At 40.8% G+C, this 72,089-nt stretch overlaps 2 protein-coding genes across 2 annotated transcripts in view; one reads left to right on the forward strand and one right to left on the reverse strand.

The window, feature by feature from the left end:
* LOC140235338 (N(4)-(Beta-N-acetylglucosaminyl)-L-asparaginase-like) overlaps positions 1–9,343 on the forward strand; it is a 20,030-nt gene extending 10,687 nt beyond the window's left edge. Inside the window, exons 8-11 of the mRNA XM_072315365.1 lie at positions 430–537; positions 1,233–1,366; positions 5,561–5,664; positions 9,194–9,343. Coding sequence (XP_072171466.1) covers positions 430–537; positions 1,233–1,366; positions 5,561–5,664; positions 9,194–9,343 — 496 coding nt within the window. The remainder of the gene's footprint in view (positions 1–429; positions 538–1,232; positions 1,367–5,560; positions 5,665–9,193) is intronic.
* Positions 9,344–15,631: 6,288 nt separating this feature from the next.
* Positions 15,632–50,853, reverse strand: LOC140234951 (sodium- and chloride-dependent glycine transporter 1-like). The gene is made up of 15 exons (XM_072314989.1): positions 50,031–50,853; positions 32,864–33,118; positions 29,899–30,120; positions 27,071–27,202; positions 25,815–26,115; positions 25,042–25,174; positions 23,464–23,598; positions 22,761–22,864; positions 22,006–22,136; positions 21,151–21,260; positions 20,298–20,432; positions 19,520–19,619; positions 18,292–18,419; positions 17,359–17,541; positions 15,632–16,830 (listed from the first exon to the last, which is right to left on the reverse strand). The coding sequence occupies exons 1-15, from the start codon at positions 50,851–50,853 to the stop codon at positions 16,462–16,464; spliced, it is 3,261 nt and encodes a 1,086-aa protein (XP_072171090.1). The 3' UTR covers positions 15,632–16,461.
* Positions 50,854–72,089: the final 21,236 nt, after the last annotated feature.

Consider the following 72,089-nt stretch of genomic DNA (forward strand, 5'->3'; position numbering starts at 1 on the left):
TACAAGGGGCCACCTGTGAAGGATAAAGATGAATAGGGAGGCAACATCATACAAGAAAAGGAACAACACAGGCATAAAGAATAGGAAAAGAGTGAAAGAGCAACAGCATGAGCTAAGGGGGGGGGGGGGGGGGAGTATATTCATGTATATCTCATACCAATTCATTGCCTTCCTGTGCAGTGCTGTTTTCCTTTATTTTGTTTTCCCTTTGCCTGACTCTAGTGAAGGATACCTCTAGCCAACATGCTACTTCTCTTTCCCTTTTTTCCCCTTTTCATCTATGTGTACTATTATGCAGTTAGTAGAACTCCAAATTCAATTTTCACAGAACCAGAGTTGTGTTTGTCAAAATTTGTGTAGTTGGTGTTCCTCCTCAGTGGAGTTTTAGATTTGCTGATTTTGTTTAGTTTTTGATTTTCCCCATTCTAGGAGAGTGGGGGATTCCCCTATTGCTGGAGCTGGTGCCTATGTGGACAAAGATGTGGGCGGAGCTGCAGGAACTGGTGATGGTGATGTCATGATGAGATTCCTCCCAAGGTACCCTGGCAACATCGTTGGCGCATTTGCTTTACCGCACTGCCAGATACTTTTTACCACTATCAAATGTTAAAGGGGAAATTCAGTCCAATATAAGTTAGTCTGATAAAAAAGAGTACAATCTTATGAGTTCGATGGTAAAAATTTGACTGAAATTGGATGAAAATGAGAATTAAGTTATTGCATTTTGAAGTTTTGCTAATTTCTGCAAAACAGTTCTTGTACAGTTGATATGAATATGCAAATTAGTGAGGTGACCATGTGACAATAATCTCACAATTTTTTCATTGATCGTAGACAAAAAAAAAATGGTGGTCGGGATCATTTCCAACTTGTGTCAGTATCAACTTTCAACTTTCTGAGTTATTTTGAAAAACAGACAACACCAGCAAAAATCTTAACCTCCTTGGCAGAGGTAACAATGTCACACTAACAGCAGGCTGGCCTAGTATGAATGGCGGCAGTGCTTCAGTGTGTGCAATATTTTACAGCTCAGTGCTACCTATGCAATATTGACCTCATTTAATCTCACAATTATGTTCACTTTGTATGATGGTTGCCACTTCTTTGTCCTTGCTGTGAGAATTTTAAGCTGAAATGTCACATGGGGTGGGGGATGTGTGGAGGTTCTTCATAGTTGCATTCACCAATGCAGCAGTAATCTGTTACTCTGTTTGTACTTCCATTCATTCCAGCTTTCAGGTTGTGGAGAACATGCGGAATGGGATGACGCCAGACGCAGCGTGTCAGTCGGCACTGCAGAGGATCATCCGCTACTATCCCGAGTTCAGTGGGGCCCTCGTCGCTGCAAGAGTTGACGGTAGCTATGGTGAGACTGCGTTTATCGCGGCACTTTGCGAGAAAGGTTGAGGAATGCAGCAGATGGCAAGTGTGTCAATTTAGAGCAATTGATGCTGAGCAATATATGATGTACAATGGACACATGGTGCAGTTGTTGTGCACACATCCTTGAGTGATTTGCCAACGCTGTGATGGATTTTCTATTTCAACAGCTGCAAATGCCTACTTTTTGTGGCAGCCCCTTTACAGTCCACCAATTAAAGATGTAGCTGCTGGTTATTGCTACTGACTCTTATATGCTGTAATGTATGATACCCGGGCACCTTGTGTAATCTTGGGTTGGCTCTTTCTAATCACGCCACTCTTCCGCCGATCCGTCTCCCGATTTACACTTCCATTTACACTTCCCACATCAGTCATCACATCGATCGTCTCATACTGATGCTTTGTAGACACACTTGCTCTGCTCTGGCACGGTACGGTACTCACAAACTTGCAGCGAATCACAATCAAGTACGTATACTGTGGTCCACCACTGTGAATGTGTTCTTTATTAATGCATCGTTTACCTCTGACTCACAATACACTTGGACTTGGACACTTGAGCTGAGACACGAGCATCAATAAAGGTCAACACGATGAAATTCTCCACTGCTTGCATGTTCTACATCCTTACATGGTTACCGAGCAGAAAAGGTAAAAAGGTGGAAAAGCGGTACAAAGTGGGAAAAGCAGGTTGAAAGATTGTGCGCCTCCCCCGGGTCACAATCACAGCATCCCTCACCTGTTTCTGTCAGCCAAGTCCTGTCTTCTTATATGTACTGCCTATTATACTAGTGAGATATGCGTTTTTAGATCTGACCACAAGGTGGCACTATTCCTGTTAAATCTCCAGTAACAAAAGACTAACATAATTGTAATTCCAACTTATTTCGACTCATTTTGAAGTGAAAAAGTAGATTTAGATCATCTTTGTTACATTCATCACCCACAGCTGTGCATCGAATCATTTGTCCACCTGTACATACACGGTGTACCTTGTCGGGAATCCTCCACTCAAGTCAACAAAACCTGAAGTGCACACTTACTAGACTTATCGGCCTTGCTATAGACCAATTGGGTTTGGGTGCTGTTTTTTTTTTTTTCTTTTTTTTTGATGGTAATTTCTAACGGGGGGCTTCCAGTATGCCTAACAAAAGATGATTTATGCACTGGATCATAATGGTATAAAAGCTGTTATTCAATCTGTGTGAAATTCATACACAATTTTACAGTATTTCTCTGTTCATTTCTGTTATTACATGGTGTGACATAAGTGACAAATGAGTCAGCCTTTTCTGCGTCATGGTAGAGTGCATCCATGTCTTAAGTCTTCTTAGAGCAGAAAGGTACTATTCTGCAGGTGCCACAGACAGTAGCAAGCAGAGAGACTCAAAAGTCTGTCTACCTCACAGAAGAGATATCTAGTTTGCTTTTGACCATTGAAGACTAGTCCTGAGTATACTCAGACAGGTGTCTATGGGAAATGCGTGTTGTAGCAAAATCAGCCCGTCCTCAAGGGGTAATAGATGACTTGCTGAGGACTCTTGCAGAATCTTTGATATTTTTTACAGGATTACCTTTGTAGACAACACTTTGCATGGCAAGTCATTTTTTTTTTAGTTTATCTTGTTTGATTGATTCGGGAAGATGGGGCAGAGGCTGTCGAGTATCCAATCCATTTATTGCAGCGGATATGACCACCTGTTCTATCTCCACTGAAACTCTCATGCCCTCCTGATCAAAACATTCCATTTCTTAAATGACAATGTCAAAGCTGGCAAAGTACTCCAATTGCCACTTGTCAGTGAGAGATTGATCTGCGATGTTTTCTGGAGTTGAATTTTGGCTCAGGCAACAAGGGTTTGTGCTTCTTCTTACTATCTCGGGCATTTTCAAGTCATGCCTTTGTGCTATGTTTTCAGATGCTCTGAAGACCACTTGAAAGTGCACAGAGGACCTTTCTTTCTGTAGGGCTTTTGTCAGAAGGAGATGTAAGCACCATGAACTCCTGCAGCTCTCACACCTTCCACCTGAATGACCCTTGCCACCTTTTTCAAAATTGGTGAAAATCTCCAAGCACACAGCAAAAAAGGTCTTTGCTGTGTATCTGTACTTCCACAGGCGAGGTGTACAGTTATATGCTCTGAACTCTGGTAGTGTTTAGCTGTCTTCATATAGCTCAGTTAGAGTTCTATGAAGTGCATCTGCATGGGAATCAGTCACACATTTGGTGGCTGAGACCCTTACGCACCATTGTCTGGGACAGAGTGCTGGTAAATGTACAGCTTCACCATCCTTGAACATGCCTTCAAACACTGCCTGTCTTTTAGGTCATTCAGACATTGGAGACCTCTTGAACAAATGACAGTGTATCAGCTGCAATTGCTACCTCTTTCCCAACCTGTTGAAGGACTAAGTCAAGAGAATGATCACAGCAGTGGACATGAATGCATTTTTGCATTCACTCTTCAAATGTGTCTGAACTCCACTCTGGTGGCCACTCATTTTGCTTGCGCCATCAAAACAAATACCAACTAAATTTCGAAGGTGCAGCTGGAGGCGCAGCAACTCATCTTTGATAACCTTGGTCAAAGTTATTGAGTTAGTGTTGGGACAGTTGTAGAATCCAAGGAAATCTAACTTCACATCAAAATTTGATGTTGCATACTGCACACACTTTGACCATTGCTCATCACTATTTGTGTTAAGTTGTACCATCAGCCGTGATACTGAAAAAGTCGTGGGCCTGAATGTCCGTGGCAATTTCTTGTTGAATTGCATGTCCATACATTTTGATGATCTCATTTTGGATTGTGTTAGCGGTCCAGTCATTTCTGCGTTTCAGTCATGAAAGTTGCTCTTTGTTGCTCTCACATCATTCCACAATCAAGTTCCAAAACACTCCATCACAAGCTGTATCACCTTGGAAAGGTGAACTTATGCTTTCCTGTTTCCAAGGTAACGGATTGTCCTTAAGATTAGAGAAAGCACATCTGAAGCATTGGTCTGCTCCCTCCTACGCTGCAATGTGAACAGAGAATTCAGTGGATTCTCATTTTCTCTTACAAGCATTTGAACATGCTGTTTTGTGTTGTGATCGTTTGTGAACATTAAACTTTTCGATAGCCTTCCGTCAAAAGTTGAAACCCTTTGATACGAGTGTGTCATGAGTTTTTTCATGTTTCAAAAGCAATTTGCTGTGGTATGCTTTCTTGCATTGGATACATGTACCAACCTCATTTTTAGTGTCGTAATCCAACCAGCTCCGTCTTCGGAACCACTTTGGTAAATTTCTCATCGCCAAATTTTCGTACTGGAAATGCGTGAAAAGACTGAGAGAAATGGCTCCTGCCTGCTGGTCACTATTTCAGTTTCATCGGTAGTTGTAGCTGACGCCTGACATATCACTTTGGTTTGAGCTTCCTTGCTGATTTGTCACTATAGTTGACATATCACTTTGTCCTAGACATTCTCCTTGAATTTCAGACTGGGGCCCCGTCTTCCTTCCTTTCTTTCTTTGAGCCATGCTAATAGAGAAATATAAGAGAATATTAGGTGTTTAAAAAAAAGTGTTATCTTTAATTTAAAAATTCAATAACTCTGTTCCTTATTCACAGACTTTAAAATTTTGACTGCATTTACATTCTAATTTAGTTGCTAAAGCTTGTTTTTTTCATATTTGAGTAATAAATTCTTTCAGAAGTTGGAGAACAGGATTTGGATGATCAGATCAGAATGTTAGAGTTTTGCTTGTACATTTCATTTGACATTCTTTGATATTAAGGAATTCTGAGATATACCAATATAATAATTAGTGTGTGGGAAATAAGTTTTCTGATGTTTATGATAATATGGTATTTAGTTTAAACCAGGTTGATTAATATTAATATTTTAAAGTTATAAAGATAGAAATTGGAGAAAAGAACATAGGGAAGTTGTTCTAAGAGCAATAATTAGAGTCATATGCCTGGGTGTGGCCACAATTTTTGGTTGACCATTAGGGATAGAGCAAGGAGATGCCATCTCATAATTTTAACCAGTGAAATATCACAGCCTTAGTTCACACATTTCATAAATGCATATGTGTCCATTTTAGAGCGAAAATGGACAATTTCTGCAGGCGTAAATGAAAATTATGTTTTACCATTAATTCCTCCATTGTTTTCTCTCTATTTTCCAGGTGCAGCCTGCCATGGTTTCTCCTCTTTTCACTACTCAATACGAGATCCATCTTTCTCAGCGGTGAAAGTGATAGAAGTCCCATGTTCCTCAGAATCGAATGATGTACATGCATAAGATTTGCAATGTGCTATTTCCTCAATGGACTTGATTATGTGTCATGAATTCTCAGACTTCCTAGAATTGGTTTGTTTGTTTGTTTCTTTTTTTATCTGACAAGATGGCTGAATGGGCCATATTCAGCTGCACTAGCTGGTATTCCATGGGATCCAGTCGATAGATAGTACTTAGGGCAGACCACTTCACCAGGTTGTGCACCCTGCTCTTTGCGATGAATAAATGAAGCAGGATCTTTTGTGTGCGTAGGTTGTGACTCTCTCACACACAGGACCTCTGTTGTTATGTCCCTACTAAGGGATAGAGTGTTTTGCCTCTACCAGAGGAGACGGTATGATAACTCACAACATTAGTCAGTTAGACTCGCTTGGGTTTGAATCCACGCACAACCCCTAACCATTCAATTGAAAGGCAGATAGGTTACTGACTGAGCCACCTCTCCATTTTGTTCCAGCATGGACATCCTCCTGAGCTCAGGGATTGAGCATAGAGCAAATCATTTCAATCTCTTCATGAAAGATAGAACATTGAAATATTTTGTATATTTCAAAATACTAATGAATCTATGGTCAAGCTCACTTTTTTTTTTCTCCCAGGGAAAATATATCTCAAAGCAAGTGCATAATGACAAGAATATCCCATAAATGTAACTAGTAGAAGTACCCCTGGTAACATTCTTTTTCTCTGTCTGGTGTGTGTGTATCCTATTTGATAATGGTGGTATTCAAGGAATCTGTTAACTCGTTGAGTATGAGTCCCGAGTATACTTGGGCAGGTGTCTATGGGAAATGCGTGTTGTAGCAAAATCAGCCCATCCTTAACGGATTAAGTTATGTACAAAGGGATTAGACATGAATGCATATTTAATCAAGTCTTCCAGGTCTGTAGTCATTGTACATGTTGATGCTAGTCTTTTGAATTCATATTAATTGATTCATCTGTTGTCTTACATGTATGTCACAGATTTTGCCAACTTTATATCAGTTTAAGTATGCTTGCATTTCTCATGTTTTTTGCTAGCAATCAAAGGGTGTGGTAATTCAGGTGTATAGCACTACTTGGGATAAGATAGAATATTTTATTTATTCAGTTGTTTTGTAAAACATCAGTAGTGTCCGACATTTCCAAAGTGTCATAACACATAAACACTCTGAGTTATTCTACATTTGAAAGTTACCTATGATATAAAACTTGTAAAGATGACTCTCTTTAAGAGATTACTTCTGTGAATTATCAGCACAGGCAAAGTTCAGTCTGTTCTCTGAAATATACTGTGCAATGTTCTACCAACACCAATGGCTGAATACTGAGAATGACTACTGTACCTCATTGTTTTCCTCACATTGTGACTACATTGTCTTCTAGCGAGAAATGCTGATACGAGCTACACGTATGTCACCCCGGTCCTGATGTGATAAGGGGTATTTAAACTGTAAGAAGAGAAAAATAACAAATCCAGTCACAATGTCCAGAAATTTCCAAAAACTGTATGGGAGTCTATTTTCTTGTGGTATCATATCTTTCCCTCATGAAAGAAATGTCAAGGTTTCCCATGTCAATTTCTCTAGAATAATTGGAGGATTCTAGAAATTGTAAGATAGGTTCTCAAGCAGGTGCCTTGCTGATTTCACCCCCGTCTGGCTCAGCGGAACAGCTCGCCTTCACTTCTTCAGTCCACCCAAGCCTTTACCTGTGAGTCTCTGTGGATTACTGTCTGGCCAATTGGCCATCGCATTATTAGGTTACACCAGGCTGTGCATCCAAGAACAGCAAGTTGTTATCAGTGGAACTCCTTGATTTCCCATCCTGGCAGGGTTGCCAGAATGATACCCCAGTCGTGATATGGTTCAAGAGGTGTTTAAAACTGTAAGAAGAGAAGTATAACACATCCAGTCATGATGGATGCAGGATGAAAGTGTGGAGCTTAAAAACCACATCCGTCTGGGTGATGTCATTTGTTGCTGAATTTGAAGCAATTTGTTTCACTCCACTCCAATTCCAGGGGTGGATGGGTCAAACTTGTGAGGGTTGGTTCTCCTATTTGAATCAGTGCAATTGTCCAGAAACTTTCAAACAATTTTACGAGGGTCTGTTCTTTTTTCCTTTTCCTTTGGGAAATCTTTTTATGTATATCCAGACATTATTTTGCTCAACATTTCAAAGATGTTTTTTCTTTTTTTCAGAATCTGCTCTAGTTCAGAAATTTTATTTGCAGCATGAAAGACACATTAGTATTATTATGTACTCTTCACTATGACACCAGATAGTACAATAATTTGTTGTTAGGTGCAATTTGTATGTGGAAACAAGATAACTTGGGAAGAATAAGTGGCTTTTTTTTATGCATGTAGAAGGGCAGTGGCTACGAAAAACAGACATTTGTGGTAAAAATTTGTGTGTAGAGTTACATTAGATCAATGCTGGTCAAGGTATCATTCTCAGTCAAATTCACTGTTTATTTGACACACGATGTATCCATATTTCACACTTTTACATGGGTGGGGTACTTGCTCTTGAACTGGCTTCTGGCTGTACGTACAGGTTGTATGGAATAGAAGTTGTTGGCTGGCTCTGGCAATCTCTTCATTTTCTTCCTTTACACTATGCTGCGGTGAATGACCATCGGTTCAGAGCTGTGAACCTGACAGATCCTTATCGTCAATGGCATGTCCACTTGATCTATCTAAATTCTTACGTGTTTGACGTGGATGCTACCTTCTGAGTAGAACGGTCGTTTAGACCCTATTTTAGACGACTGTTACTTGATTCATTCCCTTATTCTTCACAGCAGAATCTACACTCGCACAGAGATCTGCTATCACTCTTTGTCATGAAGATAGGATGCCATCCATATTCAGTTGTACTGCATGTCAATAAGTAAAGGGAGCAGTTCTTTATTTCCTTGCATCTGCACACGTTGTTCATGTATGTACACGGGGTTGTATCCCTCCTACCTCTGTGTGACGTTCGAAGTCTGTTGCGTATGGAAATCGTGTAGTGCGATGACTGTTTGGTCATTCCTCATTCACATTACACATCGACATAAGGGAGACGATCGTTACAAATCCGTTTAAATCTCTACAATCTCTTCATTGTTTTTACAAATGTAGAAATGCATTACAAGTGTATATCAATGCTGGTCAAGGTATCATTCTTGGTCAGATTCACTGTTTATTTGACACACGATGTATCCATACTTAACGCTTTTACATGAGAAAGTACAACAGCAAAAAACAATTAAGATACTCTTCGTTCCCAAGGGTAGACACCAAGGGTCCAAGGCCCCAAGGGTAGGCACTTATCCAGTTAATCCAGGTATGGTGTCTTTCAATCACACATATGTACAATGATGGCAATGATGTGAAAACGTATCAAAGTACATTTTGGACACTACACTGTGTCATTGCATGGTGCCAGAACATTCAGAATGCTGACTTTGTAGGTGGCAAATAAGTCTGTCACTAGAAACATGACTGTGTTATGAGGAATATATTGTCTGTATGCCTTATCATGTTAGGTGGAGACATGGGGTTACCCAAAGGCAATTTTGATAAAGAAGGTTGATCAGACCATCTACTGGAGAACAGCTCATTCCAGGGAGGTGGACACCTCCCTGCTCATTCCCAGCATGGTCAAAGCTGTGGCATTATACTTGGAACCCGAGTAGTGTATATGTATTTTGCATATTATACCTCTAGCAGGTATGCAGTAGCATATTAGTCAATACAATGTATTGTATTTTAATACAATGTTGGAGTGTTGAGAGGCTGCTTGTTTATTTCTGAAGTGAGGTTAAAGAATGATTTAAGTGGTTCTTTCAGATTCAGGCTGTGTGCATTAGAACAAGTACAGTGCACTCCAGTTATAATGATACAGTGTATATAACGGTTGTAACGAAATTCCAGTTACAACATAGTCAAAATTCAGGCCGCAACATTGTCCACTCTACGTATTTTTATTGTTTATTTGTTCGGTTATAACAAAATTTCGATATAACAAAAGAAAACTGCGGGTCCCGAAGACTTCATTATAATGGGAATCCACTATACTCTGATACAGTCTTTTAAGAGTCAAGATATTAATTGTGATATGTTGATGTGCAATTTAGCATATGGGTCTACTCATGAATTGCACACTGTTTGTGTGTTGATAATTTGAACAGACTATGCAATCATGTCATGGTTACTGTGTGAATGTGAATGGGATCACTCATAATAATAATTTTAAAAAAAATGTAAAAAAATGTAATTTTTGCCACACTCTCCTATACCTTGTAGTCTGCATCTTTCTGTTTTCTTCTGTGTGTGTGTTTGTGTGTGTGTGTGTGTGTGTGTGTGTGTGTGTTGTTGTTGTTGTTATTTTTTTAACTCTGTCCATGTTAGTCAGGAAGTGATGGGTGCTACTGAAATAGAAGTGTTCTGCCACAACATATTGAAGTTAACTTTGATAAACTAAGTGATAGCACATACAATGCTAACTGTTTCATTAAAATTGGAGTTGAAAAAAATGAGGTGTAGGGAATTTCTAAATTCCCCATGTTTTCAACAGTTCATGCAAACGTGAAACTTTACAAAGTCCTGTGAACGTCCCAAAAGTCCTTTAACAAATGTCTGATCTGGATGATATCTCTACAATGCACCATTTTACATTTGATTCAACTCTCCTCATCAAAACCAATTTGAACATAGTGTTGAACTGCACTCTGATTTCAATAAGCCAGTTCAGGGTTCCACTTTGAGCATGAGCAGAAAAAGGTCATTTGTACCAGCAGAGCATATTGGTTTTTAAATTCACTGAGATAAGCGTCTGTGATGCAATGATTATTCAAGTATCCTTGTATTTAAGTGGTGCTTGCCATCACATCCACATGGCAGCAAAAGCAGTATTTGGCAATATCAATAGAAGAAGATCGTCATTACATTCAATGCAAAATAAATGGATGTTTTCCGAAGTGTCAATTGATGGATCATTCTGATCACCTGGTCTAGCGAGTACATCCTTTAATTGAACATGACTGATGAATTCCATGAATTGTTACATTGGGCGAGCTAATGCATTCTGTTGCTTGAAGACTAGTGGAGTGCCTTATCAACTGAGAAAGAAGAAAGGTCATTTGTACCCAGCTGTACATGAGCTAACCCCGAACTGGCTTATTCTTATACAATGGCAGACTGTTGCTGTCAAACAATAATTATGCAGGGTGATAAATGCTTTGATTGATGACCCCATCATATTAGTTAATTACTTTCACTATGATAGGAAATGGCCACGTCTCGTGACACTTTGATGGTTTCATTCATATCTCTCGGCATCTCTCTCTTTCTCTCTCTCTCTCTCTCTCTCTCTCTGTTATCTAATGCGAGCATATTTCAAAAGCTCCCTCTTAAGAAAATGGATTGTAGAAGATGCCTCCATTTGTAGGACTGTCAGGAATGCAATAAATCTCCTGTACTGTGTAAGAAATTTTTAGCCCTCAAGATGCAGGGATTTCTATATTACAGACCATATATTGTAAGCTGAGAATCAGAAGGGCTTTATCACAATTTTGGTTGGTATGAGTTACTGGTATCTTATTGTATCATATATCTCCTCTACATTATGATGTCAATATACAGTCATTTCCATTTTCAGTAAAATGTTCAAAATTAAAACAGCAAGGGTGCTATTATAACCTGTATTTGGAACAATACTTATCGATCTACCCACTTTCAATTAAATAACCTTAATTTTGATTTCATGAAAATTGATTGTTTCATTTTTATTTCCACTCATATCTTAGAACATGCCAGTGCCTTTCTGGTTCTTAGCCGATGAGATTATGCTAATGATTACTGCTTACCCTCATTCAGAAATTTGTATAATATTCACACAGATAATCAAAGGAATCTTGCACAGAAGAAATATTGGCAATAGAAGACATGCAGTTTTTATTTCTGTTGCACATATTCATTACAACAGCAAATCAATACCAAAGATTTGTAAAAATGGTGTTGAAAATGTTTGTACAAAAAAAAAATGGTAAAGATTGTAGCACTGAAAGTTACATGATGTGATGAAATCGAGTATAAAAATCAAATACACATTCTGTACATCCTTTTAAAGAAAGAATGTGCTGTGGGCATGGTCAACATGTAAGACAGTGGTGCAAGCATACAAGTATGGCAAATATTTTGATCTGGTTATATCAAAGAGTGAACGTTATGCACAAACATTATCAAGCGATGCTGACATGAAATACATATGTATATAAAATGCTGTACATATTTCACCTTCAGACAAACAAAAAAAGCTTCGCTGAAATTTGTTCCTGTTTACATGCTTTCTTGTGATACATGTCTCACCAAGTGCCAGTAATCTGGATTACTACCGTGCTTATTATAGCCGTCAAGTGCCTACACATACTGAACATTACAGCACTGATGATTTTATGGACCCCCAGCACCCACATCCAAACTGATGTCAAGCAATATCAAGTGATCTGCCCCAAGAGACACATATTGCTTCACCACCCCCTCCTCTCCCATCCCCCCCCCCCCCCCCCCCCAGGCAACAAGCCAATAACCCTGGCTTTACATTAGTGACTATCATGAACGTCGGGTATGTATTAGTTGTCAATTCAATACCAGTGTACCAGGAAATCATCTATAAACATACACAGTTGGGGGAGGGGGTATAATTTGACCAATTATGTACGAGATGCTCTTTTAATATCTGCCATGTACCCCCAGTCGACTCGTCAGGGAGAGTGATTGTGATGTAGCCCATGTGTTAACATTGAGGCAACAGAGCCTCATCAAAAGCTACATTGACCTATTTTGTGATTTCATTCTACATTACTTGTATAAGTCATATTTCACTCTTCAAGAATTAGTAATAAATTGCATCATGTCATTCCTTGAATAAACATGTTCAAGTGCATGATGCCAGCTATAGCCGAGTATTGAAGCCATGAAAGAGAGAGAATGGAGGGGGGGGGGGGGTACACATGTAAACAGCATATTCTAGTTTTGTAGTGACAGTTGCAAGCAGGAAAGCGGTGCTCCCTTGTTTCAAGTATTAAATGTGACCAACGTCTGTAGCTTGGCGTACGTGCAATACACATGCCACTGTTGATACACGAAGATACACGTAGGCAATTAGATATGTAAATATTCGGTTTATCCTTGTCCATAAGAATTGCACCTTTAAAAAAAAAAACAGCTGAAGAAGCAGTTATTTTACATAGTTTTGATTTGCATTGTTAAAAAGAGACATCAGTGGTGTGTCATAATAATCTGCTTCACTGTGTCAGACCAGAAAGTTCAGTGACTCATGAACTTTTCTATTCACTGCAACAAAAAACATGAACAGACAGAAAAAAAAAACTATAAGAAACAAAAGAACCTTCTTTTCTAAGCCTTTAGTTCAGCAGTGCACATCTTGTAATGAAACTGTTCAGTAATGCACAGGTTTAGTTTAAGAAGCATACTGCTTAGCAACACTGCATCTCTGCAAAGAAAAATCAAAGCTCTTTTTCCATAACTTATGGTACAAACTTTGTATACTACCATTTAGACAGGTGATGATCAATTAGCATGTGATTGAAACAATATAGTGTTTGTCTGTGTCTGGAAGTATATCCACTAGTAGCATAATGACAAATAATTATTCTGCTTACAACAAGCAATGTGTACTACAAAGAAGTCTAGGTACTGTACACTAGTCTTGGAAGTTTGCCGGCTAACCCACAGTTACACGATAATACTGAACTATATATCCACTGTGCGTGATCTACACTAGTCGATCTGTGTATTCTTACATCCAGTGTTGACTCCATTCACCAAAGCAGACCATCGAAAGGCAAGAGGTGGCTACAGAAAAAGACGGGAAGCCTTCACTCTGGTAATGGAATCTCTGGAAACAACAGCATACCCGGAAAAAAAAAAGAAAGATAATCCTCACTACTTTTCAAATCCATTTACATTTCATACTCTGAAAACGGAATTGGAACACAACTCCTGACTGTTGGAATTAACAAGTATGCAATATATGAAACGCCAGTCTGGAAATTTCGCTCCCTTCTGGACACTGATACAAACAAAATGCTGGGAATGGAGAAGTAGTCCCAATTTTCCGTTCCTATCACACATCTGCATCAAGTAGATATAAATATTAATTCTGTCCTTCACTTCAATCTTTGAATATTCAAAGATTACATCAATTTTAGATACATTTATTTTGGAAGAATGGATTTCTGACCAAAATTGCAAGACTTTAATCTTCATCTCTTTTCCATTTCACATTCTTCCCCATTTGCTTTAGGGAAGAATGAAGAATTGGAATTTTCTTCACAAGAAAGATGACATATTCAAACTCAGCTATGATAAATCTGTACAATTAAGGGTATGTGTACATATAGATACAGTGTGTATTTACAAATCAGTAATGTGTATATACAAGTAAGATTATAGTAACATCAATGGAGTATTTTGTCTCCACTTGTTGTTCAGCTGTGTTTTTTCCCCATTCATTTATTGCTTTACTTTACTTTTCTCTATTGGTCTTCAGATCATCCATAACCATTTATTAACTCCAGCTTCAAGAAATAGGCCTACAGACAGTAAAGTTTGCATGTGGATTGTTCTTCCCTGCTTATGTGCAACTTAGTTTTTCCACTTTAAATGCACAACCTATTTATTACAGAAATACATCTTTTCACTGGTTTTTATTAATAAATGTTTTTGTGCAATATCTCAATATTCTGTTACTGCACATCAGATGCACAAAATTGATGTAACTGATAAGATCCAATGCATTTTTGCACAGAATTCGCCATTTTCTGCTTATCTTGATTATTTTGGTAAAGTAAAAAAATAATAATCGAAACAATATATGAAATATACTGTAAATGTATCCCATATCAACTGTATTCCAGCAATTTTATTGATATGTATTTTGGAGACTTGCATAAAAGCATCAATCAATGAACTACAAAATAATCAACGCTACATCATATAGACATGTAATATTCTGCACAAGTGTCCAATACTTGAGAGATATAAACTCCCTTCAGGCCCTACTTCATTTTTGTCCTTTTCCTTTGAATTCACTCAATCACGGTACACCACACTATCAAATCAAGTTCTTTTAAAAAAGTGAACATTTTTTTAAAATTCTTTTACAAGTGATCTTATGTTGGTCCCGTAAAGTCCCTGACTGTGCATGCGCACAAGATATCAAACATTCTTAGGAGGAAAACAAAAAAGCGCATCATTTTATAATTATCTGACGCTGCACGCTGCTAAGGCAAAATGGAATAAAAAGAGGACAACGAAAAAGAAGGTATAAGCCCTATAACTTCATCTAATCCTATCCCTCTGTATAATAAAGACTCGGTAGCGTGGGGATACCATGGAGTGGGAAGGCTGGCCCGGTTCGGATATATTCGGAAATCTCCGTAACGACTTGTGTAGAGCTTTATCACTGATCTCTATGTAAGATACACACACAGCCGAGGAATCTCCACTGGAGTCGACCCAAACCAATTTTCGGTATCGCCAATACGCAAAAGACTTCTGCGCACGCTGCGCGGGGAGCCCTGTCACAGATGCACTGTGGGATTCCTCGGGAGCATTGTCGCTTTCAGTTGTCTTGCGGGTATCTTAGTTCTCATGCGAATAAATGCAATTTTCGTCTGCTTTTCTTTCGTTGCTGTTTTTATCTTCGGTTAGAATTCCACTAAAAAGAGTTTTAAAAATACTAAATTTTACTGATTTGCGGTCACTATACGAGCCATGGTTCACTACTGCAAGGCTTCAATGTGCAGTTCACATGATGGAAAGCGAAGAAATCTTCAACAAAATACAGTCCAGGATAAAGACAGAACGTGACCCGAGTGCATAATTATAACCATGAAGCTATGTAGCTTCATGATATAACTATGCAGCCAAAACCGGGGCAAGTTGGTCCCCTGAGCTATCCCATAATGCATCAATGACCGCGCGCTTCGGTGCACATAGATCATTCCTTGACGTGGCTGACGGGCGCACTTTGTGGTTTTTGAATGTACCCCTTGTGGGCAGCAAACAATGAAGATCAGTTCAATCGGACCACCCATGTTTCCCTACGCTACCGGATCTTCAAGAGTCTCTGTGGATTCCGGTCACAATCAAATGTGGCAATCAGCAACTTTTCCCGTCGCTGCTCTTGGCAAGATGATGTATAACAACGTTGCAAGTCTAGGTCTGGTCCAATTTCAGAATGACTATACGAACATCGGAAGGTGGTATTGGATATTTCAGCAGAGCCTGTAAAAAGAGTTAACTGTTGTACTTTTTTCTGAGTTTTATGTTAGCCTACTTCACAAGCAACTTGGAATAGTTGTCTGTTCCATCATCAGCTCGTGAACAACTTTGCGATGGAATATATTTGTTTCAGACTGATGAGCTAGTTGAATTTGAAAGCCATGCTTTGACATTCTACTGAAGCATTGGAAAATTGTCCGTGTCTATGAATATAATCAACAATACCTTGTCGTTATAATTGATACAATACAAATGATAAATCGCTTATGACAAAATAATATATGCAGACATTAGAAATACATAGAAAAGATTATTTACAGGTGATATAAAACTTATAAAAATGTCTGAAACATAAATAGAGTGGGAAGTTATACACGGCAAAGGGCATTACATTCTCTGCTGTCTGCGAATGACAGTAAGTCGTATAGAGCACAGCCCTTGATTCTGGAAAGAGAGATGTGATCTTTTGCAAGTCCAGGGTGTATAAACAGGGGAGTTGGTGCTACAAAGTGGTCTCGTGCGAGCAGAGGCTCAGACCAAGCAGAGGGGTGCCGGCGGGTAACGTGGCGTTCGAGCTGACGGCTGGATTCAAATCTTGCTCGAGGTCGTTGCCGTCCGGATACGCGATCTCCCGCTTCTCTCTGGGCGTCGACGGCGGGTGGCTGACTTCGTCGTGCATCGACATCGAGTAGCCGACGTCCTGGCGGCTGTTGTTGGCATTGTTGATGTTCTCACAGGACAGGTCCCGATACTTCTCCTCCTGGATCATGTCATCCCGCGGCTCGTCGAGCGGCGGGTAGCCGTGCTCGGCGCGAATCTCTTCCACCGCCGGTCCCCACTCGCGGTGCGGGATAGAGGCACGCCAAAACAGCTAGAAAAACAGATGACGAACAGCAAGGTTATTGTCATGATAACTTTATATCACGGCTTTACTAAACATCGTTTTTGCGAGGAAGGTAAGCAGAAATGCTGGCCATCTGAAATTAAAATGACTACATGTATGTGCGGTCACTAAATGATTACCGATTGGCATACTATGGCATTATATTTGAACCTAAAAATAGATCATTCTTGGTCAAGATATGACAAAGACTTTACTAGAGATGCGGGGGCCCACAACTTCCTGAAATAAAATCCACCTGATTTTGTAATGCAGTATTAGATAATTGACTAACAAACGTATGGTGATATCACGCTAGAATTTCTCCATTATCTGTTGATTTTATTCCATCGCTTAGAAACATCCAGCCCTCTGCCCGAATTGCTGGAGCACGAAAACGGGAGACAGGGAGAGCTAACTCACTGCTTACTACAACCAAAGGAGCGATGCATGTTATCCTACGGGGGATTTCAGCATTTTGAAAGGGAACGACTCGAGAAACTTGACGATTGCGCTCACCTCCGTGAAGTACATGTACGATTTTATGTACTTGCACAGCTCCATGACGGCACCGCAGAGGAAGCCGATTATGAGGGGAACGAAGGCTAAGACGATGGCGACGGCGATGTGCCAGCCTTGGTAGGGCTCCTCGGAGACTTGCAGCCCTTTGAAGAGCAGGTAGAGGGAGAACACCCACGCCGTCTGCACGTTTGCGGGGGCAAGGGCGAGGGTATTTGGATTTAATAGCGAGATCAGCCAGATATTTACAAACTTCACATCGCAATGTTCAAGAATTTGAAATGCCATAAAAAGGAAGTTATACCTCCTGGGATGAGGCAACATCTAAGACAACGACTAAGAACCTCGGAGAAAAAGATTTTTCAAGCCCTGTGGTCACAACATCCAGCAATATAAATCCCATATCGTTTGCCGTTCGTTTTTACAATTACGTTCCCTGCAATTAGTTGTTGTTGTTTCTTTTTTTTATCCCCATCGGCAAATGTTCTAGCATCACGTTATCAGGACACTATCCAATGGTCGACAGGTATTTGACTAACCCGTGCCATACAGCTTCAAAGAATTTAAACAGTAAAGCAATATGGCATTTTATTTCAACCTCTTACGACATTGGCGATGTAAATATTCCTGATACTGACCAAAAAAAAAAAAAAAAAAATTCAAGATCTTCCTTTGATGCCATTAATGTATTTGCACTTTTGAAACTTTCTATATTTGAAATTGTTTGTTCCAAAATCAACCTCATATGACACGTGACTTGTAGTTACAGTGTAAGACCTGCATTGCAAATCACAAACAACAACTTGCTTTTTGGAAGACACGAAACATACATCACTGGAAACAATCGAAAATAAGAAAAAAATAATACAATAAAAAAGAAAGAAAAAAATAATAAGCTATTAAAATGATGAAATGCAGCTCGCATCTGCTTACCGCCAGAACCGGTGGCACAATGACAGCTTCCAGACCGGCGAACAAGCCCTGGAAGACAACAGGGAAGCACCCCACCATGGCCTTGATGTCTCGCTGGAACCGCAAAAATTTCCAGGTTGGTAACGTGCCTATACATACAAATGTGAAGAGTTCGTGTGAATAAAGTCCAGCACCTGTACTCCCACTGTGAGATTAGCGAGCTTTAGATCTGCGACGCCAACGCTAGAGACGACGGTATTAGGATTAAATGGCTCTTTGCACATGCGTGAGACAGCTGTTTCCATTGTTCGATCCGGGAGCTTGCCTCTTCTTAGCGTTTGCGTCAATATATCTAAAGATCGCTATTATAAATGAAGAGTGCTTTGATGCCATGCTTTTCATTTAGTAAGTGTCGGGTAATATATTTCACTTGTATTTATCTATTGTTTTTATTCGACAAAGGTTAGGAAGAAACTGATGAAATCGGAAGAAATTTCTTCCGATTTCATTATCATCATGATGAAACACTTAGGGATATTCTAGATTTATACATCCAAAATATTGAAAATTATTTTCAAATGTTTTAACAACTAAGTATAAGTGCATTTTACTCCTTAATACTCACATCCATGCCAGCAAAGACGCACAGAACTTTAATTTTCTCATTAATTTGGAAGATCCAGCTTATTTGTGCCAGTCCACATAACTAAAATTATTCAAGTCTTTCATGATCTACCACTACGACTTAGAAGAAATATTGAAAATAAATGTCCTATATGTACGGAGTTCTGAACGTTTTACTTGTGCTGTTTCAAACATAATGGATTAGTGTGACAAGCGGTAATATACAAAGTCTTTTGGGGACACAATCTCTTCGTATCTTTGCTTACAAGGGCCATGCTCTAATACGTCTAATTGGGTACACAATTACACCGATACATCTTAATAAAGAGTAATTACGGAAAATATTTATGACAAATCTACACGATAAGCCGATGAAACTATAGGAACGTCAATTTCCCGATTTTAGTATTTTCATATTCTACAAATGGTATGCCTATGGGGTATGATTTTTTTTTCTCTCTTTCATTTCCACAAACCCACTACGAAACGCTAAGAAAGCCTCTGTTGTTAACCCAGTTGTAAAAAGAAGTTACAAAATGATCATCACGTAAACTGCGCATCGATCATTCTTCCAGCCAACACTGCTGAAAACTAATTTCCTTGTCTGTTTGCTCTAAAAACTCACCATATATCCACGTGACGGCCAAGCACATAATGACTGAAATGATGTATGGAATGTGGGGGAGAAAGTATTTCCGCAGCACGTCGGCAAAATGAGGTCCCTCCTGAGGACAGAAAATTGATTTAATCCACATTTACTATCATTTTGAATATCACAAGTTACGCACACTTTCTATCTCTCAGATTGCTGCTAATATATATATATATATATATATATATATATATATATATATATATATATATATTCATTTATTTCTACTTTTTTTTTTACTGGTGTGTGAAATATAGTTTAGCTCAATGTGTAATAAGAAGCAAAGAGGCATTAGCGCTACAAATTCTGCACTGCTGCAGAACGCTATGGCCTAAATAAGAACTCTGTGAATTTTGTACTGCTGCAGAAATGGCCTAAATAAGTTCTCAGATGGCAAAGACCTATTTCTATCACAAAGTATTCTATGCACTTCTGCCTGAGAAGTAAAGATGGTTCCATGCCATTAATTTTGATTGGCGTTAGCGCTTGTCTGGCTCTTAATGATATCTGCATACATTGAGTATAGAGAGGGAAAGGGGTGGGGGAGCATTATCTCTACTGAATATAGAGGCCTACACTGGATTTTATACTCCTCTGGCACCCATAGTAACTGTGAACCGTATCAACTTTCACAATGAGATTCAGATTCACGCACGCCTATACTGAGAAACGAAGGGACTTACAAACTTCATGAAGTCTGTATAGAAATGTTATCCTACTGATAGCTGCGGTAAAAACCACATGCACTCACTGGCGTAACAAAGAGCAGTCCGCCTCCGAAGCACACTGCCGTAATCAGGAAGGAGGTCGGCACGAGGGCCTTCCACGAATGGCGGCAGCCGATGACGTCGATGAAGCCGATGACGATGGACAGGGCCGCCACAACCTGCAAAAGAAACGACGAATCAGCACATTTTTGGATATGACATCACACCATACTAAAATAATTCACGCTCTCTCACGAGATACATTTAAATTCCCGCTGATGAATATTCCATCCCATTCATACATTATCATCACCACCTCCACCACCATCATCATCTTTTTTTCCTTCTTCTTCATCATTTTTTTTTTCTCCTCCTCTTGCTTCTTTTTCTTCTCCTGCTCCTCCTCCTTATTTTTTTTTTCATGCTTTGACATAAACCTCAATGTCTTTTCATCTGTTCTCACAGTGTTTGGTGTTTGTTTCATTTTTTCCATCTGCGAAGATGGCTGGATAGCCCATATCCAGCTGCACTATAGCTGGTCTTCCACGGAGTCCAGTTTGATGTGAGGCAGTGCTCAAAAGCAATGTCCCCCACATGAAACTCAAGATTTAACAATATCCACAACCACTTTGACCTTCCAACAGCACTTATATCACACGTAAAATCCTTTAAAGACTTACATAAAATTGAACACTCTTTTCTGATCACCTTCCATTTCAAGTAACTTTTAATAGAGATTCCCCTCTCCCTAAAATAGAACCAGTGACTACACTCATAACACTCTGAAGGATTCCACATGTAAATTACAGCCAATCCACTCAGATTTCCTAAGCACTTATCACAGACACTCTTTCCCCATTCTCACGTGACAGCCACGTGACGTGGCGTACATCTCACCTGGAAGCTGAGACTGTCCAGGAATGAGAAGAAGAAGAGGAGGAAAGACATGATTCGGGCGTGGGGTAAGGTGCCAAAGATCATCGCCAACAGGACAAAGATGGTGTCACCTGAGGGGGAGATTACGTAATATGGGTAGCAAAAGTCATCTTCTTGATGCATAGCAAATCTATACTGAGCATAAAGCAGAAACAACATAAACAAAATTCTGAGTCATTTCATTTTTTTTAACTTTAACCTCCATTTATAGTGAAAGTAAATTATGTGAAAATAAAACAAATACGTTTTCTTTTCTAGCGCACTTTACAATTGAGACATGAACAAAACATTGAAAAAAATAATTACAACATATTAGCATATGTATCTATAACATACTAGCATTTCAGTCAGTGAAAGGCAGCCGCCCTGAGATTTTTGGCGGAATTACAATAAGTGTTTACACTGATCCATGCCTTTTGCCTTTTACTAAACTTATATTCAACTTGTCATTAAGGTAGGTATTTATGAAAATTGACGTTATCAAACGTCCACACGTACACAAGTAAGCTATCAGGGTTACATCGCATGCACCACATACATCTTAATATTGGTGATAAAAATTTCCAAATCAGTAAGATTTGAAGTTTCTTTCGTCTGGTCTTCAGGGAATATATGATATTTCAGGTTCACTTGACAGCTCTGGTATAACCATATACTCATGATGAAATATTTTGCACACACACACACACACACACACACACACACACACACATACACACACACACGCATACACTTTCGATAGTAAATAGTGTCAATTTATGGAGGTGGACGGAAATTCAAGCATACCATGAAAATAACATATATAATGTAACACACCTGTCTCTGAGTACGTTTCATACAGGTATTCAGTACCAGCGACGGCATTGCCATATCCAACGTAAGTGAAGAAAGTCACGGCCGACAAAAGGTTTACAAACAAGGCTACCAGAATCAGAACAACTGAATCCCTGCAGACAAAAGAAAACATATATATCAAATACAAATAAGAAATATTAACAAAATACAAAATACAAACGGAATTAATACCAAAAACATTGTACATGAATGTATAAATCATTACATAGCAGGCAAACTCAGTCTATTATTTTGAGCGTACATTGACATCTAAACAATCCTAAAATTCAAAACGACACACACCATGTACTAGTAATTCACAGAAAAGATAAAGGGTATGAGATTACATGCATGGTGACACTTATCAATAAAATTCATCTATGTATTCACATTGCTATTGACAGAGATTTTAAGTGCACATAACTGGACATATTGCAGACTCTGTTTTTCATGTTTCCTTTTATGATGTCTTTTATTTTCGGGGGGGGGGGGGGAGGGGTTGAGGCAAAGTGCATAATCCTTGCCAGATGTTGCTAGACAAGAGTCCTCGACGTGAAAGGAAACGTGCATGGTGTCATTTTTCACTGAACAAATACGATGGGGAAACTCACAGCACTTCATCATAACAGTTGCTGAAAAAATAATGCTAGAAAGAGAGAGAAAGAAAGAGAGAAAGGGGAAAGGGAGAGAGAGAGAGAGAGAGAGAGGGAAAGTGAGGAAGATAGGCTGTAACTCACATGAAGCAGTTGTTGTGAAACTTGTTGTAGCTCCCAAGAGACATGAGAATGCCGCACATCGGAGCAAAAGTGGAGACAGCACAAGAGAATGCCGTGGACCACACCTAAAGAAGGGCAAATCAAGAAGAAATCAATCAATCAATCAATCAGTCAACCAATCAATCAATCAATCAATCAATCAATCAATCAACAATCGAGCGATCGATCGAGCAATCAATCAATCAGTTAATCAATCAATCAATCAATCAATCAATCAATCAATCAATCAATCAATCAATCAATCAACCAGTCAGTCAATCAACCAAACCAACCAACCAATCAATCAAGCAAGCAAGCGATCGATCGATCGATAAATCGATCAAATTCAATAAATCAATCAGTCAATCAATCAAAGAAATTAGCAAAAACTCTGTTTAGGTATCATGAAATTTCGTGTAGTTTTTAAAACCAGAGAAATTCATTATCGTTAAACAAAAAAACAAAAAAAAATCGACAAACATTTGGCGCTCGTCTTTTGTACTGTGCTGGCAATTATGTAAACAAGGCATGACTCTAATAAACGCAAACAAAGGGGAAACTGACTAGAAAGATATATCATATAAATGAAAAATTAGCACAAAAATGAGATTCCACGGATGGAATCCCACTTTCTTTGCCCATTTTTCAAGTTATAAGTCTGTAAAGAAAATTGCGATATATATACCTGCACTTCACGCAGCTTCTCCACATCGGGCCAAAAGAGAAGCTTGATACCGTCCATGGCGCCGTCGAGGAGGGCTCCTCGGATCAGGAAAACCAGGAGGAAGAGGATGTGGAAACCCACCAGGATGTAGGCAACCTGAAGAGATGGGAAACAAAGTGTGAGAGAGACAGATGGAACAGGTGCGAGAGGAAGAGAACGGAGGGAGAGGAGGCATGGGAGGGTGAGGGGGATGGGAGGGGGAGGGAAGTAAACGGTAAGAAAAATGAAAGGGAAGAGAGAGAGAGAGATGGATAGAAGAGAGATGAACAGGAGGGAGGCAAATAGAAGAGAGATAGAAAGGAGAAAGGCAGATAGAAGAGAGATAGAAAGGAGGGATGCAATACGGGAAGATGAAAATATAGGAAAAGGGAGAGAAAATGTACACAGTGATAGAAAGAGAAAGGAAGAATGAAAAGAGGAGAGGAAGGATAGAGTGAAGGGATTGTGGAGGGGAAAGATAGGGAAGATAGTAAAGGAGAGAGACGGTGAGAGAAAGGGGAAGACAGACAGAGAGATAGAGATGGTGAAAGAGAAAGTGAGAAGAAGAGTGTAGTGTGGATGGGTACTTTGAGCGTACAGCCGATGTGCTATCACTAGTGAAGACAATGCATAATCACATAAATACGAGAAAGTATACAGCTTTCTTGAGTTGTCCCCGTTTCATCCCTGTTTTTCCGTATGCTAATTTGGATACCTCTTACGTGCTAAGTGCATGCCGATACTTGTGTATTTGCGAATGGGAATGACAGTTCATTCCTAGTCTATTTGTGAAATAAGATATTTGTGAGCAGCTGAAGGCGTGCCCTGTCTGAGTAGAGGGATGGCGTAGTTCCTGATCCGACCGACAAGTTAATCACTAGCTTGCCCCTAACCCGAGCAGCTTGATTGCAACTGTTATCGAAAACAGACAGTTCAGCTACCCCAAATGGTCAGCAAAGGAAGTTGTACTCGTGTTACACAGCTGTAAACGTTACATCCTCTTGTCTATCACAATTTTCATCTTAAAAAAAGCTTGTATGAGGCATTTCAAACTATCAATCACTTGTTTCGATCAGGGGTTTCGATTGGGCTTAACTCTCTCAGTTTGAAGGGGAATTCGTGAGGTATTCATTCTCATTCATTTTCAAGTGCTTTCTTCCAGCGTTTCAAAAGCCTGCCAGTTCTGTCAACGAGATACTCACTCGCTTCCCAGAGAAGGTTACTGAACTCATAGTAGCTATTAAATCACGTACCGAGATTTACGTCATTTCGTGAGTCTTCATGGTCAGTTTAGATGGTGAATATTATCTAAAACATTTCCCTGGCATTCATTAAACTTTGTGGCAAGTCATTGTCAACAATGTGATAGTGAGACACATAATTATTCTGTTCATCAGTTAATACATCATAACGGCGTTTTGCACATGGTCAGACACAAAGGGCCACTTCTGATTCCTTGTAGACGAAGTGTTCACTGGGCAGAGGAATTTAGGAGTGGGAAGGAGGAGGAGGAGGAGGAAGAGGAGGAGGAGGAGGAGGAGGAGGGTGAAAGAGTCTCACCTTGCCAAAAGACTTGACGCCAAAGAGCATGATGTGGAATGCGATTACCCAGGCGATGGCAAGGCTAATCATGAGATGGGTGACCGGTGCTCCCAGATCATTGGTCCCATCTGCCTGCATCTTCACGTGAAACCTGTTGTTGTTGTTGTTGTTGTTGTTGTTGTTTTTGTTGTTTTGTTTTGTTTTATTTTGTTAAAAGCAAAGACAAGTTGACATGTAAGTGAAGTCAACGAACAGCCGGCGATCAGATTTACAAATGACTCATTTAAGATATCACAGGAATCACATATCAAACAAGTTTTATGCAAAACTTAGGACTAATGAATGTCGAGAGCCTGCAAATATATGAAGAAAAATGGAGAGTCATACCCTTAGCAGCTATGCTGCAAATTTTCATTGCTTTTCAGGTATTTGGTTGGGCTATATTCCATTTGAAACGACGAGGCATAGCTTGAGAAAGTACTAGAAGCTATTGCATTCTTTTCTTTGGTTTGACAATTAAACAAAATACGGTGCAAGTTCAAAATAGTAGAAGAAATCGCTTTCAGACACGCAGACATTTCGAGACTTCAAACAGTTAGGAACACATGAGAATTTGCCTGATCAAGTATTTCGAACAGAATGCAGATGCTGTCTATTCAATACATTTTGATATCCAAACTATATCAAAACTTTGATGTGTTGGGCTCAGTGATGCCGTTGGGGGTTTTCTGTGCGTTCTATTTGTTTGCTTTTGTTTCATTTCTTTTTCAAGTAATCTATTTGTGACGAACCTGTAGAATTCTTCCTGGGGAGTGCTGTTCATGTTGCCCGAGACCAGATCATAAACAGTGTTGGGCTCAGTCATGTCATACAAAGAGGTGGTATCGTTCGCTGACGTCCCGTTGACGTCCGGCAGGGGCATTAGCAAATGGCACGCGGGCGTGTTCCAGGCGTTGTCGCAGGTCATGTAGGCGATGTGGTGGACAGGGTTCGGGAGGAAGACGCTGTAGATGTAGTACAGGCTGTGCCCGGAGATCGGACCGGACAGAAATGTAAAACCAAACAGCTGCAGCAGCATGCCAATACTGAGCCCTATACAACGTCGACAAGAAAAACAAGAATCATACATGTGAATCAAAACAATATTCACCATAACCATGTAAATCAAAATGCACACACTAGATTATATAGAGGGGAGAAAACATATAGTTTCTCGAATGTCTGTTCAATCTTGTTATACTAATCGAAAGGCGCAAAAGCGGCAATATTATATGCTTCATATACATCGGTTCAAAACTACAATGCACCTTTAATAGTTGCGTTTGCTTGGGCTCCGACGATCGATTGGACACACCCATTTAAATCACCTAGATTAGGTGTGGTTCGAAAAATGGACGAAATTGGATCGCCGTTGCCGATTCAAGTCTGCTCATGCTGAGCACAAGTTCATAATGATATGATTCTTTAAGAAACGGGTTTTCACCCCGAATGAAAGGAGCATGGGAGACAGAGTGAGAGTATGATGTAGGCTTAATACATAATCCCTGAAAGTGAAATGAAACCCAAATATTAATGCTGATTGAATGAATGTATCAATATTAGCAGAACACATCAGCAAAGTTTGAGGAAAATCGGACTATCCGTTCAAAAGTGTTGAATTTTCAAAGTTTTGGTGCAACTATCGCTGGATGAGAGTACGGTTCGTGACGTCACGTATGTGTAACGATTAAAAAAAAGAATACAAAGAGAATTCCACAAAATGTCAAAATATGTTGACTTTTCTTTATAGTTTCTTTATGTCGTCCATACATGACGTCACATACTGTTGCAGTCTTCTGATTAAGCGATGGCTGCATCACAACTTTTAAACTTTATCATACTTTTGAACGGATTGTCGATTTTCCTCACACTTTCACTGATGTGTTTCTCTTATATCGCTGCATTCTCTCAATCAATATACATTACTTATTTATTTGGGTTTCATTCTCCCTAAGGGGGACTTTTAAACCCTTAGAGGATGACTTTTTAACCTTTAAGGGGAACAAACCTTTGAGCAAGGGGCAGAACTTCCAGCAGGTGAGAAAGGAGGAACTGCTGAACTGCCCCAGGGAGATCTCCACAAGCACCAAGGGCAGGATGAGCAGGAAGAGCGCTATCATGTACGGGATCAGGAACACCACTGTACAAAGTTCAAAGTTCAGAGTTCAAATGTTTAGTTATTTATAGAATGAACAGTGTTATACTAATGATATCACGAGCTTACATATGCATTTAAAGGCTGCCAAAAAAATAGGCAAGTACTAACTTTTGCTTTTTGTTTTGGTGTGTGTGTGCGTGCTTCTTTACGTGTGTCTTTTTGTGTGTCTTTTCCCAAACAGATATCAAAGACCCATTAGCGTGGGGATTCATGGGTGGCCCGATTCATTCGCTGCCCACCAGGGTACATTCGAAAACTACGAATAGCACCGGTCAGCGAATATGCGTCGAAGCGTACGTTTATTGGAAGCTCCTCGGTAATGGTCGATTCCAGTCAATACTTTTGGCTGTATGTGTACTTACACAGAGATCAGTGTAAAAAGCTATAATACACACGATTCGTTACGGGGGTTCTCGAATATATCCGAGCCAGACCAGCCTTCCCACCCCATGGTATCCCCATGAGCATACTGAGAGTAAAGCTCATAGTTCAACCACAAGGAATTTACAGAATAACAAGTAGTCTATGATACGACATAGTGCTCGGGCTAATTCTGTAAACAGAGGTCAGTTTTCATGAAATGTGTGATATGTACAACATTATCGTATGAACCGAACACGTGCACACACATACACATAAACACACACACACACACAAAGTAGATACACAAGAACAGTATGAGTACATTGTTATCATGACCTAAATGAAAATTATCATATATCGAATGTGACTTGACGATGCAATTACACATGGTTTTAGCTGCTACAAGTACTTTTGAAACCAAACTATTCCAGACAATCGATTCATATGATCATAGACGTTTGTTTTGAATGCTTTTTGTTATTGTTGTTGTTTTTACGTTATCACAAATCAAAGTGAAAACACTCTGAACTTGTATGACGTCACGGCCAGACAAGTAGGCCTACATAATATTGTCTAGTTAAATGGTTTTTACAGTTCCTGTTTCTTCTCAGAATGATGCTTTGTCTTCGGAAATAGAGATAGAACTGAACCGAATGCCAGAGGAAAGCGGTAGTTTTGATGATCTTAAAAAAAAAAAAAAATGTGTAGCTGCTCTATGTGTACATCATATGAATCAACTCGAGTCTTTCAGTGTTTTAGTGCATTCACTCGGAGAGTAATATTCTTCAATCAATGAATGACTAGCTTCTATATTCCTTAAATTCTGCGCAGCGTCAAGAACTGTTTCCTGTCTCATACTAGCGGTTACGTTCAGGCATTCCCAAGGAATATGACACCAATATGTGAGAGGATACTTCAACGACGAGATCAGGCCTTTCGACAAGCACATTACTAGTAATTTGTAAACGCAATACTTCGTCTGTGACTGTCTGCATACATGTATCACGCTTAACCGAGTGCGAACCTATGTTCAAAATATTCATACATCATAAATAGCGTGGTTGAGTGTGTGCATAAATGTCCGTTTGTGGCTGTGTGTGAGTCCATCACTCACTCAGTAAAACACTGAAATCATACTGAGAACAACTCGCAACACAAAATACCAGAAGCTACATGTACAGAAAAAGGCTGTATTGACAAATTCAATGCTTAACTGTCCAAAAGCATTTAAAATTTACTACTGCAGAGGGTTCTAAAACAAGTTTGCTTGTTTTCACCTTTTTGCTCTTCTGAATCGGGGACTATGAATAGCATCGAGTGTTTTCACACAGATTAAGTAAATAGAAGTTATCCAACCTACTTCTTGTAAATTCGAACGATGCTATGCCCAACTCGTCAAAATTAAACGGTTATACATAGGTTGTTCCCTTCAGCAGTCAGTCAGGTAAAAAGTAAAAGCCCATCTGAACATTTTATCTACTGTCTACGACGGTATTTCAAATCTACACGTTCGCAGCCCGAGAGTTGTCAAAATCCGTGACATTTTAGGACCATTAATTGTCCATCTTCCACTTAATAAAACTCTTGATAACACATATTGTGGTGTCATTAAAATCAGATTACACACTCCGACAATACGTTGCTCATTTTTTTGAACTACTGCCAATACAAACACTAATTAATGCAAATTACTTTCGTCACATACGAGACCCAAAACAGTATATCAACACTTTCAAGATGATAACAAACTTTTTTGTTGTTGTTTTGCCAGCAGGAAGAGAACTGGTCACAGGCTACAGGCTGAGAAATATTGGACACCTCCCACTGCTTTGCTTACATAAAAACATAAACAAACAGACATCCTCGACTTCCTCAATAGAGTGCAAAGTGTTTGTCGTGTTTTCCCCCGTTTTCCACACATTAAAGTGTATGGTTATATAGCTTAATAATTGATGTTATTATTGTACAATACGGCTCGTTACAAGAAAGTTTGAGTATCACCTGCAACATGATCATTGCTGCCATTAGTGAAATGTGTCAATAGGGTCTTGGTTGTTGTTGGGTTTTTTTTCCGAGTTGGTGTTGTTGGGTTAGTTTTGGGTTTGTTTGCTTTGTTTTTCATTTTGTTGGGTTGTGTACTTTTTTCGCTTTGACTTTTATTGAGGTTTGGTTTGTTTTCTTTTTATCTAATTCCCAAATACAAGCTCTAAGAACCTCAAAAACGTTCTGTTTCTATTGTTTTTTGTTTGTTTGTTTCGAATAAAATGAGATGTACGTGTACATATTGTAACAACATGCGAGACCTTCTCTCGTACCTCCTCCGTTCTCGCACATGCCGTAGGAGAACCGCACGAAGTTGTCGATGTTGAACACCACGCAGAAGATGGCGCACATGAACTCCATCTTGTGGCCCCAGTTGCCCTTGTGCAGGTTCTCGTCCATGTAGCCGATGGGGAAGGGCGGGGGAAACCCCTTCCTCGTCAGTGCTTTCTCCACGACGGTGTCCCCATTCTCCTTCGGCTCCAGAAGTTTGGTTTCTGCGAGGACGGAGGGGGGAAAAAGATGTCGGGGTTATATAAAGGGCTACTTTCGATTCAGACATCAACGTTTAGCTTTCCTACAGAGAGTAGGATTATATTCACGCTCTGCAACGCTCGCTTTCTCTTGCTCTGTTCCTCTCTCTCCCGCTCTTGCTCTCTCTCTCTCTCTCTCTATCCCCTTCTCTTCCTCTCTATCTTCATTAGCGTCAAGCATTGCTATAAATGCTAAAAAAAAAAAAAACGCTTGACATGTCAACTGTCAATGTAAACGTATCATTTTCACACCATCTACGCCCCTTCCTCCGAAATGTGCGTGTTGTGCATTTATTTGCAGGTACCAAGCTACCCAACATGCCTGCACGAACTATCAGTCTACAGGGACCCCCGTTAGATCCTAATAGATGGAGCGCCATTATGGATGTTCGCAACAGTCACAACACAGAAATAGTGCCGTGTCGGCTGGGATCGTGAACTTAAAATTTGCCTTACATAATTTGTCTACATGAATTCTTTTGGCTATTTTCCACATTCTTCCCCGTTGTCGTTACATTGTACTCAAGCTCAGAAATGGTCGGTAGAAAGGAGATCCCTGATAAGAATGTAGGATATAAACGCGTTCCATTGACAAAAGACAACTTGTCTGATCTTTAACAGCCAAATTGTACTTTTTGTAGTTCGTCACACGTAGTGAAGAAGGACGCAATGTTCGTACCGAAAACATGGCGGAAAAAAAGAGACGGGCCATGTCACAATAACCTGCTCGTCTTTCTTAATCAAAATATTCTCCACAGACGGAAACAGACTTGCTCAGTATATATGCATCTTCTCGCTCACGAGAACGAAACATGAGAGCAACGTAAATATTAGCTCAAGAAAGCTCGTTGAAAGCACACTGATAGGTGATGGGAAACGAGCTGACGAAAATCCAATTGGTCTCCTTGCACAGTCATACGAAATAAAACATAACTAATTGCGCGAAGGCAAAGTTTAGACAAGGAGCTCGCTTTGTAAAACAATATAATGCTAATCTAAGTATCTGATATTTTGCTCTTGTAAAAAGATATAATATATTCCGAGTTGAGATTCTGGCATAAGTACAATCTGAAGCAAATTGTCATAGTATCATCTTGCGGTGTGATGTTGCATTGTTGCTGAGGCTCTGGGCTTTCATATGGGAGGTTGAAAGTTTAAACCCTTCCAAGAGCTTATCACGGACTGAAAGACGTTGTTCATCAACGACATATATTCCCATCCATCATTAATGTATGCAAATCATCTATGTGCTGCATGGCAGTGTAAGGATAAGATATTTGATGAAATGGCCTTTGAAAAAACAGTGCTCAAAAAAGAGACGAAATCCGTCAGAATAAGACAATCTAATCAATCATTACATTTCGTTTTGCTGGTTGAAATGCATGTATAGGAGTTTAGCAATTTCAGGATAAATCAAAAAGCCAGATCACACTGGACACGAAATTTCGTCACCAAAACCAAACTCCGGCTAGAGAAACTACAGAGTAGCAACAAGTGATGTCCTGTCTCTTTAACACTGATGCGCTACAATCATGATGTACACTTGACGCCATTGTCTGGTTTTGCTGACGGTGAGCCATGTATGTTTTTTTTCTACAGCCTTCATTGCACCGACATAAACAATGCCAACATCAAAACCAACAAATAACTATTGGCATCTGATGAGATTGTCGACTCTTAGTCTGAGCTTAAGCTGTTTGGTGTGATCGCAAAGCACACAACTTTGACCTGTGCCTTAAGAAAGTGACATCCCACACAGAATAATTATCAATCTTGCCCCCCAACAAAATCTTGTCGTTAGAATCATTAGAAATTATAACTATGCAGCAGCCATGTTGAGGGTTGTCTTTTTTTTTCTTCCTGCTTTCACTGAATTTCCGCCACCAAGGAACAAACGTGATCATTATTGTTATGACAGCAGATCAAATTTCTTCACTTCCTTGTCTGGGATCGTGTCTTGGCCAACACTGCCATGTACCTACATGTTTGCTACATATTTGGTTTGGCAAACATTATAGAGACGACTTATGAAAACTGCCCCACTCCGGAATTTCAACGCTTTTTGGGCTGGTGAGAAATCAACAGCAATGCAATCTCGAAACTTTTGACATGAGTTTCTCAGACTGACAAAAATACCCTTTGCTATTATCTCGTCAAGGAAATAACACTGCGGAATAATAAGTGCTAGAATTAGTTTACGAATGTTATCTAATGGGTCCCACCATCCCATTATCCTGTCATCACTCAAAACATATTAATGTCATCTCTTCAACAACACTAAACACTTTCGGCTACGTCAATATGTGTAAATCAACACGTTAATAAAACTGTTTGGAACAATATGCCCGCCTGAGGAAAGAAAAAATAATTGTAAAAAATATACAGATCGTAAAGGTAAGGATATCAGATACACTCAGATGTATATTCATTATGTTAGTAGCTTATAGATTTAATATTGATCGCACTGTCTATTCGTCAGCTACGACTCTCTAATCAGTGTTTTCTGCTAATCTTTGATTCCTATTTCTTTACTTGGGGTGACTTGGTTTCTTACTTTGTTTTTAATCTTTATTTCTTGCTTGTGGATCGGACAAAATGAAACACGGAAACCGTCACAAAACATGGGGTACGAAAGGGGAAAATAACGATAATGATACCGAACAATTTTCACGATTTCGGTACAGGATGACATTTTTCAATCAATCACCTGTGGTAGGTTCGATCACGGTGATATCCTCGTCGCCCGCCGGCTCCCTTCCCGCGTCACCTCCTGCGTCTCCGCCGCCGACGACCGTCACCGTCACGTCACCGTTGACGTCATCCTTGGAACGCGCGATCAGGCTCTGCGCATGCGCTGGCGCGGGTTCGTGGCCGCCGAGAGAGGAGGAGGCGTTGCTGACCAGTGTCGTGTTGACGTAGGCTGAGGGAGAAGAGTCCAGCTTCTCGTTCGATTCGAACACGTCTAGGGAGAAATGAGACAAAACGTTTATGATAACTAAACAACCCATATCAGATTGGACAAAACGGGCTAGGGTTGCATGGCATCCTGGGGGCTAGAAAGATAAAACATCGCTCATTAAACGCTCTTCGCAGTAATCAAGCGTCACTCTCAATCGACGAGTCTGTTCTATATCAATACCAAAAATAAAATTTGTCCAACGAGGTTCAGGTATGTCTGCTGTAAGTAAGACGTAAGACTTTATAAGATCCTTTACTAGTTGATGAGGGTATTGTGCATACCCTTATGACTTTTGTTTTTCTCTTTCTATCCCTCCCCCATCCCCCACCCTCCTATTTTTTCAGTCAATTTTCCACATTATTCATAATGTCTTTACCGCTCCTTTCTACTCGCCACAGTACAGAGAGAGAGAGAGATTTCGCAAAATGACCCTCTTCCAGAGAAGCAAGGCAAACTTCTTTTCTTTTTTTAACTGGTTCAACTTCATCTAACTTGCTGCCGTTTCATTGACGCGTGACATGCGTTTTCGTCGGGCCGCAGATGCCGACTTGGCACACGGACAAACAAACACACACGAAAACACGCACATACACACACACACACACACACACACACACACAGGCGGGCCCGCCCTGGCACGCGCGCCGGCCACGCGCCGCTCTGACGCGCTGTTCTCCCTGCGTTGTGTTTGACCGCTGGTCAAGTACGTCGAGCCGAGCTAACCATGATGGCAACCACGATCGTAGCCTTTTGTCAAGGCCCTCTCGCTGTATGGTGAAGAGAGCCCAGCTGAGTGGGGTTACAGCGAGAGGGCCTTGACAAAAGGCTACCACGATGGAGGATATTCATCACCACATATCCGCTTGGCAGGGGAGCTTGCCAGCGGTATCCTCTGTCTCGAAAGGACTGAATTAATCAAATTAAGTACGCCGCCGATGTCCTCGCCTTCTCGCCTCGAAAGAGTATACAGTGTAGTTGTTTTCATGAAAGGGGGAGGGGAGATTTAAGAATGAAAGAGGAGTTCAGCGATTTGAAACTAGGAAAGCCGTGTCATCCAGTCTGACAGATTTACAATTTTATCAACACGGGCTTGTGCTTTAATGGAATATTATGTATACAGACATACAGCAGTACACGATATATAGACACAAACATATTCATCTTTTTTTTTCTTTTTATTTCGAAGTCCGTCAGAAGCGTCAGAAGAGGGGTACATAAAGGAGAACAAATAATAACTTTACATAATACGGTAATATTATGTGAATGGTATCTGCCTCACATCTGAAAGAATACACTACGAGCTGTATTGGTCCAGGAAGGTATAGTGGACTGGACGCATCTGAATGACCGCCGGAAGGGGATTTGGGGGGGGGGGGGGGGGGGGACTGCATACCCCCACGCAGCGCGTTCCTATCATTCTTGGGTCGGTGACTGATAGCGGGAACGAAAGGGCCATCACAGCTCAGCCTGTTGGCTGATGCTGTCAAGAGGAAGTTATCTGCTCCGTTCCAAACATGGCTGGAATGGCAATAGCATCTGTTCCCCCATACAAGCTATTTCCCTCTTCTCCTTCCCTCCATAACACACACATGAAAAAGGAATATTAGCCCCCCCCCCCCCCCCCCCAAGAAAAAAAAGTTAATGAATAAACGATAAATCAATATACGAATATGTTAATTATGAATTATAATACGCTTATATACACGTACGCGTCATTAAAGTGACGGTGAAACGTTCTTCATGCTTTGTCATGAACGATCATTTTCGTGCGCAAAAATGTGTTTACGATAACACAACGTAAAAATCAAAATAGCAGTAGTAGGGCATTTGATGAATTGAATTAATTTCTACACATCACATCGACAAAACTGAACAACTGAAGATGATTTTGACGTCACATACGGAAATGTGATAAAAAGGGAAGCAGTGCATGAAATTCTGGTACGCGCTGCGCGCTTGAGGCGCACAAAGTGCGCAAAGCACGCTACGGGCTTCATGGAGATGCTGCGGAATTGCTGCTGTAGATACATAGGTTCAAACTGAAGGTACGGTATGCGTTCTTTGATACATGTGAATGAATATACATTCGACTCCCGTTATAACGAAATCCTCGGGACTAGCAGTTTACTTTCGTTATATCGAAATTCATTATAACCGAACAAATGTATTATGAAAGTTTTTAGCTGATAATGTTGGGGCCTGAATATCTACTTCGTTCGTAACCGGAATTTGGTTATAACCGTGTTCGCTATAAGGGGAGTGCACTGCGTATGCGTCTTTCCCATATCACAGATAATAGGGAATACACAGAATGTTCTTATTTTGGATATATTGTGTTTCTCGACTCCATCTCAGGGCTGAACTAGTTCGATATCATTTCGACCCCTTGTGTAAGAACATTATCTGTATGTTTCTTCCATCGCCACAGTCATCATCTTCATCATCTCCTTTCGCCTCAAGGCTGTCAAAGCTCAAAGCCCAGCAAAATTTACACGGTAAACTGGGTCAACAGTAATACGTGACGATCTCGATAACATTTTGAAAGCGTCTGGGCACCGTTTCACGGAAGTTGTCAGTCCTGACAAGTTGTCAGTGTCTGACAATGTCAGTAAAATCATTGGTTTTGACTGGCTAAGAAACTCTAGCCATTCACTGTTACTATGGAGACAGTCAGAGACTAAAAACTTGTTGCGGCTGACAACGTTCATGAAACGGTGCCCTGGTAGAGGAGTACGGAGTACGGTATCAAAGGTTCATACATCAGTTGAATCAGAGATGATCATCACCGTATCATGATGATCAAAGGTTATACTGGAATACGCTTATCCCGAATGCAAAGGAGATTCTGGTTATTCTGTAAGTGTGAACAATCATCACTTTGATAATGGCAAAGATCATGGAATAAAGCAATTCTATCTCTACTATAAACCCATTTGAATCCAAATTCTCACTGTGATAACCATTTTCTTCATTGTAGTTTTCGCTGCTTGTACCTATTATAGTGCTCTAACATCTTCATCAGCATATGCATGATATTTTGAGAATCTCCAAATTGGCGCTGAAAGCCGATATCACATAATCATACCCCATGAGACTTCTATGCCTGCTACCCCCCCCCTCCTCTTTCTATTCCCGTGAGAAAGTCTTACGTTATCATAATTTTTTAAAGTTCAAGGTAAGTCTTAGCAGGAAGCCCCTGAAAACATTAAAAGGTCGCTTCGAACGATGGTAACGCTCATTGATCATGCTATCTGAAAGTTACCGTTCATACGTCTCGATCCACAAGGGATTGCAGAAACTGCGTTTGTCCCCCCCCCCCCCCTCTCTCTCTCTCTCTCTCTCTCTCTCTCACTCTTTCTCTCCCTCTCAATCTCTTTCTGAGGAGGCACGCTCCTCAAGGCGTAATTATCATCGTAATTTTTTTCAGGAGATGATCTTGTTGGACTCAGTCGGCAGGAAAGACGCAAATTCTAACACGTGCTCGGTGAAGACAACCCCGTCCGACGGTCCACCGCCTGCCTGCCATCGCAGTCTGTTTTAACATTTTGGCTTGACTGGGACGGAAAGACAAGCAAACAAACGGAGGAAAAGCGTTGATGAGAGAGATTTTAGTTTACCCCTTAAAGTCCCTGTCACACTTTGCCGGATAGGTCCACCGTACAAGAAACGGGTGATATTTTGCTAATCCGTTGTTCAAATCGTCAATCCGATGGACAAAGTGTAAGTTTCCGTTTTAGAGGAGCGTATGATATGCATGATCTAGGGGCCGAACAAAACGAACAAACAACGCACCTGGGACGATTGTGTACAGGACAGTGGAACGTAAGCAAACGCATGAGAAATCAATATGAACCGCATACCCACAGGACAAAACGCACAAGGAACAAATGGGTGACGCATGAGACGTACATCGAATATCAGAGAGCCGTGCTTATGCGTTCGATGTGCTGTGCATAGCCATCCGTTCCACCTCTTGGACCTACTGACTCTACAGGAGGCCTAGAGGATGAAAACGAGTGGAAAACGACAAAGTCTAGTACAGACACAGGAAAAACGTACAACTTTAGGACAAGGGTCAGATCGCCCTATCCGTTTTTGGCGAGGAAAAACTTTGTGCAGGCATAAAGTTTTCTGACCACTAGCTCTGACGGAAATCGCCGGGAAATAAACGTCCATCCAAAGGATAAAAAGGACATGAAACTTTTTTAACGGATATCAAGGGATGCCAAAAATCGACATTCGTTTCTCATGTGTTTTCCTTATTCGGCGAAGTGTGACAAGGGGCATAAGCTGAAGCGAAGCAGTGAACAGTGTCTCAACCCTCTTGGAGCCGCAATATCACTGCAGTTTTTTGCAGGAAAAATTTTTCCTAGCATATGGAACAGAGCTCCGTAGATCAATGGTATACGAAAGGTGTTGACACATAGCAACCATAGCTAACAGAGCACCCTATAGCTATCTACCCGCAGCAGTACAGAAGTAAATTATGTACTTGTATTTTTATGTGTCTGCACTGCACTGACACAGTGGTGGCGGCCAAGTATACACGTCAGGTTGTCATCAAAATTCTTGTATTCAACTCCTGTCGATGAAGTATCCCTTGACAGTGCATTACGAAGAGCAGCATTGGTAGCAAGGGCGACCCCAGTCGCTCATCATGCACATTGGATTTGGATGTACATAAAACCCAAACTGAGTAAACGGATACCATAAACGTCCAAGTAAAATTATGTCGAAATAAGTGTGGTCAGCAAGGTCTTAATATCCTGACCCCCGCCCCTGCCGCTCACCGTAGGCCACTAACAAGAGTTGGCAAACGGTACAAAAAAAGAAGACCCTACTCAATAACAAGTTGACGCCACTAATCGAAATCGGATGTCGTGCGGAGTGATGTTGTCTGGACTGAGTTCAAAATCATTGCAACATGTACATAATGATATAGGTCCTACATTATGGCAAAGCTATAAGGGCATAACTCGCGATGAAATGACCGCGGACGTCACCGTTCACAGATTGTGGTTTTCTAACATTCACATTGTCGAAAATGGAACAAGATGTCGTGAAACAATTACGGCCAACGACTTGCAAATTATCTAAATGTAGGCGAAATACGCCTCTCAAAACGAGGACAATAAACATATTGTAAATGATTTAATATAGGGCAATTATTTCTCTCAAATACGAGTATATATCATGGGTAATTCAATTACAAAGTAGGCAAACATACACTCCTCTCAAATGGAAACAATCATGACAGCATGGTCACAGACGTTCATTCACATCGAGAGAAAAAAAAATCGACGTCACTCCAACGAAAGTGCGGTAGACATTCCCCATTGTTCAAATCCTCACCTCAAATAGGAAAGAACCTCCATGGTTGTCCCATGCACCATTATATATAAGCTACTAGCAGTTGTGTTTAAAGGGACTGTCCAGTACTGGTTGAGGTGGGATTTCGGGTTTATAACATTCCTTAGTGAGATAATGAGAAACCTCTTATGAAATATGAAAGAGCATGTAATTCTAATAAGGATTCAACTTTTATTTAATGAAAATTGGTTTTCACATGGCTGTGATATCCAAAAAAAAAAGTGATAATGATAAAAGGCGACAGGCCACGCCTTTTATTAGGATCTCTTTGTTTACCTTGTTTTTGGATATCTCAGCCATTTCAGACTGATTTTCATCAAATAAACTTTTGATACCCCTTAGAATTGCATGCTCTTTGACATCGACTGGTTTCTGAATATCTCGCAAAACGAAAGCTAAATCCTCACCTCAACCAGAACTGTACATACCCTTTAACCCTAAGCCCGAATTCACGAAGGTGGTACATTTGAAACCATGATTTAATCCATAGACAATTCTTATAAAGCGCCAAGTGTCGCATGGACTATTTCGCTACGAAATCAGTCATTTCGTCGATGAAATGATCGTTTCGTAACGAAATGACAACATTTCGTCGACGAAATGACTGATTTTGTAACGAAATAGGCCATGCGACACTTGGCGCTCCATGCAAATTGTCCATGGATTAAACCATGGTTTCAATTGTACCACCTTCGTGAATTAAGGCCTCTGTGTTCTTTGAGTGCCAATTAGCATAGAAAACCCCATAGCGTTCTACGCACTATCCACATTCCCTGTCATACACAGAAGGGGTTAACAAGGGAACGTGAGTGATGTCCACTGTCATCAAATCAAAGAACTAGGGATAATCATATCAGATGCGCCTTCTCCTCCTCCCCCCCCCCCCCCCGCCCTCCACAATTGAACAGGAACGTACATGCTGCGCCGTCGCAGACAATCAGACTCTACTTCAGCTCTGAGTTTGCTTTACGGCAAATGTAAACACTACTGCACCGCATGATATGATCATGCAATAATCGGCGGAGAGATCGAGACAAGAAACAGACAAACACAATACACTACAAGACAAACACACATACAGGTACAAGGAGTAGGACGGAAAGACAGAAGAGGGGAAAGATGGAAGGATGGAAGGAGGAAAGGACGAACGAAAGAAAGAAAGGAAGAAAGAGAAAATCAGACAAACGAAAGCCAAAAGACATCCAGACTCATCGCCTGGCATGCGAACTCGGTAATTATCGTCGGAGCTACTCTTGATTGACCCGAGATTGCTGTTTAATTGCTTGCCCGCGAACACGACGCACATGTTTCGCCGCGTCCGGGAGTGCCGAGCTATGCCCGGCGCGCCAGATATGCTTGGATGGCCAGGGCATTTATCTCATTACAATATTACGACCCCTTGTGCTTGGTCCTTTAAGGTGGGTCAAAGAATCTATCTTTCTCAATGGAAATGATAATTTCTCCTCCTTGTTAGGCGAAATGAATTTCCATCAATTTCATCACATGCACTAAAACACTTCGTGACCCTTACTATTTTTGTCTTTTATCACAACTGCAGTATCTATTACTCTATGCTTCGATATGCACTTCTTGTCAGTGACTTATTGAAACTTAGCATGCCATCGTAGACCGGACCGTCCTATCATAACCAACACCACAAAACAAGCATACCTAAAACGAGAAATATTGAAATGAAGGTTGTTGGTTTTTTTCACGGAAGAGAATGTACCGCGTGACTTTTTTCTATTCACTATTCGTGTTATTTTTCTATTCACTTTCAATCCAGGATTTGAAATACGATCCAAAGAGTGCTCACACACAGGCAGAGACGAGCGAAATTGAAATTAATAATGCGAGAAACACACGGAAAGATACGAACAACCCTCCCCCTAAAGAAAAAAAAATGACTGGACACCTGGTCAAGTTGTACATCATTTTCAGTCATTAGAGACTATATACCTTGAGACGATTCCGGAACTGGTGACCATTTAAGTGATGATCAAGTACATCTGACAACTATATAATGACTGACCACACATGGCAATGAGGTGTCCACACTGACGCAAAGTTTGAATTCACGAGGGATTTTCCCCGGTCCGGTCAGGCTGCGCCGAGCTCGTGGGAATGGCCATGGCTCCAGCCAGAAATAAATCAGACGAACTAATGCTTTAAGAGTTCAAAAAATCCTGAGGATTACCATTAAAGTAAGTAATAATTATAATGATAATAATGATAATAATAATAATAATAATAATAATAATAATAATAATAATAATAATAATAACAATAATAATAATAATAATAATAATAATAATAATAATAATTATTATTATTATTATTTTATTATTATTATTATTATTATTATTATTATTATTATTATTATTACAATACCGCACGTGTTACGAGGCTTACTGAATAAGAAAAAAGTAGGATCTTGAACGATCATCTCAGAGCACATTTTTGAACAGCCGTAGCTAACCAAGTGACCCTCACATGACAGCAAGTGTTGCAGTCATGTTACTTTCGACGTATACAAACTCCATCGTTACAACTGATACATTATAATATGCATGTTATGATAGCAGTCCCCTATCCTATCGAAAAATACAATGTTTGGTATGCAGTGTTTCTTTTGTATTTAAAGTTGGAAGATGGTTATGGTTGTCATACAAAAATAATATGCTCTCCACTATCAGGGAAGACTTGTAAGTACGTTGCAGTTCCGAGCACAGAAAAAAAAATGTAATGATGCAAATGGAATTTATAAGCAATGCTACGACCTTCGCAGAATCGTACATGACGACCTAGGTACGTATAAAAGCCATTTCATTATCCTGCAAGAGCATTACGTTCATACAGCCAACAGTACCCTTGTTCATCTCGGCCTCCGTGCGCTGTATCAGCAGCAGAGTCATCGAATCGTCAGGATGGGCAGGGAGCTCCATGGGATGGGTTAGTACTGAACGTTGATTTTCCACCTCAGTTGCCAACGGGTATCAACAGAAAAAACTGTTCACCAAGTCCAGGCAGAACAACGCGCACATAAATCCAAACGATGAACGGTTCAACTCTTTTACGATGGGAGAGTAGGTGCCATCAAAAGAGCCTTACTGTAAGTATCATACGCATCTCGGTCAAAGAAGGGGTCAACCTTGGAAGTCCGCCTGATTCCTTTCGAGTGGAAAGCGAGAGGGATAAATGGTGGTCCCCTGTAGTACAAACGAAGTGTATTTAACGCATTAGCAGAACAGAATCACAAGTAGCATCGGCTGCATCGCAAGACGAAGGGCCTTGGTGGTTGCCAGGAACAACTTCCTCAGGAAACCGTGCCGATTCAATCCGAAATGTCTGGCCTACTGCCACGCAACATCTGGATGTGCCTTGGCCCGGGTCTGGGAACTATTCAAGCCATGGACGTCATCGATGAGTCCTTGGACTCAACAGCTCCAAAAGCCTAACCTTACTACCAGTCCAAAAATTCCGGCTGTCGGCTTTACCTTCCAGCACATCCTCTTCAAGGAGTGTCAGGAGCGTATCTCCGCCAGCAGCCAATTTTTTGGTTTTTCCCCCACTGGCACTTCCGAGCGTATCGAAAAATTTTCCCATCATCATGATGTTGGAGAAGGGCCATCAACTGGAAGATTGTACCATGGAGCTATCATATAGTAGATAGCAGCTCCATGATTGTGCCGTGTGAACTGGACGCTAGGATGACAAGATAGCAAAGTGTTGTAGTGACCCAAAAGCAACATTTGGCTCCTCAGACCACAGTCGCATTCGACATCATTACATAGTATAGGTAAAGTCCCACATGTGAGACGTACGTTATGGTGAATCTCATTGTCCTGCATCAAGAGTCCTCGGAAGCTAACGGAGGAGTTGCAATGACAACCATTTCCGGTACAGTCTATTCCTTTGTCACTGGTGTCGCATAGCAAATTTGTATCACAGAGTTGTATGGACTTTGCTTTTTACTTACAGAACATTGCTCATATGAAAATTAAAACTTATTACCTGTCTTCTAATCACACACTAGACATAATCTGTCCTGTTCAGCCTCCAACAAGGAACAATCGTCATTTGCACTGGGCACATTTCCTGTCCTAAGTATACTTTGGCAGGAATTTGATTCTACTTTCGACGATGCATTTCTTTCTAGAAGTTGTATATTCATGTAACCCTAAAGCTTACATTCGTCATGTTTATTCGTCATTTAAAGAAAAAAAGGAAATGTGGGGTGGTAGTATATGGAAGGTTCATACAGGATTCAGGACGATTGTTACTTGTCTTTCGAGAGGCCAATTTCTATCTCTATATCATAGAGACGCCAGCATCCCCGTCACATCGAGTACTTATTTGGAGTCCGACGGTGGCGATTTGACTTTCCACCAATGACAAGGCTTACCTTGTTTGTGGTTCATCAAGCCTGGAGACAGTCTGTTTGAGTGACCGCGGGAGATTATAAAAGATGCACATGTCTTGTACCAGAGTGTTTTCATAATTTCACTCCGTTATACAGTATTTCACATAATTTCTTCTATGATTGATTTTTTTTTTCATTTATTCAGTTTAATCTTACTTCGACTGTTTTTTTTTTTCTATTTTCTTTTTTTCTTTGCTTAGTTCGGAGGCTGGGGCTTTGCAAAAATAATCACCGTAATGATTGTGATTTGAAATCAGAAGATAGGGGGTGGGGAGCTAATTCTATAAGCCATCACCATATACGAGAGAACTAGATGTAATAATTATGTGCTTCAAAAACCGTCTTTGACTTTGGACTACACGGAGCCAGGAACATTACAACAAGACAGTGTCCTCGGATGATACTTGCCAATATACAAATCTAGCTGTAAACGAGCAAATGAGTGTAAGAAACGAGTGGCGTGGCGTGGCATTCTCATCATTCAGTCCTGTGGCGGTGCAACATCACCCTCCCCCCCCCCCCACCCCATGACAGCTGGTATCAGGATCTGAGGAGAAGTGTTCTGCACTATACTGTATACTGTCATCTTGACACACCCAGTTCCTAGCTCATTTCATGCACAGAGGGAGAACTCCCTAACACTGTGGGGACCTAGACTTCAGTTTCGAAAATATGGCCGTTTTAATCGCTGAGAGTAACAGAGATTTACGAGGGATTACGAAACGTTATCGGTTGAGACCAGCTTGATATATATATCAAGCTGGTCTCAACATTATAGGACAGACTACAGAAGTTTCATCAGCTGACAATTACGTAGGTCACTATCCGAGGAAGACAATTATGGAAAGAGCGCCCTTTTAATGAGGTCAACGATTTGGGGCTTTCTCCACCCAACTGAAAGCAGAAGATGAATTAATATTTTCTCGTGGGAACGACCCTAAAGCTCACAATTAATCTAAACTAATCATTCCTTTTAAATTAGTCTATTTGTCTGCTGCTCATAAGAAAGTTTGGAAACCTCCCATACATCGATTTGAGCAGACGATATTAACCATTTCAGTGCCAATTAATCAAATATGCACTAATTTTACACACAGACCTAAAGACAGGTAACTGAGGAGGCATGCAGAGGTAAAATAGAAAGTGATAGACATTGTCGAACAAAATTCCTCGTTGCGAAAGGGGATCATTTCTTTGTAACACTAGTAGACGTGTGTAACATATTCATCCTGTCAATATATTCCTATTCTTCGACACAGACGCATCTTCAATTGACTGTTTCGAGACAAAATCGAGAGAACCATGTTTGTACATGATACAACTGCAGGTCTAATCTACAAATGTATGCATCAGTACTTTACACGTATGTTGCAGTACAGAAAGGGCCAGTTAAGTGGGGTAAAAGCTATCATGGCTATACAGTAATGTCAGGGAGGTGACATCCCTGGTAATGCATGAACAACTTTCTCCATACATGTAGGGTACAACCATGTTTAGTCTTGGCGTAACTAGGTCACAATGCAGGATGAGTCCCTCTTTCTCAATATACCCACCTGTTTTAGGCATCTTTTCACCGCCTCGTGCAAAAGCGTTCGCGCCGCATCCTCGTTCACTGACGTACAAGTTGAATCGTCTTAAAATCCAGATGCTTGTCGGAAACCGGTGTACATCCAGTTACCCCTCCCATTTCACTGTATACTCTCGAGCTATAAACTCTTGACGGATAAGTAAGGAAATGGTAGTGAACTCCGTGGTATTTCCGTCCGTTCCTGCAGGCTTTAAAAACTAATAGCAGGCTGGACACATATTATATCAAGCTCACGCCCCTTGTCGTTAGCTCGAAACACCGAGAGCATGAAAACGACGAAACGAAATGTCGAAAAGACTATAACTCCACATCCATCGTTGTAAATTACACAGCAAGGACATACTTCGCAGCAAATGCTTCACCTCGTATTCTCCCAAGGTAGTTTCGCGGGCAAAGTCCTGTAGCCAGTTTGAGAGGATTTGGGGAAAGAAACCCGAGTTTTGCGAATAACTGTGATTAAACCTTAACCTGCGTTTCCTTAGATCGGGTATTCCTTGCGAATTGGAGGAGGAGAAAGAAAAAAAGAGTGCGCTTTTGTGCGCATGCATAATGGCGTGTTTGTGTTGTCAAATCGACAGGGAGCCGTGGGAAACGAGCGAGTCTCGCCCCTGGAGAGTAGCCTGAATCCTGATGTGGCTCTACCCGCTGGAGTTGGCTCATCCGCGTGCTACTCATATTCTCCGCAGCGGGGAGGGGAAGAAAGAAAAAAGAAAAAAGAAAAAAAAATCCGTCGTAAGAGGATCAAGGGCGAGTGTTAAAATACTGCTCTTTTCTTCCTTTCTGGGCATCCTTATAGAATGTGGTGTCTTTCAAAAATCTTGATATCTAGCAATGACAAGAACAGAAGAACGTATTCAATAAAACCCTAGGATTAGAACGACGCCTAATGCATCAGCTGCCATTCGACTGTAGCGGCTATTGAGAAAGTGCACGGAGAACACTATCGTATAATCTACACTACAAATGATACACACTTACCACTTACCAGGCAAACACAATATACTTATATACACTTATATAAGTGTTGTCATTAGTCTTTATTTGATATTAACACGGTATCCCCCCCCCCCCCAACCGGAAAAAAATACAACTTCGAACGAGTGTAACATCTTTGGAAACAATTAATGAACATTATTCAGCAGCCAAATATGATAGCATGTTGCATCAATTGGTTTTAAAAAAATCCATTAAAAAATCTTTGGTCTTTTTTTCAATCATTTTGCTAATCTTGTTGCACCATGCGTCTAATTCAATGGCACAGGAAAGAGGGGAATTGAATGTGCCACAAAACAGCAGTAGCTTCATAGAATCCTACCACGGTTTGGATAGAAGACACATACGTAAATAGATACATGACTCTTGAAGTACTTCATAAAGAGGAAGAAACACTACCACCAGTCGTGTAGTGTTTTATACCCTCAAAATAATAGTGCACAAGAGAGATTCCCCAAACAACGGCACGCTGTTGCCGTTCGGGATAGAGATCAAATCCTTCCATAACCTGCATTTTTCTCTCTAGGAGCGCTGAGCACCGCCCGAGGACCAACTTGACCCGTGAGGGTAACCCTCCAACCCCCCGCCACTTGACATCCTCCGCATCCTTAGGTGAATGGAAGCACAAATTCTATTCACTCTCACACTGCGGCGGCGCAGTAGTCACTTGCATGATAGAATGAGATAATTCAATTCAATTCAGTTTCATCTTTTTTTTTCAATTCAATTCAATTCAATCATTTCTTTTTCACATTTCTCAATAAAAATGCATCAAATATAACAAAACAGAATGACCACGATTATTATGATTACAGTACTAGCCAAGGGTCAGTGCGTGCAGATTTTACCCAATTGACCACAATACCCTATAAAGAGAACCAACAAAAAATAAAATTTCTGTACACAATATTAATCGGATTCTTTATATATTCATTTCAATCTGAATACTAATTGATTAGAAGGGGCATAAAATTAGTTGGTATTCCATTGTTACGCGGAGGCTGATGTGAGGAAGTTTCTGTTTTCGAGATGTAAGACAAAAACAAGAGGAAACAATCATACGACGTCACAAATCAAGCAACCTAAATTTTGCGGCAATTGCTGATGTGATGACGGATATAACTTTCATGTGTGGGGGCCATGTTTTTTGGTGTGTGTTTTTTTCCCCACACATGTTTGTCGTTCAATGATGACATTCACGAAAATTTGATGATGTTGGTAGACGCTCCTCAAAAAGTCAATGTATAAGTTTAATTGTAGTCTGGATTTCAGACCTTCACGTTTCCGTTTATTTTAAACATGACAGACAAAATGGATTGGAGACACTCCTTTAAATCTTGGCAGGGTTAGAACCCTTTGTCTGAACTTTTGCAATCTTCTTTTGGGAGCAACGGATAGATTAATTTTTTTCTTCATTTTTGTTCTTCTTCTTTCTTTCTGTTAAAAAGGAGGACAATATACATCAATCTATCGTTAACCCTCATGTTGTAATATTGGGAGGGGAAAGGATCAGAATGCCATGATGACATCGAATCTATAGATTTGCTGTAGGGCCAAAAACAGAAGGTACAACGCAAAACGCAGAAAAACAAAACCATTAAATGTAAGGGAAGACGCAAGGAAAGCAATCACGTAAAGCTGGCATGCCGTAAACACAGCACAGCATGGTATGTCATTTTGTATAGTTCTCGTTGATACGATGTGAAATAGACTATCATTCGGAATAATATGTTTCTAGCGTGGCTAAATATCATTGGCTTCGCTTGCTCGGCCGAATTGGGTTGCAGTTGGGCTGGCGTTGCAATGATTTCATTTTCTGTTCCTGCAAAGCTGGATGGGATGGGAGAGACGTGGGCACCGTTTCATAAAAGTTGTCAGTCCCTCGCCTGACAAGCTGTCAGTCTCGACTGACACTTTCAGTGAAATCCTCCGTTTTTGATTGGGAGAGAAGCTCTGACCACTGACTGTTACCATGGTGATTGTCAAGAGACTGACAACTTGTCACAGCGGACAACCAAGCACTGTCATAAACGGTGCCTCGCTGCGAATGCTTCTCGGGACCTTTCAAGAAGTAGATGCAGCGAGGGAAATTCATTCATCATGGTAAATATTTACACCAGAACGATGAGAGCGTTCACTAATGGTGCAGACTGACTCGGGACAACCACGATCAGTGACACTGATGATCCAGTTTGGAAGAGTATTGTTTTGAAGTATATGAAGTATATCCATCTTTTTGCTATTCTATAAATTATGCTTGAGTCACGCGCTGTAGTATCAAATTCTATGTCTATCTCAATCTCTCTCTCTCTTGTGTATTTCTTTTGTCGTTTGCCAGCACCTGTACGCCCGTTTCTGCATATAACGTTAACTTAACCTAGATGAAAGAAGAGACGAGCATTTATCAAGCTCTCATAAAATTACGTGCGGGTAGAGAGTCTAGATACACAATAAAACGTTAATGACACGGAAAAAACAAACAACAACAACAACTTAAACAAAACAAAACAAAACCCCTCCCTGAAGCTATCATTTCTCCATTACAGTTCTTGAGCGCGGGTCACATTTCCTGTTTTAAGAGTGCTCATCTAGGCGATGTTTCCCTGTCTGTGTCAAACCAAGCGAAAAGCCGACTACCCGCAGAAAGGCACAAGTACTTAAAGTGGTGAGATAAGTCCTGCTCTATTCCGACGAAAGTGCTCTGGTTTGATTCCACTTGCTAGGTACCGCCAATCGAATCTTGTGTGTGTGTGTGTGTGTGTGTGTGTGTGTGTGTGTGTGTGTGTGTGTGTGTGTGTGTGTGTGTGTGTGTGACAAACGTCAAACTCCGCTCCATGACGCTAAACATTGCAACGGCTCTCATTGGATCAACGGGTGAACATTTCTCCCTGAAACTCCAGTTTCTTTTCTTTTCAAATTCATCCAAAATGCGAACCCTCTATCTGATGTACATGAAAAAATAAAAATATGTCTTTTCATCTTTGAAAAATATAAGTTGCATTAAGCCTAAACCATATCTACAAACCGCTCATTTAATTTGCAAATGTGGTCTGTTTCTGGCGTTCTGTCAGCTTTTATTCCAAGACCTATAGTCCCATTCCCTATTGAATATGAGGCATTATAATTTGTTATCGTTATTACTGGGTAGACAGTCTGTAGTATAGAACATATTTCCTGGGCCAGTCCTTGCTGGCAGATTTAAATGTGCCATGTAGTCAAAATTGCTGACAATATTGTACTTAGAGTGTGTATCTTCAATATACGCAATTCTACGCAAGCACACAGCGATATGATATCTAAGCGATCTCGATGCTGGATATTGGGCACTATGTGCAATCATAGCGGCCAAAGATGTAGCGGAGACCAGCTCGGCTACGTAAACAAGCACGACCCGGCGACACCTGTAAAACTCGACCTTTAAGACGAGCATCCGTGGGCTGGCCTGCATCCTGTACCTGTTTGTCGGGAGAACGGCGGGGGAAAAATTATCGCCCAATGGCGACCAGCTTTTAGTGGGCCAAGAAAAACTCTCGGAGTCAGGGCGTTGACTCTTTGCCGGAAATGACGTCCCGATGTCTGATTCATGTGGCAATATTAAAGCACCTTTCAAGTATTTACACAGTATTGGGAGAAAAACAACAACAACAACAACAGATCTTTTAGTTATTTTGTGAAAATGGTTATACAGCTAATTCATTCAAATTCATAGAGTGAATGCTGGGAAGATATGGAATTAGGAAACAAAACTACAAAGTCCTAAAGACTTTGTTCGAGACTTAGTTCTCTATATTGGCTTGTAACATACATGTAGATCTGAGTGTCTAATTGATTAATGTGTGATTGATAAGATGCATTTTCGTCCAAAGGACGGTATTGTGGTTGTTGTTTTTTCATTGTATTTGTTTGCATCAAATGTTAATGTTTCTGCTTTATATCACACCATTACATTTAATGTATGTGATGCAAGACGAACTGCTAATGGACGACATTCACGTAATTGCAGGGTACCTGCATGACTATATGAAAAGTATACCTGCCAAACATTCAACTCGTGGCCAATATGTCGCGTATCTCACAGATTTTATGATCACGTTAATGTTGACAAAACAATTGGAGGGCTGGATTCGTTTACAGCTGGAATATAAAAGAATCACGGTTAAGTGCATGATTTTCTATTCTCCTCCAAAACACTTTTAGGAAGTAAATAAATCGCAAACAATTATATCGCCATGCTAAAATACTTTGAAAGTAGTTCATGACATTGAATAACATGTTGCCCAATGCATTATTTGTATTAACAATATCATTTATTCATTCATTAAATTCATTTTCATTTATCAATTTATTAACTTATTCACCTTTCTAACTATTCATTTGCTTTAATAATTTTTCCTGTTGTCTGATAGCTCTTCTGCTGTTGTTCCATAAAAACCCTTCAAGACCTTCTTGCAGTATTTTGCTTCTATTTACTGGGGATAAAGCTCCAAGTGGAAGAAATTCTTAAGATGGAAAGAAATCTTTGCCAGGAAAAAAAATAATACCTGCATCATCATCGTCATCGATGACGTGGTCGCCGACATCCAGATCGAGGGATCCCTCTGTAAGTGCTCCCGCTTCCACGCCAAAGTCAGCGATACCCTCGTCGCTCATCAGGGGCTGCGCTTCCTCTGCAGCTTCCCCTCCCTGCTCCGGGAGCTCGCCTTGTGCTGGCTCCTCCATCTTGTCTTCTCGCGTTGGTGTGGATTGACGCACCGGTGCAGGCTCTGGGGTAGACTCTGGCGTAGGTTCTGGTGTAGGTTCTGGTGAAGTGTCAGGTGTAGGCTCCAGTGTAGCCGCATGCTCCAGGCTCAGCATGGGATCCTGCTCTATATCCATGATGGGCTGCTCCGGGGATTCCTCGTCCCTGGGCGTGTCATCTATATCTGGAGGGTACTGGGCAGCGAGATGGTCGTTGACGGGGATGTCGGTGTCAAAGTCCAGCGATCCTCCCGCCGCAATGTCACGCACTGGGTCAACCTCGAGATCGAGAGAGCCTTCTGTGGCAATGTCCATATCGGCATCCAGATAGCCATCTCCACCCATAGCGTCTGTCGGCATCTGGTCGTCGTGGCCGACATCGGCCCCGTTTTCAATCGGGCTCTGTTCCTCACCGTTGGGCGACGGCCAAGCATCGTCGCCAGATAATGCTTCTGGCGTTCTGTTGAGGTCATTCAGCTGCGCATCGAACGCGGCCTCGAGATCCATGTCCATACCGTTGCTGACATATTTATCACTTCCGCCTCCCGTGAGCGCATCCTCTATCTCGACATCACTTTTGACCCCGTTGACATCGACGTCGATGTTGGCGTGATAGTCCACATCCATCTTTTCTGGCTCCAATGTCGCTAGCGTCGATGTGCACCGAGCTTATCTGTTTGAACCAAAACAGAAATATGGATCATAAGACAGTGAACACTTATTTTTGATACACCAGTTTTCTTTCCACAGAATGGAAAGAGGATTTGTTCACACTTTCTCGCAGCTCTCTTTACACACGAAGATAATACTGGGAACGACGTCCAGACTGAATTACTGAAAACCAATTCCATGTCGCTTCGATCGACGCAATCAATAAATTTCTGCCTCTACAGTGGCACCTATAACATTTTTCACCTTGACAAGTTTGACGATCTCCTCATCGAAATTCCATAAAAAGTGACTGATTCTTTTTTGTGGGCTAATTTTAAAGCATTGAAGTCCATTCAGGAAAAAATTAATCCAGAAGGCTCGTTAGGCACGTCATCAGATTCAACGCCCCGGATAGCATAAACATGCGTGCGCATATGGAAACCCAGGATAAACTTGGGACTTTCCCTTTTACAGCTTCAACGTGTCACGACAAAAACGAAAACGTCAACATCGAATCAAGAACTATACGTGAACCCTCAACAAAATGACTAAACATGAACTCTTGCGGTCTAATTTTCAGCCCGGGTGATAACACTATACCGCCCACTTCCCCCGTCGAACATACCCTCCGATCGCTGCACAGCGACGAGGGGCGTATCCTGCCAGACAGCGCAGCGAAAAACGCGTTGGGAGTGATGCAGTCATACACAAAATGGGACGAGTTAATGGAAATTGATAGTACGCGAGGTGATTCACTTAAAATGATTCAGACGTAATGAACGAAGCGCAAGACTTCAGTGCACCATGCAGGGAGTCGGTTTACGGGCTGACTATCTGACTATTCTTACGCGCCATATGCATCTTTTTGCACTAAGACCGGAGGACTACAATTCAAAACATCCACTCGGAAGTGAAATGAAAGAGATGGCTAAATCGAAGAGATTACATAAATTGCCGGTAATTATCAGAGTTCCTCCCTTCTCTCCCTCTCTTTCTCTCTCTTAATAGCAACACAAACTTCAGGTAGTTATCTGATTGCATGGTGGGTAAATGAGGGACAGGAGGCAGATTTAACAAGACAATCTCATCATTTTCAGTCCGCCTCAAATCTCATTGGATGAAAGGAGAGTTGGAAGTAGGGGCTGTGTTACCTAGCAACGGATATACGTGGTTCCTTTCTTTCACATCCACCGTTTTCTGCCATGACTTCACAAAAGACAACGTGTACCCTAGTTAACACCTGATATTTTAAGCGTGTTTTTTGATCTCTTATAAAAGAGGCCATCTAACCATTAACTTACCGAAATCCTACTGAATTTACGCAGTGCAGTTAACAGTTCATATCTGAATATTAATATTCAAGTTTATCAGAACAAATAATGACTATAAAAGGATTGTTGATAAATATGACCTAAGATTTCACAATCTTAAGTGTCACGCCAGATATAAAGCTCTCTCAAATCAGAAACAGCGGGGAATAATTTCAGATGGCGCACCATTTTAATGGGATTATTCCAGACCAGTTAAATGTAAATCTGAAAAGAAAGGGTAATTCTCTGACCACAATAGTGAAAATTTGGTCAAAATCGGATACAAAATAGGGAAGTTATCAAGGCTGTTGATTTTTGCTAGTTCTAAAACACTAGATGAATGTTCCAAATGGGTGATCTACTGATGTCATCACCTCACAATATTCCATTACTCGTGTACAATAAACTGACAAAATTAATCAACTTTTCTATAAGCGCAAACCTCTAGCTTATTAACAACTTCAAATTAAAGATGAGTCAGATATATACAACGTATTAGGATCTGAGACTGGGGCGTGATTGCGTTTGAACAGAAAAACTGGACATTCCAAGATTGTGTGCACAAACTATATGGCAAGTGGTTTGGTGATGACATCACCGGCTCACGTATTTGCATTTTCACACTGACTGTTCAAGAACTACTTGCTTTGAGAAAATTATGAAACTTCACAATTTCATAACTTCCTTAAAGGTCCAGTTTACCTTTGGGAGCAGTGATTTCAAAAATTTTCAAGATATCATATTTGATGCATATGTGTAGGTCTGTTGTATCATAAAACATCCTACCATATGAAATATTTGCAATAAAACCTAAAATATAAGGAGATATCAGGGTTTTTCTCAATAAACCGTAACTGTACACGGTTTAGTCTGGAAAATTTTTTATTATAACTATTGTTCACATTTTGTGTATTTAACAACACTTAACATCGATTATACGGATTCAAATTTTGACAGTGGTTGTTTCTATCCCTAACTCACATTTTAGAACTATTTTATAGCACTAATGCTTTCATCTGCAAATGGTAAATTATGCCTTTAATTTCTATCCGATTTTGATCATTTTTTTTTTTTTTAGGGGGGGGGGGTTCACTGTTGCGCTTATAAAATTTTTACTTTTTCTTCTCAGACATCCATACGTTTAGCTGGTCCGGAATTTCCATTTAAGAGTAATCTAACACGTGAACACGGAGACATCGAAAGTTGTTATTTTCAGGTAAACTGAGCTTATTTTGGTACGAGACATTCCGAAAATGAGTGATGTGTTATTTCAAACCTATATGACAGGGGAATTCAAGCAATATATAGTAAGGGGGATCAGCTTTTAAAAGTTTCAATACGGTGATGAGGTCTCGATAAAGGTCCCTAAATACGTCATTGATATAATTAGTGGGTTTTATCACAAAGTCTACAGCATGAGTGATTAGAACATACAGTTTGTGCCTATTGGCGACATAACGTGTGTTATCTTTCTTTGCACTAAAAAGCTAAGCGGACATAAATGTTGTCGTAAGGCACGGTATCAGACATTTTATGTAATTTCGGTTTCATTCACTCATCGATGAATGTTTCCTCGGTAAGAAGGAAAACCGTGCTCTTGCTAATCTAATCAACAGTTTTCTCTGCATGAAATTGCGTCGTAAAAATACAGCAAGAAAAAAAAAGAAAAAACCAAGCAAGTCTTCCATTGCAAGTACGATATGATCATAATACAGCCAAGTTTCACAGATCAGTTGAGCTGTTCTCGTCCCTGAGAAATGCATGGCAAAGCATGGATAAGCGAATGCATACTCTGCTGATAACTCTTAAGCAATCTCAAATAACGACAACCGATATGATATCTTGGCGACAAGACATGATCACCTATTCATGTCTAGACAATAACTATTGTCTGCATAATAAGTTCTTGCCTTACAACATATCGCTTTTACGTTGAGACGTAACTCTCAATAATGCGTTTCTATGGGTTAGGATTACCCTCTTTACAGAATAGATGAATGTTATTTCTATATCATGATAATCGTGTCATCTCATCCCTTCCAAGACATCTAAGACGATCCCTGAAGCCTCGCCAAAAAACAAAAAAACAAAAAATACACTGAGAACGAATACTGTATGGGGTTTAAAATGGCCGCTTCGTGGTGACTTACACGACGTCTCCTGTGATGTAGCCTATATTATATACATGCATCATTTTGCTTTACCTACGGCCGATAGGAGTCCTACTTTATAGTAATAAATCATTTGCGTAATACAATAGGTTCATCTAAGGAAGGATCATCTATGCTATTTATGGTTCTGCCAATACGGATGCCGTTTGCATAGAACCCCTCGTCCCAATACATAACAGTTTGCAAGAATAATTGTACCTCGTCAGCCCAGTGACGAGAGGGTGCATGGTTAGGAGCACGACTGGAACGCAGACTACATACACGGTCGTTGTGGCAAGGGACTTACAGCGCTGCTGGTTGGCGCGTGGGGAGGATTGGCAGGAAAGCTCCAACAGGAAATCTGGGATATCTCGGAGGGAAATCTTCGCGTCTTCTGCGTCTTAAAATTCGGCCTCTTGATAAACCACTCGGTCTGGTAGCACATTGTCGTGCCATTAGTAACTAATGAAAAGAAAGCTAATCGCGCACCGAGCGCTGTAAAGCCGTGTCTATTAAACCTATCCCATGCCATGCTATTTACAAACCACATCGTTCAAAGATCCCAAAACAGCGTACAGATACCATGGCCTGAGGTATAAGATCATTTTCTTTTTTAGGTCGCGATAAATGATTTCTGATATCAACGAGAGATATGCCACTACCATCTTCTCAAGGAAAGGAATTGTCCTTTGCTCAGCACATCGAACTTTCTCTCTCTGTTAATGGAGCACTTGAGAAAGGCCACATAAACATATTGTGTTTATAGACAATTGACAACTTTCCAGCGTTATTCTTCTCCTTCTAAATGGAGACATTTCACTATACAAGATTGATTACTTTGAAAAAAATTGAGAATACATAAAGCATTAAAAAAATCCACAAAACGTATTCAATGACTTATTCTAGCACACTGCGACCTGAGATGGATAAAGAAAAAAAAATCTGACCATAAACGGATGGTATGGATACAACGATGAGTCAGCGAGACGGCATCCTCCTAACGAGATAACGCAGATGCGAGCCTGACGACAAAGAAACAAGGTATCCCCCTCTCCTCGGCTCCACCCCTTTACCCCCCTGCAGGCCCACATCCTTAACATGGTACTTGGTCATCCTTCTGCCTCGTTCGCGATTCATCCATCCTCTTACTGACAGATACTGGGAGGAGAGGTGAAAAATGTGCCGGATACATGTATCAGATAATGTTCATCTGAAACAGATCAATATCTTTGTCAACTCTGTATACTTGCTATACTATGTAAAAGGCGTATTTTTGTGACTAGTCAAAATGTTTGTTTTGCTAATCGTCCGAGGACATAAAGGGTACAGTACAACGTAAGCGTGACAGCAGAGCTCCACGGATGACACGAGAATAATAGGTTCAGTCCGTGCGGGTAGTCGCTTTTTTTTTTCTTCGAGTATTACAATAATATGGAATAACATGCTTGTAAATACAAACGCTGTCCTCAGTTGCAAACCCGTAAGAACATGCACACGTGTTTATGTCCTTGTCTGTATATGACATTATGTTTGTGTTTCTGTGTAGGTCTTAAAGTCTTGTTTATATTTCGTACAATATGTTTTTCTGCTCGTGTGTGTTGGGGGAGGGGCGGGGAAGGGGAGGGGTTAGTGAGCGAGGAGGATTTGACCATATCATCTCGGAAAACACGAGTCTTGATGATAATTCCACATCTGGGGTGGTGTCCAGGAAACGGGAAGACAGCCGGCCTCGCCCGTCCGGTGTGATGGACAATCGCTTGGATTGTGTTTCTCCTTTGATGGTAGCCACATCTCTTCCACTCCAGCTTGGCATACAAAGAAGGAGATGAACGCAAATTCACATGCCTTCCTCGCGGGACCTTGCAGCAAAAGGAGAACGGGTGAGGACAACCTTTGCTAAAGAGAGGTGGCTAAGGGGAGATACAATGATCCCAAAACACCATCTATGATGATCTTTGTAAGGGGGTGTGTGATACCTCCGTGATCTTTGTGAACGTCAGACCGGCTGACAGGAAAGTACACGTCACACTATACTCTCTCCATGGAGCTACAACACATGGAAATTGCTCCATGCTCCCTCAAACAAAGGGAAACACGACTGAGACACAGCTTCTGTATTGTCACAGAGATCGGTCAATGCGAGTATCACAGTAACCCTCACACCACCAGCGTGTCAAAATACCATTGATATTGTAAATTGCAGAATTCTCAGTATATAACACCAGGGCTAACAGGAGTTTCCACGCTTAATAAGCTGTAGGGACTAAGCCCGAGTACGAGTAGCGTTTCGGCCCCTTAGTTGTATCCTTGTAACTTCAAGTACAAGTATTCTTCCGCGCACACAATGAACTACAAACACGCAGCGTATTTTCTGCGGTGCACGGGGATCGGTGAACTCAAAATATCTGCCGGAAAATTCCAGAGGAGATTACGGCTGGATCAAAGTAGATTTTGAGGGGTGAAAACACAAACGGCATAAATCATAATCATCCTGGCAGTTATCATTCACGTAGCAGGTTGAAATAAAGCAGCATGACCATAATATTTGCGACATTACGATTCATTCTTCTTGTTCTGTTACTTGTAAACATGAGGCCCATGGACAAGGTGTTGTAAACATGAATCCCTTGCCATCTAGCGGTTAAGACACCCCTATTCCCATCCCACCCCCTTTCCTTTAAAAAAAAGACTCGAAAAAAAAATTCACTGGTGACAAACATGCATGTATCGTTGCATCAGAGCTATACAGCAATATCTCGAATCTATCTTATCCAATAAGTGAGTCAATATATTCATATACGTATAGTTTGACGTGGGTAAACGTAATAATGATGCGTTTCTGGGTCATTAACTTTGATTAAATTGGACTAATGAAGCAAACAAGAGTGTGCGTATACAAAGACTCGTGACATTATAATGTACAATTAATGATCGACGGTGATACAGCGAGCTTGCAGCGTCAGCTCTTTTGCTATGCTCTTATAAACTGAACGAATGCAAGTACACACACCAAACACGTCATATAACTGGGCGATTTCATCTTAATGTTCTAGTGTTGTTGGGTTTTTTTTTTTGGTTTTTTTTATAGTTTTGTTTGTATTTTCGTGTGTGTCTTTACTCAATAGAGAGACTCACTTTTCCCGCCTCTTCATTCTTGTGACACTTTCTGCTGTTTCCCCCTTTTTCGAATGTCCTACTATTACTTGTCAGTATATGTCCAAGCATACTGAAACCTATAGGAGAAATATTTCAGGGTGTCAGAGATCGTAACTTGGAATATTACCTTTACAGGTAAATTCATCTCAAACCTATGATAATTACACGGATTCGATAGTTGTAGAATATTAGAAAAAAAAAATCATCAGTGATATGTGAAGAAAATCAGGTAATCAGGTCAAATAAAAAGTAACGAATAATCAAATTTTGGTTAGGTCTATATCTGGGATTACAGTACGAGAGATAAACACCACATTTTCTCTTCCATCTGAAGACGGCGTCAACCATCAATTGACTTCCAAGCGCACCTCAATTCATATCTCTTCGACATGCATCAAGGTCGAAACGGTGCGTGGGGGCTTAAGAATCATATCCTACAATCCATCGTCTGCCTGACGCCATGATAAACATAAGACCGGAATACGACTTCTCCTCAATTCAACTAAACGGGCATTTAAAGGTCAATGTACCACAAAAGCCACTTGGGCAATGATGGACGAAAATCGGAAGTTTAATGTTGCAATTATGACCCTACCGCATAATTGCATTGTTTTGAGGGCGATGGGATGATGGTGTCATTAAACTCGACTTGGCTGTCAAGCAACACGCAGTCTCACAATCATGATAGCGAACTAAAAAAAAATCAAAACATCCACAACCCCTGCGATATCATTCGACCCCAAATATCCATTTAAACTGATGTTATTTATCATACTTGTGCTCGAATAATGTTCACTTGAAAAAATTACCCTCATCCTTTCCAGTAGAATGAAATCGGCATGAACCCACGTATTCATTGCAAGACCGATTGATATTGAAACATAAAATGAATTTCTAACTTACATTTACTGCCCACCTGCTCCTGGAGGAAAAACCATAAAAAACAGGTCTCCTTAACACGATACTGTCGTCCAGTTTCCATAAACAGCACCAGAAGATGACACCAATGAGCTACATTTGTAATTGGACAGGTTTCTACTTCTCAAATATTTAGACAACACAGTTTTCGCTGATTACTTCCCCACAGCGACTGAAATAAGGTTGTACTTCTCTTGAACGACTGACCTAATAAGAACCAGTGTGAGGAGCCAGCTAGGGCCTCCCTGGAGGAACATACAACATAGATGAGCGAATATCACAACTACAGGGACATGTGCGAACACCCATGACATGCACCCTAGCCCACGCTTCTGTTTTTCGCATAACGCCCTTCTCGCTCGATAGGATACCTAACATTCCCTGTCGCATCGACGCTGCCCTACCTGTCGTATCTACTTACGAAGGAGCAGACCTCTACGGGTCACAGGCGTTCATAAATTCACGGTCAGGTAAGCCCAGTTCAGGTGAACGACACTCCTCCCAATGGTCACAAGAACGCGACTAACATCACTCCTTGCTCTTCAGCAAAGCACTCTCTGCGCCCCTGACTTACAAGTTGTGCCATCCGTGATGGTTACATGCTCCAGAGACAAGCATATCACCTGTGCAAACCTCTTCCAGAAGATGCCGAGAACCCACGTGACGTAACAAGACGGGAAACTCCCTTTCAAGAGTGCTTAAAGGGATAGATAAGTTTTTGTTGACACGGAGGTTCACATTTCTAATATCATTTGATTTTTTTTTTTTTGTGTGTGTGTGAGATAATGAGAACCTACTTATGAAAGAATATGAAAGAGCGTAAAATTCAATGGGGCCCACTTTTCACTAGGACTACTTTGTTTTTGGATATCTCCGCCATTTCAAAACCGATTTTAATCGAAAGAAACTTTTAATTCCTCTTAGAATTGTACGCTCTTTCATATTTCATGAGTGGTTGCTCATAATCTAACTAAAAAGTTAAAAACACGAAGCCCCTTCTCAACCAAAACTAAACCATCCCTTTATTTTACGCTTGTATAGCTCATGATTTGATAATGTCACACTCATGACGTACCACAACACAAGGAGTGAAGAAAACTATTTTAGAAAACCTCGCCTACTCTCGGCAATTTGAGTATGGGTGTGACTGATGAATAATCTTCAGCTGATGCAAAACTAACTAAATACCTAACTAAATGATAAACAAGAAATTATTTATGTTCCCACTATACTAGTTTATAAGGAAGATGATTGCGCAATATAAAAAAGGGTACGCCCTACTGCTAATAATACAACCCACGGTGAAACTATATTTGACATTGATTGATGTCATGCTATAGATAAAGACATCCAAACTAACCCTTTCTGCGCCAATGAATCAAAAGCGTACGAATAAACACATTTTCTCTTCCATCTGAAGACGGCGTCAACCATCAATTGACTTCCAAGCGCACCTCAATTCATATCTCTTCGAAACCTATGAAATGTATTGATAAACAGTTTTATGGTAATAAAACGTATGTATACTTCAATCAATGTTTTCTAGAAGAACTTTCATTAAGTATACTCGGAAGGTTATCTTCTGTTTCATTCATTAATCTAATGGTATATAATGTACACTGTAAACACTTTATACATAAACCTGTGCTTTGTAACATATACATGACTTGTTGTATGTCCATAGTACGGTTCATAATTGTGCCCTTGTAAATAGTGTATAATATGGTGTTTTTGTTATTCCACTCAGCCTTATCTTTGATATCATTTTGTCTATAATCTGTAGGGGGACTACATTTAACAAGCAGTGCTTCTAAGTAGTCCCCTCCACATTTGTGCATGGTGTGATTTTATCTCAGAATATCACGATATTTTGTATATACATGTAATATACTCTGTATAGTATTGATATTATATCCACTATGTGTTATACCCTGTATATTTTATCATATAATGTCCACTATGTGGAATATGAATAAATTTCAGTCAGTCAGTCAGTCAGTCAAAACTAGGCAAATGCTTCCAACTACCTCTGAAGATCCGTGCTGGGTGAGTCTGCGACGCCAAGTTGGACACTAATTACCAGTACTGCATGTATGCATGGAGCTAGGTAGCTCCATGATGTATGCTTAACCCAGGGAGGTGGGACCTCCCTGCTTAACCCGTTCCGTACGGGAATCTGGTGACCTGCGTGTTACGTCTATGATGGGCAATTCAGAATTCAGTATGGAACAGGTTAAATTTCAGATGATTTGGTAGACTTTGCTCGATGAACGGAAGGGACTAGACCGCTTCATCTTTGTCGTCAGGAGAGTAGAATAATTAAAACACAATGGCAGGGATGAATATCTAGGGCCAGCATTTCTGATTGCACATCCATTTTTTTTCCCAAAAAAAAAAAAGAAAAACCCACACACTTATATCAATATACATTATGGCAAATAAAAAAAAAAACGCCAATAACGACTGGCTTGCAAGTCTACATTCAAAGAATGATATTCTAAAAATGGCTGCTCGACTGAGATTGTAATTAGTTTCGATAGGACCCAACCTTCCTCAATCATGAATGTTCATCTATGAGTATATCAATACAAAACCAAAAAGGAGAAGCTTCCAATCATCTCAATTACGATCAGTCGAATTAAACAAAAGAACAAAAGAATGCAAAAGAAAACGACCGCATTCTGGACACATTAACCTTGTTAACCTGGACCAAAACCTTCCCATCGCCCCTCCGTAATTCGGCCCAGCGAGTCGACATGGGAATCTCATCAACTTGAACTTTCCAACTCTTGAAACAGAGCAGATGCTTGTGCGCACCAGCAATGCCATTCTCGTCACTTACCCCCTCGTAAGCGGCTTTATTGGCTCTGCGAGAATTGTCAGCACGAGCAGAATGCAAGTGCATAAAGACCGTTTTCAGCTCTAGACGATCGCTGTATTAGCCCGATTTTGGCACTTAATCTGTATGTCAGGAATAATGTTTCTGAGGGTACGTCTTCAACAATACGATGGGAGCACAGGGACAGTGCTTGGTACCAGTATCACGCGTATCAGTGTGTTTGAAATGCATTGTGTGTTAAATGTGAGTGACAACGCATGGGAACTAGGCTGCAGAGGAGGTGAAAAGGGGGATGCCATCCCGTATGGTTTTTTCAGGTCCCCTCTTTTATCAAATTATCGGATATCGACACCGCTTCCCAGCTGCACCGCGTCGTTCCCAGACGGGAGCCCAGTGGAAGGAAGGGACGGCATACGAGCGACAATTCCGCATTCCTCTGTCATGTTTGATGTCCGATTCTCCTTTCCAACGCATTTTGTAAAAGCAAAGAGCGAAATTTAAACAGAGCAAAACAAAATAGAGAAAAGGACACTTCGTGATCTCCAGCGGATGTCCGATTAAAGGGGACTTTACCCCCAAATATATGGGTACAGTGAATGCAGAAAAGTTAGTAGAAAGTATTTTTGATGTTTGAGAAAAAGTGGACGATCTGTTCGAAAGTTATGCATTTTTACAATTTAGGTTGGATGTACGTGCCATCAGCTCTAGATACGAAGACTTCAGCAATTCGTGATGTCACAGTAGTACTGTAGTAGTAAAATGATATGTAAAGAAAATGCAACACAAAATGTCATTTTTGTGGCATAAACAAAGAGCTCACGACGTACCTCCCTCAGAAGGCAAAGTGAATGGAATTCTCTTCACTCTGGAATTCTCTCCACTCTGGAATTCTCTTTCTCTTCCTCCCCAACTCCGAGATGCATCAACTGTCAATAGCTTCAAGAACTCACTGAAGACTTATCTTTTTCGCACTGTTGAATCGTATATCTATAATGTAATGAAGTAAAGTGTAATATAGTTGTTTTTTGCTAGAATAATGTGATGAATATGGTTAAATGAATGTAATATTGTTAGACATTAATCATGTTAGTATTTTTTGTTGTTAACCATGGTGTGTATTTTCATTTATTTATACTCTGTAATTTTTTGTAGACCCACTTTTGTTTGTTTTTGTTTATGCATAATGTTATGAATGTGAAGCGCATAGAGACTTATGCTTGTATTATGCGCTATACTAGATGTTATTATTATTATTATTATTATTACGGTTATTATTACTATTATCATTACCCTCAACATAATTATGTCAGTAATAATTTGAAGGAATTTACACTTTTTATCAAAAGCTACAAAATTTTTTAAAAAGGAGAAAATAACAAAAAATAACTACGAGCAGGACGGCGAGTAGGAGATATCTGGTCAAATAAAATAAGTCTAATGGAAGACCTCACGAGCTGTTTATAAAAATCCTAGAGACCTAGACTACAGGGTATCCTAACAAACGAATAGGATGCCATATCTGTGCATGATGGAAGCCGGATGGTGCCAGTATATATTATGCCAACGAGTCAAAATACGAAATGACAAATAAGAAAGCTATAGACCAACAACAGTCGGCGCGATCGAGCTTTCAGTTCTTGTTTTTACATGCCTTGCGCAAGGTCATTACATGACAATTGCAGGAAATTATAGCAGCAAAGAAGAAGCGCCTTGGAATTTGTCATGAATGCTAGTTATGATAACAATAGTCTATGAGTCTTCCCGCAACATTTCCTTCTATTCAAGAGGTCGAGCGCATAACCCTGAAGAGATAATGATCTCTTGCGTCAAACAAAAGAAACACCAAGAAATGGGTAGTCCCCGGTGGATACGTCTGCGCACTTTCCTTTGAAAAAGTCACATACTGCTGATTGTCATTACAGACGAGGTGACGACCTAAGTTGTTTTGGCGCGTTTTATAAATCAACGCTTCCAAGAGCAGAGGTCGCGAACACCTCCTGGAGTGGAGTGAGCCTCCCCTGGAAATAACAGGAGAGCTCTACTTTAAATACATTGTACAACTACTCAGGGCTGATTTCATGTGCATTTAGCAATTCAGACACGAACAGAATCTGAAAGCTCGGATCCGCTTTTGGGATCATTGGAAGAATGGACGGGTTAGATCAGTATTTCGGTTTCGGTTCAATACAGCGCTGACATCCCCACTTCCACGTAATACTCGAGAGTGATATCACCGAACCGAAGAAGTATCGGATATCCGATACTCACATCTCCTGCATGGCTTCTGTACACGTACATTACAATAATTCTGAGGCATATTGCTTGCACAAAAACACACGTACACACACGAACACACAATCACAAAGGTGGAGAGATAGGTAGATGAAATACACTACGTACATTTACAGGGTGGTTTACCACCAACAAATCGAACAGCAATATCGAGTTCAGTTTAACAGGTTTTCGGTTATTCCAGCTTTAAACCATGGCGAAGTAAACATCTCCCTATGCCATCAGGACAGTTTGGCATGAGTTTTAAGGAAACCAATAGTTCGTTAATAGAGTTACTAGCTTGTAACGTTTATAATATCACGTAAACCAAGGGCAGAGGCAGACATTGGTCATTTTGCCAGCGCAAGCAAAACAAAAATACCATGTTACATGACTTGCAAGAAGGCTATCAGATGCACCTGCACATAGAATTCCTGACATGACCCCTCCGAATCCCCTCCCCTCCCCCTCCCCTGCCCTCTCTCTCTCTATCCGTCTTTCTTTGCAGAGGACGATAACCTATTTTCTGATGCGGATGAATCAAATGGACCACAAAATATTCAATGAGTACGTCGTCATTCTTACAATGGAAGCCCCATTAGAAGTAAGCTGTCACACCTCTGATGTTGCGCAGCCCGCTCGTTCAGCATGAGATGGGTAGTCTCAGGACAATCAAAACTGGGTCCTAGCCAAGAAAAATCAGGTTTTGATGTCATCCTCTGACATATTTCTCATCGTCGTTAGCAAGCCTCCACGTAAACTTTACCAGTGACCAGTCTGTGCGCCTTTTCGCCTTCTCGGACCAGAGACGTCGAAACGACAGGATTTCACAGATCGCCTCCTCGGATTCGAGACGTCGAGAAGGTGAGGTAATCACACCGTCTTCTTGGTGGCACTAGAAGCTTCCGTTTATTCACCAAGTTTGCACCATGCTCTTTGCGAGGGAATGAAGCTCCATTCTTCACGTACGTGAGTTGTGAATTCATCTGACGCCCTCGCACACTGTAAATCCATTTCAGTCCTATCTGAGGGTAGCCTCTTGTCAACGGCCCTGGCGCAGTTAGAGTCCGTAGAGTGGACATCGAGGTGAAGATTCTGGTGAGTTCGGATGCCAACAGCGCCATGGCCGTCGACAAGAGGCTAATCCGAGGGAACGGGATGAATACACACAACAGATGCCTCACTGACTGAGCCTAAGTACATGGAGTACTTCCATTGGGCACCGCTAGAAATGAGAAGACATTGAAGGAGGCGTTTACAACCAACAGTTCCCATAGACACATGAGCCATGCTACCAGTCGGGGGATACGTGGTGTGACTTCCTTGGTCTTTCCGAGTCGAGTTCGACGTCCTGCAGATGGCGGTAAAAACTCATCGACATCTCTATGACGTCATCTAATCATGTCGACGAAGATGTGAAATGGTCCGATGCGAAAGTCAAGCTGGTGATATTTTTCCTTTTTTTTTTTCTCTCAGAGTACGAGCACTTGGCAATGAACTCAACAGGAAAAACGAGCATTAGCTGCATTGCTGTCCCTTACAACCTGATCCTTCAGTGAGCCACGAACTATTCCACATGCACGTGATCATATTCTTGTGCGGTCCTTGAGAGGAGAAAAAGTATACGACATACGACAATGGAGCTATTAACAGAGAAAACGAATTCCTTCCAAGAGTCGCAAAATATGATAAAAAAGTGCTTTGAACTTATGATAATGATACGAATTGTATTGTCCTTGAAACCTCGACTGGTAACGACCTTAGCCTGGGGGACATATTCCATTCATTTCTTTTCTATTTTTACTTCTTCTTTTTTTTTTTTTTTTTGGGGGGGGGGGTGTCATCATCCAAGGAGAGCAAAAATACATTAGTTCTTGGTCTGTTTTTGTTTCGCTGGGTTGTTTTTCTTCTTTTCAGGCAGTCGGGGGGGGGGGAGATGACAGAAAGTTTCCTCTACACATTGGACTGGGGAAAAAACGGTTTGGGCGGCTTTCTGGAAATCAATCTTCAAAAGTGCAGTCCCTCGAATGGAAGCCGTCACGCAGGATCAAGACCTTGTCTCAACCCAGCCTCCCTGCCCTTTTACTTTTTACAAGAAAATACACACACACACACACACACACACACTAACATTCACCTACTCAGTGCCTGCAATATGAGACGCGGACTTGTTGTTGTTGTTTTTCAGGTGAAGTCTTCTCCATTAAAGCCATTCTAATTATCAATAATCAAACAAAAACACACACGCAATCTGTAAATATAAATTATACGTAGATCAGAATTCTTAAAAAAAGAAGACTATACGACGTTAACATTCAACAGCCGCTAAACGTTGCAAGCATGGAGCACCTTACTCTTTTTTCTCTATCGTAACTACTATTTTGAGAGGACTTACACTTTATGGACGTTAAACAGTGTCAGGATATCCTGAGATAGGGATCCAACATCAAAATGTGTCCTCTTGATGAGTCATGTGTGTAAGCCAATGAACCATGTTTAGTTCGAGACCCCAAGAAGATCCTGCAGATTGGGAGGGGCTTTACCTCAATATGTGGGTGCCGATATTGCTTGCTGAATACCATGGAACAAACATGTCAGGTAGACCCTACAATTAAGACATTGTGTTAAGCACAGTGGAGCAAAGAGAAATGTATGGAACAATTCCCCTACGTAAATCTATGTCCAATGTGTTCCAATCAAGGCGTTACTGAAGTGTAACTCCTTGATCCAATACATCACTTCTGACAATCATTATGATTAGGCGGGAAAGTCCTGTAAGACAAAAACGGACAATCCCTGGATGACATCACATAAGGAAGACATTTCGAGGTCACGTGAGGTCACACCATGGTCAAGCGAATATCAGATAAACCTAGATATTCTGTGTGTAACAACATGCTGCTCCTTTGTGTTCTTGGGTCACCTTCTACTCTTCCAAGACACACTTCAACACCGGAGAACCATGCGCTACATTTCTCGAGGGGCCTTAGGCCATACACCTAGGAGGAATACCTTCTTGGTTACATCAAGGAGGTATGGACACCTCCTTGGTTACATCAAATATTTCGCATTCAATCCATACAAGGTGACCGTGACCCCTTTCCCAATGCCAAATACCCTTTCACACCCATTGGATAGCACGAGTCATCACAAGGCATAATATGCCATTCGTCGTAATGTAGGCCCTACTCTTATTTGTGGCATATAAAGAGCATGTTAATTAACTAGCAAGCAATCCTACGATATATTGATCCAGTATTTGAATTCTCATAATCTCACCACACTTTCACCGGATTTTGAGTAAATGTTCTTGTTTCACCGCCGAATTTAAGCAATCGTCCAAAATGGTTTTCGTGTTCAAATCAATCTCATCGGTTGAAAATTCCTTCATGAGCACATACGTCATTACGCGGCAACTTTTGTGTAATTCTATGCGTCAGTAAGAAACGCCATGTGGGAGGAGGTCTCTCCCATTTCAGAGCGACTTATTCCGCACATCTCCCACATTGGTAGTAACGGGTTGTAATAAGACTCTAAAATGCTTCAAAATTTAGAAAGAAAGAGAGAGAGAGGGAGAAAGGGGGGGGGGGGGGAGTAGAGAAAGCCATCTGTGTAAGAAGTGGCTGTAAATGTCGAATGTTCTGTGGTTCTACGCAGTTGTCGAGCGATGTGCCTGCAGCTAACGCTCCCAAACATGGCGCTGTATGGAACGACATGCCGTCAACGACAGGTGACCCCGTCGTGACACGTGACCCACTGCCACACCTAGCCGGTAAATTATACCTACGAGATTATAATCATGTCAGTTTGTCGTGTTGTGAGGAGGTGAAGGTCGTCACATTACGCAAAACTTATATCCGCGCCGATCTATTCCGAAAACTAACGAGCGAGACCTATTCAGCACACTGCACGCAACTCGGAATCCAGTTTCTGACACCAGACACTTGTACGATTACGAAGTATGTCACGATAAGTCCATTGCATCACTGACAAGGTAAAGTGATCCACATCCGGGAAACGCCCTTGACCTTTGTCGCCATATTGCTTACAGCAAATACTCCCCTGTTTCATTATCCTAACGACTCCTATTTCTTCCGAACATTTAAAGGCATAATATACCATTTGCAGACAAAACAAAAACCCAGCATTTGTGTTTCAAAATAGACTTTCTAAAATGTGAATTAGGGATAGAAACAACCAATGTGAAAATCTGAATCAGTATAATGGATGTTATGTATTGTTAAATATACAAAATGTGAACAATAGTTATAATACAAATGTGTCCAGACTAAACCGTCTAGTTTTGGTTTAGTGAGAAAAATAGTGATATCTCCAAATATTTTAGGATTTATTGCGAAATTTTTATATGGTAGGATGTTTTGTGATACAACTTATACCTACACATATGCATCTGAACATTTTTTAATCACTGCTTCCGAAGGTAAACAGGACCTTTAAGACTTCCGTCTATGAAGTCAAGACATATTATTGCGAGCTCAATTCCAAGCGAGACATTCGTAAACAGAGTTACATTGGCCTTCGCAATACCACATATTGACGATGCTCTGCTGGAGTAAACATATGATATGCTCGAACATCCTGCTATCTCCAAGTTAAAATGTAACAAAACAAAAATAATGACGCAAAATGTGCTTTGCCTCAAGCCACTGTCTATCCTAACGGGAACGCAAACTGATCAAGATTGAAGGCCAATTTTGACCTTTATCGAAGTTTGGCATATCCGCGTCGCGTAATGGTCCTGTTAGCAGCCTGCTTATTGCCAAACTCGCAGTAACAAGTGTTTCGTTACCACTAACATCCAGTGAATTGCCAACGGGACTCGTAGGCAGATGTAAACACTTGCTACCAAAGCGAAGGAGGGTGTGTTACCAGGGAGGTGCCACCTCCCTGGTGTTACTCTCTCTTTTTTTTTCTATGATATACTTTCGACACGATGCGATCAATGGGCCAAGCCAAGATTTTCATCTGGGATCTCATTAGTACGATATTGCGACATGTTTCCATGTTCCGCCATGACGCACAGGCATTTTCTTTTTTGCCTTCTCGTTTCTGCACCAACGGAGACGCGTGCATCCTCCAATAATCGATCCATGAATCTGCAGCCCACTACATAGTTATTAGAAAGAACAACATCTTCATTGACATAAACGAATCCATAGCTAATTTGCTTGGGAAATTAAGGAAAAAGGGTCGGAATGGGCGGAGGAAATACTATTAGCACAAAGGACTACAGTATCGTGATCACGGAGAACAATTATCAATACTTTTAGGCCAACATGAATTTCTGGATTTCAAAAACAGCTTTGAGAAGGTTTTGAATTTATGATCCATGATCCTGCAAATCTGCTTGGTATCTATACCTTCGAGGTCACGTGGCTTTTACCTCCAGACAACAGAATTGCGCACATCATGTGACAACACATGACAAGATAATATGACGCTCGATGATAGTAAAACAAACACCAATTAGCGGGATAACAAGAAACACTAACTCTTTTAAATGGCACCATAAAAATCAACGACAAACGGTCTCTTTTCTAAAATGCGCTTCGCCACTTTACGCTGAAAATGACATTGGCATGATCGATAATTTGGCGGAGAATTAGGGACGTAAATGCAGAATGTGGTAGGTACAGCTGTAACTGCCTGTAAGTCCTTCACAATGCCATGTGTTACAGGAAAATCCATTCCAAATTGTGGATTGATGTGACTGCAGAAGTATTGGTTAATCAAAATCGATGAAGTCTGAGGACAATCAAAATATCAGTTGCACAGTAACTTTAAAGTTTGGACAAATCGATATGCCGCCATATAGCTGGATAAGAAGGCTACGACAATTTGTGCGTGATCCTACTTTAGTGGAACGATATAAAGAAAGTAAGAAGAAAATTGCACAACATTTCATTTTGTAGAAAAACAGACCGTGCAGTACAGGGGTGACCCAGTTGTAGTTTTCATCTCGCCAAGTAGGGCGCAAGTAAAATTAGCTTGTTATGACGTGAGGGGAGGAAGCAGGTTGATGGCGTGTTTGCCAAGAAACGAAGCTGAAGTACATTAAGAGAGATTAGTGAGCCCCCTGACCACACCAAACCATGTAGAATGTCGTGACATTTCCCACTAATCAATGATTACCCACATCAACATGTTTTTGTTTCTTGCCCGCGCGCGGGAAAACACAAAACCCCGCGGAAAAAAAAAACACAAAAACCTACTGCATGGGTATTTTGACGTCGGTGATCCCTTTGCGATGAGGAGAGAGAACTTCGTGTAAGCCACTAAGGATGTTGAGTTCAGATGGCTTCGGTGGGTAAATGATAAGGAAGCACGATGAGGTTGCAGTGTACCCTCTCGTATAAGCAAGGAGGTCGATAGTATACCTCCTTGGTATAACTAACAGGTGTATACTGGGGGTTACCTGATGCATGTATCGGTTTGCATGTCCGTAACTCTTGATCATGGACCTACCGGTCTGGCCAAGGACCTACAACGAACGTACGGTGGAGGTAAATGGTCTGACCAAGGAGGTAATACAGCCTGGTCAGTACGCCCTTGGTCCGACCATGGAGCTACCAGCTCCATGGTCCGACCAGGGAGGTGGGACTTTCATTCCGACATCAATTTAAGAGGTTCTAAGTCTGCATTAAGAGATCTCATTTATCAGCGTTTATTGCTTGTTACCTTTCGTTTGTCTGTTTGATTGTTTGTTTATTTGTCTGTTTGCATGTTTTGGAGAGAGAGATGGATGTAATAATTCAGTGGTTCCGCAGTAAATCAATAGATTAATTACGTAAATGCTCACTTGAAACCACATAAACACCAGCGAACGATATCATCGTCAGGGCAGAACGGTCATACGTTCCTTTACTCCCGCCATTTAACCCGTCGAGGACTAGCTGAGTTTGCTTTACACCACACGTTTCCCATAGACATCCGTCTGAGTTTTTCTTGTGACTAGTCTTCAATGGGTTAATAAGACGCTGAAGGGTGTCGGGCTTCCCCTAAAGATACCCACTATTGATTTCTACGCTCTCCGCCCCAGACATGACATTTCTGGCGGAAATTTCAAGATAATTTGGCAAGGGAAGAGATGAGGAAGACGCTAAATGTTTTTCAAGTCGTTGTTTTTTATCTACTTCTCTCAAATTTGGTGAATTCCCTTAACTGCCGATAAACTCGTCGGCTCCTGTACTTGACAGAGATGCATACTAAACGTCTCACTCTCAGCAAAATCTGTCTAAATCCTCACAAGCTTAAACGGCCTGATTTTTTTCCACACATATCCGGAGGATAATCGGAAAGAACATTTAGATTGATTTACAGGTAGGTGGACCGCGAGTGTGTACATGACATTTCTTGTTCGATGCAGGATGTCTCCAGAAAAACAACATAACAACATCTTTTTAAAATTATGACCACCTCTCTGATTATATCAATCATTTGGTTAGCGCAGACATCTTGAAAGAAAAAAGAGCATGTCTTTATAGTTTTCCATCGTTTACAGTGTCTACACCCTGACATGTTCCAAATGCATTGTGCAAAGAGGTAACTCCTCATAACAAAGATTTAAGCGAATTCTGCTCTTCTGTTGTGTTCACAAAAATAAGCCAACGATAACCTCCGGTAAATGAATGTATGAATGAGTGTATCGAATAATCCACCACATAATCAATCAGCATGGGGAGGTGGAGCACAACACTCTTTTTTACACGTAACCGCATGTGCTCCACTGCACGGATATGACAACTAATCTAATTCTGGATTATCGTCATAAATCATTGCATCAGCTGGTCATGGGATTACCCATCGCTGGTCCACTGCCAGAGGTGTCTGTTGCCATGATATGTGTAAAAATTGCTCAATATTAAACGATGAGAACACTTTCCATGTAAGGTTATACTCATGCCATCTTTCCTTTGTAATACAAAGCGAGTAAGGGCATCAATTATAGTATCATTTTTCATCTGAGATACGTGTATGCTTGCGTCGTAAAATGCCCTTATTTAGCTAGCCTCTGACACACCATGTACGTTTTGACATACGGGTGATACCCAATTGCTTGTTTGTTTGTTTGTTTGTTTGCATGTTTGTTGTTGTTGGGTTTTTTTTTTTTATTGAGGGTAGAGGTGATCAAAGAGGCAAGTGTTGTAACTTAGGAGTGAAAAACGACTTGCAAGTATCAGCTAGCGCTTGAATCTGCCTACCAGCGCGTTCCAGGCAAGACGGCTCACGATCACGTACCATTGTAGCAGGGGTGACAGGCCGCTTCTTTTGTCACATATTGTTAACCCTGTGACAAGCAGGTGAATGGTTCTAGAAGTCGCCATCTTGGCAGTAAACCCAAGGGGATATTTACCACAGCTCTGAACAGAAGCCAAGTTGAAGAGTGAAAAGATATTTGGTAGCCATGATGTCAGTTATGGATTTTCCCAAATCATGCCACATACATGTATCGCGAGCGGCCGCATCGTTGAAGTTTCGCGTGTTGCTACGAAATCTCAGAGTCTCACTGAAAACCACACGCTTACCCCACTATCGAATAGAATTTTC

Source organism: Diadema setosum, chromosome 11, assembly GCF_964275005.1.
Source record: "Diadema setosum chromosome 11, eeDiaSeto1, whole genome shotgun sequence".
In the NCBI taxonomy this organism is placed as follows: Eukaryota; Metazoa; Echinodermata; class Echinoidea; order Diadematoida; family Diadematidae; genus Diadema; species Diadema setosum.

Excerpts from the sequence above, each read along its gene's own strand:
- LOC140234951 (XM_072314989.1), bottom strand. The coding sequence starts at position 50,853 with ATGGATGTGGACTATCACGCCAACATCGACGTCGATGTCAACGGGGTC. Across the intron at positions 17,542-18,291 it reads TTGTGCCACCGGTTCTGGCG|ACGGCGTGGGTGTTCTCCCT; the intron begins GTAAGCAGATGC and ends GCAAACGTGCAG. Across the intron at positions 16,831-17,358 it reads CGTACATGTACTTCACGGAG|CTGTTTTGGCGTGCCTCTAT; the intron begins GTGAGCGCAATC and ends CTGTTTTTCTAG.